We start from the raw sequence: 72,089 nt of genomic DNA, 5'->3' as shown, positions 1-72,089 counted from the left end.
ATGACTCTAGTCTCCTTCGATTTTTAATGAGCCTGAAGTGACAAGTGCTCAGATGGACCTTTTCCGTTAAGGAGTCTGAAAAGGAACGAAAGGGACTGCTCTGGATATCTAGGTAGAGGGAGTACCAAACCAATCGCAAAACTGCAGAATACTTTTTACGGTAGGGCAGTCAATCTTCCCGAATGCTGTGTTCGGTGCATTGCGATCAGTAGGGCGGCCGACACGGCTTCCTATGGATAAAAGGTTTTAAGCCTATAGGGGTCTCCCAATATATACTCGACGGTACGTGGGAGCACAAGTCCGTACTGGCACTTATCGTCTCAAAGTGGAGGAATCACCCAACCATCAGTGAGGACAACAGTTACCAGGCTTTACGACACCGGAATACGTCTCTAGCCTAGACCTCTAAATGTTGTGCGTTAAGTTCCAAAGCGTTGTTAGATTCATTCAATTTATTTTAAGTTGATCTTTCTTAGAAGTTTGCCTTTTGGGATCACCACGAGATGTAGATGTAATTCCTAAAATGCAATCTAAAGATGATAAGCAAGCTTTTATTTCTTTTCAGCAATGAAAATCCTAGCTACAAGGGGAAAAGAAAGACACAATCTTTTCTCAAAGAGCAAAGAGCACACTGTAAATGCACTTTTCCTAAATCAAGCCAAACAGACTATCAATATGCAAATGCACATATGCATGTATTTGTTTTCACTTTCTTAATATTGATGCCTAAAAAGAAAGTTGATGTACAAATCTGAATTTGCTTTCAAGTGAAAAACACAAACAAGCTTCTTTTCGAAATCAAAAGGTAGAGAAGATTACGACACTTTAGGATTTTGAAATAAACACTCGTTTCGACACTAGAAAGTGACAAATTCAAACCAAAGGCAAAAGTAAAAGCATAATCGACTGTCAACAGCAAATAAACTTTCTCCTAAGATCAAAATCGACACTTACGACAGATCTAAATCCAAGGACGACAGTATGACTATTCTACTTTTTCAATGGAAAACTGTAAATGATGTAACAAACACACAAAGAACATCTACAGTCTTTTTGTACAAAGGAGGCGGAATTAAGGCAAAGAAAAGGGGTTTTTAAACAGACACACACTGATCACAGGCTGCAAAATCAGAGACAAAACTGAAAAAATGAAGCAAAGAACCTCAGCTGCACAGGGCTAGGCTGATCAGCGCACCTGTTACACAGAGAAACTGGATTGCAGCGCAGGTAGCCCTCTCGGGAACTGCGTTGAAATGCAGAATCTCTTCACAGTGCCTGCGCTGGGGCAGAAACGAGAATTCCTTCTGGGTTCTGGGTCACGGTTTGCAGTTTAATCTATGGATTTTGGCCGAGTAAAAGCAATCAGTAATGCACAATCAGAGGGTGGATTTAAAGGAGGTCTAAGAGCTATCACAAAGGGTAATTAGATCATTTGTGAATCAACTGTTCAAATCATAAACAAATCCAGTGAATGGATTGAAGTAGCAGGTGTCTACTTTGCATTTGATAATGGCAAATGCAGTTCTATTGCTACTTCTATGTTTATGAAACAAACAACAAGAGAAACACAAACAAACTAACTAGACACGATCCCCAGCGGAGTCGCCATTTTGTTAACGGGAAAAGTGTCTACTCAGAACGCCCCTATCCCACTAAGGTGTGACAGTACCTTAGAAACAAACAAGGAAAACTACTTTCGTATTCTTCTTTATGAACTATAAACGAAGAGGAATAGGATGAACCGACCTGTGTCTTGCGCTAGTCCTTTGATCCAATCTCTCTCCTCTTTGACAGCTTCCAGCTACCTGCTCCCTTACTTGCCCAGCTTCACCAAGTTTCTGCAAGATCACAGAAGAGGAAAACTACACAAAGACATGGATTTATATTCATAAATAGCTTAGGATCAGATTTAAGCTAAACATGCAAATATAACAAAACATCATTGATACACAAGCATGTAGGAGAAACTCAAATAGTTTTATTGATATAACAAGAAGGTCCAGGAGGAGTTACAACCAATGATTCCTGATCCAGCATCAACCCCCCAGCAAAGGAATCCCCTCTTCACCTCCAACAAAGCATAAATCACCCAATACACTGATATCTATCTCAAAACCAACAGCAATTCTCTGCAATGTACAAAATTCCAGCCTTTGGATCTCTGGGATGAGGGATCCATATATAGATGTATGCAAAGAGGATGAGTCAGCTTATGATTTGACTAGTGGCTTCTCTCTGTCAGTTCTTGCTTCCACTTGGAGACTGAGAGCCTCTTACTCATCCTTGGTCGAACTCAGTGAGGCAAGTGTCATTGGGGAAGATTTTGGAAGCTTCCATTGTCTGTCCACCTCGCGGAATGACACTGCCATTTGTCATTTCCCACTCAGCGCACCCTGGTAGTGCTTTTAGGTGCGTTGCAACGCACCTAGCTAGTGTACTTGGGTGCTATGCAACGCAGCTAGCTAGTGGAGCAGCTGAAATGATCCCGATTTGACTGATTCTGAGCAGTTTCTGGTGGAGAACTTCTGGGAGAAGCTGTAATTGGTTGACCTTGTTCCTCTAGGGGTAGGAACAACACTTTTAGGGACTTAGGATCCCTTGGTTTATGGACATTTCATGCTTAGAGTTGTAAGGCACAAAAATGTCTATAACAAAATGTCCCCATTGAAGGGTTCACAATGTCAATTTCAGGATCTGAGTCAAAAGAAGTCAAGAAAATGGTGAGAGGCTCGCTTCCATCGGCAACTGGAAATGTGGGACAAGTTAACACATAATTAACCTGTGGTGGGGTAGATACCACTTGCATATAAGGAACATTCAAGGAATTCATATGGTTGGTAGTAAAATCAAGACCAACGAACAAAATTTGGTCAATAGTCACAATGTTTCCAATGTGAGGGAAAGACATCACTCGAAAGAGTGTGGACACGACAACTTTCATGGCATAGACATCATCTTGCACAAGGAGCAAATTAAAATCCAAGGGGCCTTAGACTACCATAACATCAATACAAATAGTTTTACCTTCCAAGGTAATGGGAAACTTAGGAAGGATCCCTAAAGGTTCACTAATAGTTTTTTAGAAGCTAACAGATTTTGTGTAACAGACACACGCTGAGAGGAACCCAAAGCTTTCCAAGTGGTTGAGGATAAAATACTAACATAAGCACCTTCATATACACTTTTGTGATGCATATTCTTATCATGAACTTTCACAATGATTTGGAAAGGGGTGGAAGAAGGAAGATAAGTCTTTGTCAGTCTACTCCAATAAAAGGAAATAACCTCAATACTTGGAGGGGATTTCATGTAAATGTGTGAAGTTCCCCCTTATGCAGTGGAACCTGAAGTAACAAAAAGAACTCAAGTGGTATTCACTTTACTCTCTAAGGCAAGAGTGGGATCGACCAAATATGGAATCTATTCAACCAATGGTTCACCAACCTGAGTGATACATGATTCACTCTCCAATGGAAGTGGAATTGAATTTACTTGGAATTAAATCAAACACTTTGTCAACTAACAGTAGCTTGGGAGAAATATTACGGTAACCAGCTGGAAGTTGTTTCTATGGAATAGTAAGGTTTTCCAACAATATTTAGGCTTCATCCATGTGAGGGAAAAGGTGAGTTTGATGACTCCCTTTGCATAACCTATAATGAAACCCAACTTTACCCTTTTCCATGGAACCTTAGAATCACTAGTTGATGGATCAACAATAAGTTGATAATAATTTTTAGACCACACTTCTAACACCTTTGGAATACCTGGAAAATCAATAAGAAGGTGGTCACCCTTACAAAGTTTGCAAGGGAATTTGGGCTTGCGACTTATTTTGAAGGGTTCCTCAAAATTATCCATACTCAGAGCAATTGTTGTTTGGTTTGACTCTTTCTTATCTTGATTCTTTGTCTTATTCATTTGCTTCTTCTTATTAGCCACATAGTTACTAGCATCAAGACTTTCACCAGGCGAAGAAAAATAAAGGGAAGAAGACATGGTAGGTGAAGAAGGTAAAGGGTCAATAACTGGTTAGTTTTGTTGAGATGGAGAACTTGGTTGAGGTCGAACAGTTTCGGTATTTGGGACTAAATAATTTGAAAACAACCACATCGGTAAATCTATTGTGAATCCGAGAAGTGACAACGTAGCCATATAAGGAGGACCAACATTTCCAAAGCAAGGAAAAGGACTAGGATTCCCATTAAGATGGGTTCCTGGATTGGTAAATTATGGAACTATTTCTATTAGATTCAACTTTATTGAATTTAATTAATAATTTTGATGATATTAAAAATCCAAATTCACAATCCACACCTAAGGTCTGCAAAAAAATTTAACAAGAAAATAACACGCGCTAATAAATCTAGGGAATAAAGCCATGCAAACAACCTTTTCGCAGTGAAATCACTAGTTGGTGATGAAAACCAATGTCACAGAGATCAACGTGAAAAGTGGATAGATATAGAGTAGGTGGAATTAGTTACACTGACAACCTACTTAATGGGCACGATCTGGTGCAAGTAACTTCACTTATTCCATCTCGAGTGAAGAATACCCTCCAAAAAGGTCCAAGTGAGTCTAATCAACGTCTTCTCTAGGTACAACAAAGACTTTCTCCCTGTCGTCACCTTGGGTAACAACCCTAAGATAATTGTCTCTACGGTTACCACATATAACAACTTATCCTCGGGGAACAGTCGTAGATCGGATGTACATGCAAGGGAAGAGTAACAAAGCTCAATCCCCTTGAAGGTTCCTCAACATGGTTAATTTGAGGTTTATCCTTCAAGTGACTCCCAAGCACCTTTTGACACCATTTGTAATTCATGCAAATCATGATACCATAACCAATGAAGCGAGGTCGATCACTTCACTAGGTCTAATATGATCTCGTGCTTAACTCCTGTGTAAAAGGAGCTTCCTAGAGTAAAACTGTAATAGATGGATTTACTCCCTACCACAAGACTTTATTGTTTGTTGGTAGATTTGAAAAGTTAACCCACTTTCATATTCCAAAGCCCTACAATATGATCTAATGTAGGTGTAATGAGCCCTAGAAATATAAAAAATCAAATTTATTTTATTAGCGCTGTTTCTAAGTTGTTGTTTACTTAGTAGGCCAATGGATACGAAATCGATGGTCTTATAACTTGACTCAAAATAGAATGCAATCAAATATGATATTGTAATATTTTCACTTCGATGAATCCTAACTAAATTAAGGAGAGAGGTTTCATTCAGTTTTAAAGAATGCAAGAATCAATCAATCATTTTCAAAATTCAAATAAATGGAGTGCAAAATACACGAAACGTGGCCCCCCTGGCTATGAGGGGGGATTTTCTATTAAATCCAATCTACTTTTCTTAAAATCCAAGTTGAAAATGCAAAATTTTAATCTCAACAACTTCTTGCATACCCAAAATCAAATAATTAATTCCTCCTTCAAAATACACAAGCCATAATTTCAACTTGATGTAATGAATTACAATTCACTGTAAGCACAATTTTGTGTTGTCTTATAAAGAGGAATAATCACTATTCACTTCAAAACAACAATTCAAAATCAAAATTGCTCACCTTGACAAACACTAAATTTTTGCCAATCATAATGATTCTTTGCAATCAAGTAAACAAAGTACTTAATCTGATTTTTTTGACAGAAGAAGGAGAGACACAAACTATCCAAGCAATGATCAACCTTTCTTTTGATAAATCAAGAATTCACTAGATCAAATCTTTAACCCTAATTTGCAAAGATGAGTATTTTTTCAAGAAGGAAACTCAAACGATCAAATAAAAAAAGGTGGACTTTTTCATAATGGAAATAAACCCAAGAAAACATAGCAATAAAAAAATTATGGACCCAGCAACGAAACCCTAATTTTTTTAAAAAATCAAGGACTTTCGCTGGTAACCAATTACGTTCAGTGCGTAGATGAATTGTTTCTAAAGGAAGAGTGTGCAACTGTGCACATTTTTCTAATAAAAAATGTGCAATTGACCAGAAACTAAGAAAAATAAGCAATAAAGCCACAAGTAAAAAATTTTAAGTTTTCAAGGTTTTGAACATGGTCAATCAAAGAAATAAGAAAACAATCAGAGATTACAAGAAGGAATAATGAATAACAATCCATTCCCCATTATGGTTGCCAATTTGTTATGGTGAACAAATCGCTTTTGCGGAAAAGAGCAGTCTCCCTAAATTCAAAGACAAATATAGAAACAAATAGATAAGTAATTGTTATATTTCCTTAATCTATAACTGAAACATGGTATATGAAATGTGCAAGAATCTCTTACCTTTCTACGAAATGTCCCTTTGATGGTTTCAAAATCCTTTCCTTGTTGCTTCAAGAGAATATTTGCATAAACAAAACCATACAAGGAGTAAAAGCATAACATAGATAAAGAGTAAAACACAAAGTGAATGCAAATTACAACATAACATATATCACAGTGTTAATCCAATATTCAGATATAAATTATGAAAATTTTCAAGGAGCTTTGTAAAGAGAATCATAACAAGTGAAAATAGGAAAGAAACAATTTCTTGTATTAATATTGAATAAAAAAGGAGAGATCCAACCTTAGCCTTCATGTTTCAAACCTCCTCCCAATAGTCTCCAATCATCACTTTAGGTGACAAGCTTCTAGCCTGAATTCAAAAGAATAAGTTTACATTCAAAAATTCCTCCCTTACCCTCTAGTCTGTGTTGAATTTACTGGGCAAGAGGAGGAGGTTTGAGATCCTCTTCTCAAGGGATGAGATCCATAAAGAGAGGGATTAGGGTTGCAAAAAGAGAGAGAGTTTTCTCCATGAACAGAGGGATGATGCACAATTATGTAGGGGCTCGAGGCCTTCGGTTGGGAAATATACCTCTAACAAATCTTCTAGAAATCACTTTTTATTTTTACCTTCATTAAGAGATTTGTGCATCTTTAAGTGGAAGACGGAGCGCAAGATTGCGCAAACCACAATGGTCAAAGCTATGCTTTCATAAAAAATGGCTAGGGAAACTAAACAAGTGCTTAAAAATAGGTTTTTGATCAATGTAATATAGGATTCTTGTTGCTCTTGGGATTGTTTTTCTTCCAACATTGTAGTGGGATGCTTGGAACACTTCATCAAATAGCGAGAGATTCGAATTAGCGGTCATTTTCCTAATGGTGATAAAATGACATGTAACAAATGTGTAGTATTTTTTTTAGTGTTTAAGTGCGATAAGAGTTTGTTTTCCTTCTTTGTTCTGCATAGGAGTGTTAGAACTAAGGAATGTAATGTGAATAATCCACTGAGAAAAAATATTGGTTTACATAGTTACGATACTAAAAGTGCACACCCCCCCCCCCCCCCCCCCCCACACACACATATATAACACTGTAAAATGAAAAAATATTTAATACCATAGAAAAGTCGACAATTTGAAAGAGAATAATGTCAATAAAATTTTATTGATTTAATAGTCGTTAACTTTATTTTGAATAAATAATTTTAATTTGATTGTAGTTGCTAGGCAATGTCAAACAGGAAATTTCGTTATCCAACAAGTGCACCAATATCGTTTCTAAATGTGATTCCTAATGAGATATAGAAGAAAAATACTTATGTAAATAATTAATAATAATAATAATAATAAAGTAAATAAATTGAATTATAAAAGAAAAATAGTATTAATGAGAAGAAAAGTTTATTAGTAAAATAGTGGTTAATGTTAATTAGAAGAAATATTTATAAGTTTGAAATTCTTGAAATTGTACAGTTCTAAGGTTATTTGAAATAAAACACTTCTTCGCAATTTCTTTACCAAATATATTTAGGAGAAATTTTATTGGGTTCCAAATGACATACCATTAATTATAGTGGAAAAAAATTGATGTAGATAAATTTTTTTAACAAAAATTATTGTTATGACTAAAATTTTATTAATTAAATACTTGCTATTATTATTTAAAATAAATATGTATATGTTTGTGATCCAGATTGGATCATTATATTGTTTTTCATCCATCTTGATGCATTCAGAGTGGAACAAAGTGGAGGAATCATCTCAGGGGACCATTTTTTACCGACGAGACCCAGTTTGGTAAAACGGGGTTTGAAACCTTATAGGAGCATTTTGAGGCATAAAACGATGTTTTTTGGGGATAAATATTTGTCACTTTAGAACCACACCATTTCATGCTATTTTACACAGATAAATATTTCCCACGTGCAAGAAGTGCATCTATCGAAGTCGGTATGCAAAAGTTATGGCACTCATAAGTTGACCTTCCTCTTTTCACACCTATAGTTCAAGAGGATATCATGTCAACCCACATTATTCATGGAAAAAGGGTTAGCCACGTGATTTTATGTAAGATAATCTAAAAGAGTGTATATTGCAACTCTAGTTAAGATGTGATGTAGTCAAAATTAACCACTAGTAGGTTATCGGGTTGTGTTATAATCGAGCCACGAGGGGGAAGAGGCATTCCATTCTTTCGAGAGAATTTTGTTCCATAGCTGAGCAAAGATTTCCAGGAGAGATAGGAGGTAGAGAACATAGAGAGTATTTGTGCATTGTAGTAGCCCACGGGCAACAGAAATTACTTCTTTATACCTACAACCATATTTTTAGATAGAGAAAGAGAGTGAAGCGGCCTCACCTTCCAACTGGGTTTTCTCTCGAAAGGGTTTCTCAGATAGCATATCTTGTGTCTTATGTGTTTGTGTGTGATCTTGTTTTATTTTTCTCTACTTTTTTACATAATTTCCATTCGCATGCATGCACTAATTACGGTTGAATCTATAGATCTAGAATTTTTATAAAACTATAATAGTGTAACAATTTAATATTTTAATATCAGGTCTATTGTGTCAAACTATCCAGTGGAATATCCACAACCTTTTATAGATTAGTTTGAAATTCTTGAGAGTGTAATTCTAACCCAATTCCTGAGCATTTGGTTATCATCAAGAAAATATTGTAAAATACTTGGGAGCAATTAAAGATATTCTTACCAAGTGTTGAAATAAGTAAATCAGAATTAAGAAACAAGAAGCTAGAAGAGAGAAGATAGAAGATATAATGAGAAATAATTTGCAGGGAATGCTTAATTTGAAGCACAATGAGTTAGCTTGTCGCATTCATATGTGTAATAATGTATTGAAGATATCCATTTTCCTTTGAACTATATGCCAAGTTTACTAAATATTGGAAAAATTGATACCATTCATCACAAAGTAATCAAATCCAATCTAGATTTTATGGTTTAAAAGCATCCAACGTGATCATTTCAACTTTAAAGAGAGAATATCTATATTAATTGTGAACACATTGCATGTAAGATAAGGTAAGCCTTACTTATATTAGTGTTATCACTCAAAAATTTCCTCTTGGCTGTGAGAGAGAAATTCCTAAGGTAACCTTTTCAAACCAATCTTGTAGATTGAAGGCTAGCCCCTTCAATCTAGAGAGGGCTCTCTCTGACAACCTAATCACTAAATGCTTAGCAATTGGTTGTGTCTTTAAACAATGGCTAGATCTTCAGTTGAGTTGTGTTGAAATAGGGTTTGGTTGGGTATGAAGCAATTAGTCCATTGGGAAATGGGGTTGAAAAAATAGGTTTTAAGTGCAATTACCAAGAAATTAACTATATGAATCAAGATGGATAGAGGCAGGATAGACGGTAGATTGTAGACCTATCAAAACCTCATGTGAATGGTAATAGAATAAAGATATAACAATCCACTACAACAACACATGAAACATGAATCCTATACGCCTTAGAAGAAAGAGTGCAGATGTTTAAAACCTGTGAACCAAAGCATTTAAATAATGAATTATGTCACGTTATCTTATTTAAACATTAGAGGAAAAAACATGAAACGACATCACATAGAAAGGAAAATTGTCACTAAAGAAACACAGACTGAGTACACCATCACAAGAATATTTGTATCATTGATCATAATATTCTATTCATCTTGGCACTTGTAAAAAATCAAGTAATTTGATAAACACACAACAAAGAGACCTCTTTTGTTTAATAGTCCAACCCTTTTTTCCTTTTTTTCTGATATAATATATAGGAAAATTACATAAAGTTTCAAGGATCCACAATAGTTGGGAGAATTAACTATCAAATATTACAACATATGCATAAAATAATTCACAAAATGTAAGTCAGTATTTACTAATCATCTATTCATAACTTTATCTTGGCATCTAAAAAAAAGCAAAATATCTATGAAAACTGATACGATACCTTTGTTGATTCTCTGGAACAAATTGAGGAATTAAATCAATAGAATTATGGATCTAGTAATTATTCATTGGTTTCTAGGATCATATTTTGTCACTGGAATTCATATGCCTCCTTTGTATAAATTCTTTCCTTTGATGTGTGCACCTACAAAACTTCCTCAATCTATGCAACTGATTTTATGCAACTATCTCCACTTCTTGAGGCACCTTTCTCTTGTTGACTCGTACCATTTTCATTCCATCAACCAAAATTTTTTAATGACATATTACTATGATAATTCATGCTGGAATTATGGTGTCTTTGATTGTAAAAACAATGTAGTGAAGCATAATAAATTGTTGAACCAAAACTAGGGTTTTTCAACAAACATTTCCCCTACTCTCGGATCAAACCACTTCTTGTCAAAAACGAAAACATATTCAATCTCCTATGACATTGGTTGTTTGATCAAGAATGCTAAACATCTCTTGTCGTGACACTGATCGTGTGACTCTCTTTCCCCTTTCTGTAGCGCCCATGTTAGCTTCTAAAGTCTCATTTGCTTTCGTTTTTATAGACTCAACTTTCACTTTCTTCGTGGATATTTTATTTCCTTTGGATGGTTTTACATTCTCATCCTTGTTAATAATTATTGGTTCCTTCACTTTAAGATTGAATTTCGTCTTGAATTCTAACCCCATCTTGTTGGTAGGCCTAGTATGAGGCTTCCTGGAATAACAAACACTATCCTCTATTTTTCTGCTTGTTTCCTATATTTTCTTGCTATGCTATTTTCCCTTCTTGTCTTCTACCTCCATATGCTTTGACTTCCCGCCTTCTTTCTCCCAATTTCATTTTATTTTGGAATTTCTTCCATAAACCCTAATTTTGGTTTTATTACAAGGTTTTCAGCAGGTTCCTCAATAGGAATTTGATGGCTAGACTTGGCCTCTAGATTTATGGTTTCAGTAGGTTTTTTTGTTTTACCTCTTCTCTGTCTTCTAAGTGTAGGGTTTCTTCTTCTCAACAGATCTACATGCTTATTCAACTCATGGGTGAATAATATTTTGACCAAACAATGATGGCATATATCATGAGGGGATAAATTACTTCTAGTTCTAGCCTTAGTAGTCATTTTGAGTAAAGTGTGAAGAAGAAAATGTAGTAAACTCATCTTACTAAAACCTGCTAAATGACAAAAAAATTATCATGTGATATCAGTAAATATTTGAATATCGTCCTTTACATGTTAAGAACATTTGAATTTTCATAACAACATTGGTCCATTCAGGCTTCAGTATGGTGAGAGGAACTCCAACGCTCTAATTAGGGTTTTGAGAATCTTTCTTCAATAAGTAATTCAAACCTACATTCTGCATCATTGATTTCTTAAACCATTTTTCACCTTCAATAGGCAATCTTGTAGCTTCAACAATCGACTCCTCAGTGACTTCAAACTATAAATCTCTTATCCTCATTGTGTTTCCATCAAAATACTTTATAAAATCGTAACACCAGCTCAGGTTGTATCCCTTGAAGTGATGAAAATTCTCATCCCATCTTGTGTTGGTGAAAATTGGTATAAGATATTCATAAGCTTGAAACCACTCAATACCCTCGGGTTCATACTATCTAACATGACCTGAATTTCCCATTCTTTGACTGAGTCAAAGTGAAAACTTTACCAAAGACTGTAAAAACTGCTAACAATTCCATTGTCTGCTGCTAGCTAGTCACCTGGGTTTGCTGGAAATGGTTCCTTTATGCACAATTCTAGTTTTAATACTTTACCTCTTAAAACCTCTTTTAATTCTTTGAAACCCCTTCAAGTATCACATCAAGTCATAACATAGGTTGAATTTCATCAAAAATGTTTTAAGTGTTTAAAATGACCCAAGTGACAATTATAAAATTTATTTTTTATTTTTAATTTTGCATATGCTACGAAAATATTTCGTAGCATGGTTGTAGGCGCTACAAAAATATTTTGTATCGCCACCTATGTTTTGGTATTGGTCATCCCATTAGTGTGAGACTTGGGTAAATTTTTTTGCATGACATAAATAAATTCCTTAACGTGCTTTTTAACCCTTATGCCACTTTTTCACACAAATATTACATAGTCTAACACTTAGGGCTACTTTTCTTCTAATAAAACTCTAAGCTAATTTTCAAAACATTTTGACCTTTTTTTCAAAGTCTAAACTTAGTGCTAATAGTTGGCTCCAATGGGGATATTGTCTCCCCAGGAGGCAGTAAATAACTTGTTGACTATTGTCTGATCCATTGTGTTATTTCCAACCTTGAAACTTGCAAACTAACCTTTGTAACCTATACATTCTGCAACTAAAAACCAAACCCAAATTGTACACTGAAAGTAAAAAGAAATGCTAGAAATTAAATGCTCAAATATGGGAGCTTATTCACAAGAAAACCTACTTACTCTAACTTGCTAAGAAACACTGCAAAATCATGTGATATCAAAACTCCAATGTAACCACGAAAGAAAATAACTATTAGACATAATTTTACTTTCACTCACTTCAAATTGAAAAAAGAAAAATTTGAGCACTATCAACTCAAACTGCAACATGAATCCAATTTCTTTACTGATGAATAAAAAAAACCAAACATGCATTGATGATTCCAATAGGCTTTCCAAAGGATTTCGAAAACATGGAGAAACACCTCTTATTGATCAACAAAAGGAAAAAGGTTTCCTTCAGTTTCATATGTTGTTGCTTGTTTCATTTCTTTATACTCATAATCATTTTCAAATGAAGAAACAATCATCTATTCATATTCCACATCATCCACAACAAGAATAGTTGTTGCAGACTCTTGAACATATTTAGATGAAACAACTACCTTATATGTCTGAGAAAAATTTGAAAATGACCTCTCATGTCCTTCAATAGAAATGCCATTTTGATATTTAAAAGAACCAAGCAAAGTTGTTCCTTGATAAGATAAGATAGTTGATTGAACTTATAGCTTATTATCCTTATTACCTTCCTATGACTCTATTCGAAGGGTGTCATATATTGACTTGTTCATTTCTTTACATTTTATGTGATATATTTCTTTGTTGTTTAATATCCCTATGCATGAATTTTCAGAGATTTGGTCTTCATAAACCTTTTCTTGAAACACAAATTCAGAAAATAAAAGGTTTAAATAACAATTTGATTGATTGTCTTAATCTCTCTCTTGGTCATATAAAAGTTGACAAACCTGCAACATATCTTCAGCATATCTTCATTAATCTCAGGAGTAGGAACATGGATATCTATAATAACAAAAAAGAAAGAGACCGCTTGCCTCCATATTGGGTAATTATAGCTACCACCTTATCAAGATCCCAATCATTTTTATTTTGAGCTAAGGGAGAAACTATTGTCTATTGGAAATCCACTTAGATATCTTAGCAATTAGCCTCTCCTTTTTCTTCGGGACAGTTAAAAGGATTCTCATACAACACTTCTAAAATTTAATCATCCATAAACTCCTCGTCACCATAGACAGTTTCCAAATGTTCAATGAAGTTCTCAAAATATGCACAATTTTTTTTACTAGCAGCAAGGATGAATAAGATTTTTTGTAATTGTCTTAGAAAACCATGTGAAAATATCTAAGGGAATACAAGCTATCAAGTGCCAAAATTCACACCATGACTTTTCATTTTCCCCAAAAGATACCATGAATATTTTTATCAAAGAATCCTCATTCAATTTAACCCCAATTCTACGTACATGCATGTGAAATTTAAACAAAAGAAGCACAACATCATCCCCATTCTGATCTCTAAATTTTGGCAAATTTATTTTCCAATCTATGCACGGAATGTGATTTGGAAAACATGGTATATGTACATGGTTCATTAGAGCATACCTTTCCATCTTGATTAATTAGGAAAATGGATATGCAATTATGTTTTGGATTCATCAAACAATGGAGTCACCATTCATGTTTGGAGCTCTGGATCGTTTGACAATAGAGTCACCAAGACAAATTGAACAACCAATATTGTTATCTAAATTTATGTTTTCCCTAGACAATTAGATCTCATCAGTAAAAATAGTTCTAGGTAAGATAAATCTTTTGTATCCCTAGTATGGTCACCAAGATGTTATCACTCAAAAATTTCCTCTTGGTTGTGAAAGATAAATTGGTAAGATAACCTCTTCAAACCAATATTGTAGATTGAAGGCTAGCCACTTCAATATAGAGAGGGCTCTCTCTGACAACCTAATCACTATATGATTAGCAATTGGTTGTGTCTTTAAACAATCGCTATATCTTCAGTTAGGTTGTGTTGAAATAAGGTTTGGTTGGGTATGAAGCAATTAGTCGATTGGGAAATGGGGTCAAAAAATAAGTTTTTTAAGTGCAATTACCAATACATTGTTTGTATGAATCAAGATGGATAGAGGCAGGGTAGATGGTAGACTTTAGAGCTATCAAAACATCATTTGAATGGTATTAGAATAAAGAGATAACAAACCACTACATAAACACATGAAACATGAATCCTGCAAACTTTAGAAGAAAGAGTGCAGATTTTAAAACATATGAACCATAACATTAATGAATGTCAGGTTATCTTATCTAAACATCAAAAGACAAAACATAAATTGGCATCACATAGAAAGGAAAATTGTCACTTAAGAAACACAAACTAAGTGCACCATCACAAGAATATTTGTATCATTAATCATAATATTCTAGTCATCTTGACACTTGTAAAAAATCAAGAAATTTGATAAACACACAACAAAGAGGCCTCTTTTGTTTCATAATCCAACCTTTTTCTTTCCCTTTTTATAATATATTATATAGCAAAATTACACAAAGTTTCAAGATCCACAATAGTTGGGAGAATTAACTATCAAATATTACAATGTCTGCATAAAATAATTTACAAAATATAAGTCAATCCCTACTAATCCATCTATTCAAAACCTTATCTTGGCATCTAAAGAAAAACAAAATATCTATGAAAACTGGTATGAGACCTTTGTTGATTCTTTGGAATAGACTGAGAATTAAGTCACTAGAATTCTAGGTCAAGTAACTATTCACTAATTTCTAGGATCATATTCTGTCACTGCAATTCATAGGCCTCCTTTGTGGCAATTGTTTTGTTTTATGCATGCACCTGCAAAATTTCCTTAATCTATGCAACTAATTTTATGCAACTTTCTCCACTTCCTAAGGAAACTTTATCTTATTGACTTGTACCATTTGCATTCCTTCAACCATAATTTGTCCTTGAGGTATGGTATCTTTTACTACAAAAAATATATAGTAAAGCATAATAAAGCGTTGAACAAAAAACTAGGGTTTTGCGGCAAACATTTTCCTTGTTCTCAGATCTAACCACTTCTTGTAAAAACGCAAACCTATTTAATCTCCTATAGCTTTAGCTACTTGAGTAAGCATGCTCAACATGTCCTATCCTGACATTAATATTGTGACTCTCTCTCCCCTTTCTTCAATGCCTTTATCAACTGCTAGATTTGCCTTTGCTTTCCTTTTTATAGTCTCAGCTTTCACTTTCTTCGTGGAACTTTTCTTGCCTTTGGAGGGATTCACAATCTCATCCTCATCAATAATTATTGGTTCCATCAGTTTAGGATTTAATTTTTCCTTGACGTCTAACCTCAGCTTGTTGGTAGGCCTGGCATGAGGCTTCCTAGAATAATAAACCATATCCTCTATTCTTTTCATGTTTCCTCTTTTTTCTTGCTAGGTTGTTTTCCCTTCTTGTCTTCTACCTCCATATGCTCTAACTTCTCGCCTTTTTTCACCTTCTTTTGTTGTCTTTTGGCTTGTCTTTCATAAACCTTAATTTCTAGTTTTCTTATAGGGTTTTCAGCAGTTTCCTCAATAGAAATTTGATGGCTAGACTCAACCTCTACATTTAGGGTATCAACAGGGTTTTTTGTTTTACCTCTTCTCTATCTTCTAGGTGCAGATTTTCTTCTTATCATCTTCTCTACATGCTTATTCAACTCATGGGTGAATAATATTTTAACTAATTCATGATGACTTATATCATGAGGAGATAAATCACTTCTAGTTCTAGCCTTAGTAGTCATTTTGAACAAACTTTGATGAATAAAATACGATGGACTCATCTTACTAAAACCTGCTAATTGACACAAAAATCTCATGCGATATAAGTAAATATTTGAATACTTTCCTTCAGATTGGAAGAACATTTGAACTGTGAGAACAACATTGGTCCATTTGGGCTTCAATATGGTGCGAGGAACTCCAACGCTCTAGTTAGGGTTTTGAGAATCTTCCTTCAATAAATAATTCAAATCTACGCCCTCCACCATTTGTTTCTTAAACCATTTTTCACTTTCAATAGGCAACCCTGTAGCTTCAGCAATCGACTCCTCAATGACTTCAAAATGTAAATTGTTTATCCTCATTGTGTTGCCATCAAAAGAATTTATAAAATCATAACACAATCTCAGGTTGTATCCCTTGAAGCGATGAAAAATCTCGTTCCTTCTTGCATTTGTGAATATTGGTATACTCTCTTCATAAGCTTGAAACCACTCAATACCCTTAGGTTCATACCATCTAACATGACCTGAATTTCCCATTATTTTACTAAGACAAAATGAAAACTTTACCACAAGCTGTAAAAATTCCTAACAATTCCATTGTCTACTGCCATCTAGTCACCTAGGTTTGCTAGAATTGGTTCTTTTACACACAATTTTAGTTTTAATACTTTACCTCTCAAAACCTCTTTTAACGCTATGAAACCCCTTCAAACATCATATTAAGTCATAACATAGGTTGAATTTCATCAAAAATGGTTTAAGAATTTAAAATGACCTAAGTGACAGTTATAAAACTTTTTTTTTTAATTATGCAAGCGTTACAAAAATATTTCGTACTGCGGCCTGTAGGCGATATGAAAATATTTCGTAGCACCATCGACTTTTTGGTATTCTTCATGCGATTGGTGCAAGACTTGGGTAAAAAAATTGGCATGACATAAATAAATTCCTTAACATGATTTCTAACCTGTAGGCCACCCTTTCACACAAAAAATTTACATATTCTAACACTTAAGCCCACTTTGCTTCTAATAAAACTCTTAGTCGATTTTCAAAACATTTTAACCCTTTTTTGAAAATATAAACTTAGTGCTAACAATTGGCAAGGAGGGATGTACTATTATGGAAGAGAATTCAAAAGATCGTGTTCAAAGTGATTTAGTGCCTGAATACATATGTGAAAATTATATCTTGAGCCGAAGGTATTCATATTTATTCCCATTGTCTAGAAAAACCAACCACTGTGGAGACAAACATCCAATGGAGAAATCCATGCATGTATTCAAGATTTGAACAATTTGTTCATGAATTTCAGGGGATTTATCGGGGCACTAAGTGATGTTGATATCTTCATTCCAACATTTGATTGTCACATACTATAAGCAACAATCACATAGGTATTAGAATCATGTTTTAAAAAATTAAAAAATCACATATGTGCCCATGGAAATAATGTTATTAATAGTCTGCAATATGGAGTCGAAGGAGCAACATCAATGTCCAGAACTGCACTTCCCCAGCCAACCAATACAATGTAAATGGGTTACCATCCAGATCACCATGAAATCATAACGATTTCCTAATGGGCCACCTTGGGTAGGCGAGAGGTCACTCTCGGAACAATTTGGTGGAAACCCACAATCAACATTGTGGTGGAAACATAAACTATTGCAGCAACACGGTGAAACAACCACGTTGGCAGCGACAATAGTGATAATTTATTTTTTCTAATCGATCCAACTCTTCAATTTACTAAAGCGCCACGTTATCATCATGGATCGATCAATGCTTTAAATGGACCCAATTTCAATGAAAACAATTTTGTAGCGCTTCGCAGTCCCACAAATAATAGTCGTGGATTAGGTTATTGGACGAAGTATATTCTACAAACAAAAAAGAATTATAATCGTTGATTTAAAAAAATAGAAATTCAACAACTCTTCATCCACCCCAAGTTGAAAGAATTATAATCATTGATTTAAAAAAATAGAAATTCAACAACTCTTCATCCACCCCAAGTTGAAATATACACGTGTATCAAAATAATAACATTGATTAAATTTTGTAAATTTGAAAAGATTTTTTAATTAGATTTAAAAAAAAAGGGGGGGCCAGTCCCCTTGCAGAATCAATATATTAGGCCATCTGTACAAATATTTACATATATTTATGTCACATCAATCACATCCATCAAATACACATATTGCTGCACAACAGCAGCACAAATTGTGGATCGAACCTGGGCGGGGAGCGAGTCAGCCGTCAGCCCCGCCGTTGAACCATGCACTCGCGTGCAATTAGATTTATACTTATAAATCTCCGAGAACAATTAATTTGTAAATCAGTGGAGGAAAAAAAGAAATAAAAAGTCATAAATAAATATAAATAGGAAATTATAGTCAAACTTAATTATACATTATGTAACCTCCGTGTAAAAAAAATTATACAAACATATATAGTTAGGTGAAAATATGATTTGTATTTAGTGCAGTCTAATTAAAAGTCAATGATAAAAACCAATAATATTTTATTCTAATTTATTTAATAAAAATTAAAACAAAATTAAGATTATATAAAATATCTAATTGATTATTGTTGTTACTATAATATAAATGGATAATTAACCGATACGCGATTATATATCAACCTTAGGTGGGGGAAGGGTTGTTTGACTTTTAATTTTATAATTTAATGGACAAAAACTATTAAGTGCAAATCGAATATCTTTGGAATATGCTTCGTCTTAGACAATAATCTATGGCTGCACTGCAGGGGAGGTCGAACCCTTGCCATAAAAGAATATATGAAAACTATTAAAAAATACATTGACAAAAAAAAGGTTCGTGCCACGTGTTGCAGGCAGTTACTTGATGGCAATCGTTTTAATTAAAATTGGGTTAGGCTGATGGCAATCGTGTTGCAACATGCTCATATTTGTTTTCCGTTATTGTGTTATAATATATAATACTAAAATCAAAACCACAATTATGAGAATTAGAGCACATGTTTCTCATATCAAATCCATACCTAATCAAGTATCCATTAAAGAAAATGATTTTTTACTTTATAGTTTGTGAATTTAAATGACTAAAAATAATAATTGTTTTAATTCATAATTGACATAATGACCTTAGAGATTTGAAAAGCAAAATATTAAGGTTGAGATAAATGACAACCCTACACAGAGAAGAGAATCTATACATTGAACAACCACTAGAAATATTAAGTGCAATTGAAATCCACCTTCTATTTATAATAAAAAATTTGAAAAGTGAAAGTACAAATAGGCTTATCCATAAATTATACAAACAAATATTATCAAATTACAAACAAATCCCCTCAAACTTCAAATAAATTGGATGGAAAATATTAAGATTTTAGGTTAACATATTTTAGGTTAGGAAAATAAATTTTAAGATTTTAGGTTAATATAAATTTTTATTTATTTTTAAATGAGATGAGATATTATGAAAAATAAACTTTCATTTTTAATTGTAAGAAAAGTAATATTATTTTATTTATTAAATTATTAAATTATATTTATATTTAATATTTTTTATATTATTGATAATTACAAAAAAATCTCTAAATTATGAATATATAATGAATTCTATTGCATTTTAATTTCATTAATTTAAAATGGTTGATATATGTCGATAAGATCTCAACTATAAATTTATAGTTTTATATTAAATAAATATATGATTTGTAACATACCTTGGTAACCTCACATGTAAAAGCAGGGAGTTAGAATTTTTTATACAAATTACCCACAAGTAATTATCCAAATCACAACTCCACATTCCTCATTAACCATTAGATATAATGTTCATTAGTACATAAAGTAAATTGCAATAGAGGACAGTAAGTTGCATATCCATTGACAACCATTGTTGTAGCATATTAACATAAACTATCTCATGTAGCATATTAACATAAACCGTTTCATGAACCTTGCCTCCATTTCATGATTTCCTTAACCATATTAATTATTCACATTCTTGACATTATGATTATCACATCAAATAAGGAATCATCATCATCAAGGATCCAACATCATCAAATTGACACAATAAGCAATCACATCATTGAACACCGATATACCCTGGAAACCCTGTAGGGTGAAAACCAGCAACGTTTAATCTTATTATTAAATGCTCGTGAGGGTTTTGACCTCTCACTCAATGGCTTATAAGGGATTCCATCCCTTATCCATTGTTATAAAATATTACAATGAAATATCATTAAAATGCCACACAACTAGCTAAAAGCTATTACATTTTCCCTGAAACCCTTTACCTACATATCATCACTCTCTACATCCTGGTGGCATGATTGTTCTATCAATGTACGATCCCGCAACTCATACTTATGAGCATGGGCCGTTAGTTCTTTACCTACCACAATGTTGAACATCATTTTTTTTGGCACAAACCACCATCGTTTCGTGTCATTGTTGTCGTCAACAAGCTTTGGCAAAAAGATTAGATACAATATTAATCAATCAATAATCAGCCTCTAAAGGTGATCCTTTAACACCTACTCATGGGCATGAATTGTAAATATATATCACAACATGCTTCTTCTAACAACGTTGTGCACAAACAATTATCAAGCATGTCATAATAAATAACTAGTACTTTTATTCAAGTAAATACTTTTTTTTCCACATTTCTTATTCACACTAATGCATATTTCTCTTCAAATGATCTAACCCATTAGTTATACAAATCCATGTCCATCTTTACAATACATAACACAATAGTTATATCTTCATACATGTAATAAACTATTGTTTCTATGCTTTTGCATATGTGTTCTTTTCACATAGTTATTTTTCAAGAACCCATCATAGTTTCACTTTCATTAATGTACAAAGCTATTATGCATTTGTTTCCATGAAAGTATCATAACATAGTCCTCATGCATTTGTTTCAACAAAGTATCATAATCAACCTTTCTTTTGCACATAAGAACTAAGATAATAATAACGGAAACCATTTATGCATTAAACCATGCAAATAAATCAAACTACCCAATATGCAACAACCAAATCCTTTACCTTTTTACTCACCAAAACATGTAACTTTTGCAAACTCTTGCAAAGGGATTAACACCATTAACTTATCTTTCATGCATAAAAAGATATACTCTTTCCAAAGAAGGTTCCTATGACTTATCTCTGTGCATTTTATCTATGCATAGGTTTTTACATTTTTTCATAACTAAATATTGTTTCACAAGAGAACTTTCTACCCATAAGAATATTCACAAATTACCCTCTTTAATCTATATTCACTTCCAGGAAAAGGACTATAAAATCCTTTTTTAAGAAAATACAATTCATCCTTTCTTTTCTTACATAAACACATATGCAAGTCATATAAAGACAATAAATGTTACTTATATTTTAATAGTGCAGATATATATAATCACCATCTTTTCTTATATATAATAATAACAATCTTTAACTATATGTAGCATTATATTTTCTCTACCAAAAAAATATATATTAATCAATATTTCCCTGGATGCACTAATATAATTTCTTTAAAAACATAAATCCATAGGTCTCCTCGCAAGAACTACTCGATCTCAACTTTATATGTAGATAGGTAGTGCCCATGGTGCACATTAAAAGACAACCCCAAAAATTCAAATGAACGAACTGCTTGAAAATATTCCCTGCAATGATTACAGCAGCCCCCTAGACAAAGGAAAGAGACTTCATTAATAAAGAAAAGGTATCGATTTCTCTCTTGGTTACTTCCGTGTCTTTTTTATTTGAATCAAAGTATTTTGCAAGTTATTCTCGATCGCATACGTGGAGTTCAAAGAACTGCATAGCCTTGCTTTCTTGATTCCATCTTCATTCAATTGTAACTAATTCGTAATTTTTTTACAATTACTATTTCATAACTGTTTTGATTTTACGTTGAGTTATTTTAGGAATGTTAATAAATTAAAATAAAATTTTAAGTTTTATATGATTTAAGATTTTAAATTAAAATTAATATTTATTTGAAAATATTATTATAATTATTATTTATTTAAAAAAAAAAAAAATAAAAAAATAAAAATAATTTTTAATGATTTTTTAAAGTTTCATTTCATAAAATTGGAATAAACGATAACCCCAAAAAAAACCTAAGAAGATCCATTTTTTGATCTCGTGATATCCATTATCTATTTCAAAAATATATATATTAATTATTGTAAATATATTAATTAATTTATATAATATATTAAAATAAATGTGTAAGAATTTTGTAATTTTTAAAATATTTTTTAAATCTAATTTTTATTTTCAATCATTAAATACTAATTTATTTATTTTTATTCTAAAAAAAATAAATTGTAATGCACATAAATAGATAAAATATTAAAATTATAATAATTATAATCTTTATTATATTACATAAATATTATTAAAATAGATATTATTTAAGAAATTGTCTTTCAGAATAATCACACCATCAAGTTATAGTCTATCTTTCAAACCATTTAATGTGGTTCATCTTCATGACAAAGGTGAAAAATTCAATCTATTTAGAAAATTTAAATAGTAAAGATGCATGTTGGGAATTAGTCGTTAGGTTTAAATATTAAAGATGCTTTAAATAGTAAAGATGCATCGGTTCCAAAATTAGCTATTGGGAATTAGCTGTTAGGAATTAATGGTTGAATTAATTGATTAATTACTTATTTTTTTAATAATAAATTTAAAAAATTGTTAATAATTGGGATTAAGTTTAATAATATTTAACAAATTAGTTTTTAAAAATGATTAATATTATTAAATTATATATATATATATATATATAAACAATTTTTTTTTAATAAGATAGGATAGGAATCCACCTCTTAGCTTTCTATGATGGAAGCCATCAACCCAAGATATGACCTGAGAATCCTCAATGCAAACGTGGTGTTTGGATTTATTATTATTATAATTTAATTTAATTTAATTTAATTATTGTTATTAATATTTGATTTATTAATTTCTAGTTGGTTTTTTTATAACAACCTATATAGTGAACTATTTAATAATACTAATCATTTTTAAAAACCAATTTGTTAAATATTATTAAACTTAATCCCAATTAATAACAACTTTTTAATTTTATTATTAAAAATAAATAAAAGTAAAAATAACTAATCAATTAATCAATTAATTCAACAAGTAATTCCTAATAGCGAATTCCTAATGGCTAATTCCCAACAAATAACTCTCGAACTCATGCATCTTTACTATTTAAATTTTTCGGATAGATTGATTTTTTCACCTTTGTCATGAGGATGAACTACATTAGATGGTTCGAAACATCGATAATAACTTGATGATGCAATTAATCGGAAAGACAATCTCTTAATCATTATGGATCACAAAAGTCTACGATTAAATAAATATTATATTTTAATTTAATTTTTCTAATATAAGAATGATTTACATTTATTTTTATTACATTTATTTAATTTTTAGAAATATTATTTTTTCTAATTAATTTAGTAATTTAATTTATATTGTAATTTTTCAATTTAATTTGTATTGTAATTGTTAAATAAAATTATACATTAAGAGAAATTACATCATCATCATCATTACCATCACAATCATATTATAACCGTTACATCTTGGTAAATGGTTGACCCAATTTTAAATTAGTCTTTGAAGAAGATTGTGAAGAAACGTTTTTTAGAATAAGGTATTTATATTTTCAATTTAAAATGGTATAGATTTTTAATTTAATAATTTACTTAACCTATGGAATTTATCATGTATGTAATGTAGAAAGAGGAGGAGGATGGGCTTTGCGTTTAACATCACCATGTTTGTTATAATAGCAAGCTTCGGATAGGGTTAGGGCTCTCTCACGTGTGACGAAATCATACATATTTAGGCAGTAGCATACCAATTTGTCAGACTTCGGTCACCCTTAGCGGCTTTCGAGGAGATCTGGCATGGTGCACCGTGACTGTAGTCACCACTGGATTCAAAATAGCTTTAGAATGAGATCGAACCATTTCACATGATTTCATTTGGTTCTCTCGGTCTGCGGTCTTCCCTCATGGTTCTGGGAGTTGCCGGCATGCACCATGGCCAGGTGGGAGTTAGGGTTCTCATGAAGACTGCAAGTTACGGTATTTACTATGGTGGCTTTCACTTTTACCCTTTTCAAAGGTTCGAGAGTGACTAAAAGATCGTTATGGAGGAGGAATTGATTGATTATTCAGAAGACCTGGCAAAGAATATCTCCATCTAAACAAGCCCTCCACCTCAGCAGCTTGGAATGGGCTCGATGGAAGCAACACCTGACTCACAAAATTCAGAATTTTTTACACCATTGGTAAATACTACGGAAGGGATTCCCTTTCCCCAAACCTTGCTGTAACTGATGAGTCTTCCTCCTCCCTATAACATAAGGAGATGCCATCCGAGATTTTGGCAGCAATATCAACGTATTTTTCCGATCAGCGATCTCTTCTAGTCGATTTCTCGGTCGAAGCCCTAAATTTCTTCGAGGCTTTCCTAAACCCTAGCATCCCTCTACATACTCTCAAAAATGTTAGCGAGGGTTCTATTACCTAGAGGCCTCAAGCAAACGAAGAAGCTCACGACAGAGATCTACAGATTTCGAGGGCTTTTGTGAGGGCTCTCCCGGGGATTGTGGATGGTCCTGTGAAGGTCCTGATGGCTGCACAACACAAGGAGACTCATATTATCCCCAATTCCATCATTGTATCTTTAGGGTTGCACTCTTGCCTCGGTCAAGGTGAAAGACAAGCGGGAATATTTCCAAACCTTGGCCCTCCTTACACCAAACATCTGTTGAGGGTACACCTGCAAAACATAACCTCACCCCCAAAAAATGTTTCGGTCGTAGGCCATTAGAAGAAGGCAAGGAAGACAAAATGCCCCAAGGTAAAAGACAAGATTCAAGAATTAATACTTGGGGAGGGTATCAGATTCGAGGCAAACACTACTCCATAGCACGTCTAAGGAGATGGGCACAAGAGAATTGGGGACACATTCTGGATGTGCTCCCATATGTTTGTACCATGTCCAAATGTTGTTTTTATTTTAAATTTAGTAAATAAGAGCATGGAAACTAGGTTCTATTGCATTACTAGAAAATTGATATGCCCCCTGTATATTTGAAAAGGTGGAATCCACTCTTTGACCCTGAGTAGTAACAATTAGGCACATGGCTAATATGGGTCAGGCTCCCGGGCCTCCCCCTTCAACTATGGATTTAAGATCTCTTTCGATGTATAGGGGATGATCTGATGACTTATCTTGATTTCGACAAATCTTACTTGGAGATGGGGAGATTGTCTAATGCTAGGTTCCTTGTCCATCTTGACACCAGAGAGGGTTTGGTGATAAATTTGATTCTCCACTACTGAGAATTTGTGCCCACCCAGATATTAGATTATGAAGGGATACCGTCCAAGTTCCGACGTTGCCACAAAGTTAGCCATTTTTACAAAGAATGCCCCTTGTATCACACTGAAGGTAGAGATGTAGATGGGCACACGACAAATTTCCGATCATAGCAGGTCCCGGTTACTAAAGGAACTTCTTCTCTAGGAAATTGATGCCAACATGCCTAGGGCACATAGTTGGGAGACAAATCTACAAGTGGCTTGCACTCGAGGTAGTCCGAGGCTCGAGAGCTAAGTCGGCCAGAGGATTGCTGGATGGGGCAACCGCTCACTACTTCTCTCCCACATATGCCTTTTTCCTCCTCCTATATGTCTTATACCAATTACATTATGCCATATGTTGTATCGCATGTCTCAATTTCATCATATGCTTCAAGGATTCTTGTTGCTCTCCACTATCTAGGGGTAATAACTTCTCCTATAATCTCCCTGCATGTTTGATGTCCTACTCTCTCCCCTTATATCCCTCTGACATCGATGGCTATATCGACCTCCAAGATAGGCCATAAATATAACCTCAGATCCCTCTCTAAGTCTTCTTGTGAGACTTCCTCCTTCATGGGTCACAAGGGAGGATTGGGACCTCTATCTCCAACTAAAATTCCTAAAATTCCCCATGGAAGACAATCTCACATTTCCAAATCCATAAGTAGGGCTTGTCTAGACATTGTAGTTGGTCGTCAACTCTCATTAGAAGGGGTTCTTAGAGAAAGTAATAACTGATCCATCGTTCCCCAATGAAGTTCCTCTCCTTTAACTGTCGGGGGTTGGCTAGCTCCTCCAAAAATCTAGCGCTAAAACATCTCATCAATTCAGATAAATTTGATATTGTATTACTACAAGAGACGATGGGCACAAGTATAAATATAGAGACCTGCCTAGAGAGTATATGTAAAAAATGGACCTTTTTTATATGGATGTGAGGGGTCGATCAGGAGGCGTAGCAATTGGTATCAATCGTAGAACCATTAATGTTATCAATGTTTGGGGTTCCCAGAACTTGGTTGTTGTTGATGCTTTTTCTGAAGAACTTGGTTTAGATTTCAGGATTGTCAACATTTATTTCCCTTTCCATGAGAGGGAAGTTTATTGGAATAATATCATGAACAAATCATTTATGAATGAAGAATATTTGATTGTGGGAGGGGATCTAATTTTTTCATGAGGGAGAGTTGAATGCTGGGGGACTCATTAAAATGCGGACCCTCTCTTGGGTTTTTTTCTCAATTACTAGATAATCATAATCTTATCGATGTAGACATGGCGCGCATCTTGCCTACGTGGCATAACAGAAGGACTGGGGAAGATATGATTGTTGAAATACTTGATCATTTTCTGATAAAATCCTTTCTACTGGAACATCTCTCCCAATTCAGAAAATGGGTAGGGTTGGGAAGTTCATCTGATCATCACCCCATTTACCTAGAGTTGGTAGAGAATATTAAAAAATAAAAGGAACCATTTAAATTTAATTCATCCTGGTAAAAGGAGGAGGAGTTAGGAACCTGATCAAAGAGCATTGGAGACCTTGTGAATTTAGAGATGATAGAATGCTTGCCTCACAATTCAATGACAACGTGAAAAATATCAAGATGAAAACACTTGAGTGGATTAAAGTTAAAAATCAGAGAGATACGGAAGCACTGAGGAAAATAGAAGAGGAATCAACTCTATTAGAAGCACCTAGGGGAGGGGGCTACCACACAAATAAAGAAAAACTCCACATCATCCAACATCAGATGGAAAAAAAGAAGATACTAGATGCTCAAGAAGAAACATGGAGACTTAGGAGTAGAGAGATTTAGCTATAAGTGGGGGATGACAAGACTAAATTATTCCAACAGTATCCAAAGGGAAGAAAGGAAATCAACAGTATTTGATCCCTAGAAGATGTGGCAACACAATGCACTAATTACTTTTCAATGTCAATGAGAGAAAGAGAGCATAACATTCATCAATTTGTTAACCAATTATACATGAAGAATGCTTGAAATTAAACCAATGAGGGAAACAAGCTTATGTTATCCAAAAATTTCCAATTTGTCTAATAATGAAAGATATTTTTTAGATCACTTATGTTCTTAGTTAGATGAGGATGCGAACAGTGAATGCTTATGCAAACATGCAATCATAGAAAATTCTAGAGGCAAAATTTCGCCCATGAGAAAAATTGGGGGGTTATTTATTTTGGTTGGGAATTTTTTTTATAAATAAGGGTTTGAATATGCATTGCCCAATATTTATTAAAAAAAAAAGTTGTAAAACCATTAGCCCATGGGAATTTGATGGGGAGAATTTAAAATTTATTTCGCCTTGCAAAATTCAAACTACATTCTCCCATTCCCCTATTTTTATGGTAATGGCAAGTATCAAGATATATTTCACCCTATTTTTATGTGAATACCAATTATTTGGATTTATTTCTCCTCGTGGAATTTATTTTCACTCTACTATATTTTCCTATTAACCTAAAATTATTGGAAATTTTTTTTCCAGTAAAATTCAAACGACGTTCTCCCATTCACACTATTTTTATGGTAATTGCAAGTATCAAGATATATTTCACCATATTTTTATGGGATACCAATTATTTGGATTTGTTTCTCCTCGTGGAATTTATTTTCACAGTATTATATTTTTCTATTAACCCAAAATTGTTGGAATTTGTTTCTTTTCCAATAAAAAGTATATTGCACTTCATGGAAGGTGGAATCATGGGTTTATAAGAATTAGGAGTTGGGAGTTTATATGAAAGCCATTCCATCATTATTTAAACAACCATTTCAATGGAGAGATCAGTTTGTCAATTCTTCCTTATTGATGTTTTTTTCCAGTAAAAAGTATGTCGCACTTCATGGAATGTGGAATCATGGGTTTATAGGAACTAGGAGTTGGGAGTTTATATGAAAGCCATTCCATCATTATTTAAACAACCATTTCAATGGAGAGATCAGTTTGTCAATTCTTCCTTGTTGATTTGAATCTAGCGAAGATAGTTATTAGACTAGTTGTGTTTTAATTTGGTGAGAATTCACCCACAACCATGTTCTTTAAAAGTTCAAATGAAGAAACTATCCAACATAAAAATATGAATATGATTATTAAAATTTTACTTTTTATTTTATTTTTACCTAGATAAACTATTACAATTTTTTCTTATTGTAATTTTAGAGACTATCAATAAAGCTCTATATAAATAGTAGAGTATGTGTCATCCTTTTATAATTTTATATGTCTAGATTGAAAATTTGTTTCATCTACTAAATCACTTAACCCTCTATATAAAAGTGAGAGTCGGTTCTATAAACCTAAAATACTTTGGTTATAATATAGAGTTAATTGTAGACGTCACTGCATTCACCATCCAAGCCGTCAAAATTGTTCAGGAATCAATAAAATAATAATCCAACGAAGATTGTTGTGGGATTTCAAAAATTCCTTTAGCATGGACACTACGGGACATTCAATGGGCTTGATAAACCATCTATCATGAAAGGGCGATTTTTCTGATAACTGTATCAATCTCTCCTTTCTAATTCAATTAGTTATAAATGATGACAGTGAGGGTGGTGGAGCTCTATTCCAATGTAGATATAAAAACTGCTAACCTGTAATGTCTCCCTTTTACTTACCATAGCATTTTTTAAAAAGTTATAAAATAATTAGTTTCTACACATTGAGATTCACATTAACTCATTTTCATGTAGCTTTAAAGGTTTGAAATCAACTTCAGAAATAACAATCTCTAAATTCCTTTGATTTTACATCCACCTTTGTGTTTTGCTTGAGTGTAACAGTTTTATATGTTTCATTAAAATCTTATTCCTGTTTAAGGTATAAATTCTAGATCTTAAAAACTTATGCACATTAGATTGCAGATATTATTTTTCCTCACTACACATCATGTTGCTTACATGTTCTAGTTTTTTGCTAAAATCTTGTGTATTCAATTAAAAAATATAATCGGCAAACATATATATAAAAAGAATAATAATTAAACCCTTTTTACAAAACATTATTGGAAATACTAGGTTTATTCATGGAATAAAAAAATATAATTACTTATATAGATGAAAGAGATACTACATTTGTGCATGGAATAAAAAAACATAATTATTTATATAGATGATTTTCTGGTGGAGATGAAGTGGGGCCTGTTCCTTCTATTTGTAAAGGTAGATTGACTATGTTTTTGAAAATAATAAATGAAAAAATAATATTAGGAGAGACCAGAAAATTTGGTGGAAAAGGATTTTAAGCCTGATTGTATACTCACAAATAATAATGATACATTATTCACACAAATATGAGGCCAGGTATTATAGAATTGAGGTTCTCATAACAAATTACCAATTTGGCTAATTGGTTGAAACTTCTCCACAATATCTCCATGAATATCTCCACAAATATCTTAGCTGATTTTGTGTGATTTCATCTCTAACTTCTCTTATTATCCTCATTTTTGGTCATACGTAGACTTCTAGAGTAAGTCTACTTTCATGATTAATAATTTCATAATTTCATTATTTTGTGAATACTTGGACTTATTGATTGTTTATGTGAGAATGAGGCTAACATCCCCCCCTCAATCATAAGTCCAGAGTAAAAAACCGGTACCATATCCAGGTATTCATGTTGAAACTGTTAAGCTGAGCCTCAATGAAGAATTGCTTGAAAAACCACCAAAATCGGATCCCAAAACTCCAATATGAAGAGTGAGAACTAAGAGAAGTGAATCAACTACAATTTTGATACATCCCTGAAAATGCTTGACAACTCAATTTAATGCCAAGCTATAATGCAAAAGGATCTATTTATCCATTCCTAGGTCCAATAACCATACAAGTGAACAAAAATGCCCACAGTTTCTCTCAATCAATGTCCCAATTGCTTGTGCACTGACAAATTTTTATTCCCCTCGATAATTATGTTGTTGTCAAAACTTTTAGTTTGACAACCATCATGATCAATTCAATTTCAATTTCATCATCAATTCCCCCATTTGCCAGCTGAAAGGATAGACCATAACCATCTGCATTCATTTTGAACTCCCTCCTTTCCCTCCCTTCATACGCAGGAGAGTTTCACCATTGTACTCCCCTTTTCAGGTGCATGAGAGTATCATCTTTTCACTATTGGCGGCAATATTTATCTTCATGTGAGATTGAATTTTGCGATAAAACATACACAATCATTTTGCTATTGACATCCACTCCCAAGGATCAATCCATGGGTAATTAATCTTCAATCTGGCTGGTTTCTTTTGTTTAGAACAACTCTCTGATGAATGATTTTTCTTTCCACAATGGTGGCAAGGATGGAGATCAAAAGAATGATATTCCATATGACCATTTCTTTGAAAATTTTGACATTTTGGCTTTTCTTCAACTTTCTCATTTCTTTTTGATGTTGCTTGATCAAGAAATCCTCCACTGATGAACTTGATTGGTTTTGAATAATAAGGAACATGCAAAAAAATTTCATCTTTGTCATATCCTAAACCACGTCGATTTTTGTTGCATTTAATTTCTTCCCATGTTTTAATGATTGACTTGGAAAAAGAAGGTTAAACTCGTTCATGTACAACTTCTACACTTGAAGTTGTACCACTAAGTGGCTTGAAATCATCATCTTCTACATTTGAAGTTGTAATGTTGAATGGCTCAGAAACATGACTCTTTTGTTGTAGCTCATCTTGTTCTAGTTGTGACTTTGGTTGAATAAACTCAATCATTTCATGTGCTTGGTGTAGATGCATTTTAATATCAACAAGAGTGGCTTTGTTGATTTTCATTGTGTCCAGAGCATTGGATAATATCAAATTGATCACAAACTTTAACAATTGAATACTTTGCTCCATTTGAACTCACTCTCTTGAACTCTTGAACTCACTCCCTTAATTTTAACACTTACTTGATTTTCATGCTCGCTTGATCTTAGATTTGAACTTTGCTTGTTTCAAATTCACGCTCACTTGATTTTGTTTAAGAAGCTTAGTGTGTCTGCTACCACTGAAAATGCATCCAAGTTAATGATTTTACAATGACTAGCTGAAATTCAAATGACTTCTCTTGAAAGAATTCAACCTCCTATCAATTCTAACTTAATGATTCAATCAAAAGTTAAGTATCGCGTTCAACTGAAAATACATCCTTTACAATACTATTTATGACTCAACAAAAAACTTCATTGAATCTTCCATAAGATTCAACAACTCCTTTATGACTTTCAACATGGACTTTATACATTTCAAATTTCAAATTTTATGACCATATAACTCAAAATTCCCCTTGTTTCTCGCCTTATACAATAATTCTCTCACCACTATTAATAATCCACTTTTTAAACTTTAAACTTATTGGTGGGCCGGTTGTAGGTGTTAATGATAATTGTTCAAAACCAGAAATGATCTCTTCAAGTTCAGGCAGGACTTCTTCTTGGGTTTCCTTTGGAGTGGCAGTCATCAACCTCTAATTTTAGATATTTTGTTAAAACAACAGAACTGTTAAATTTCCCCAAAATATGGTAAACCTTCACTTTTTCTATAGAATAAAAAAGAATTAAAACTTCAGTTTAAAACCTTATCATGTCCATCATTCCACAAATCTTTAGCGCATTAAATCTCCATCGTCGATCTCATTCTTCAATCCGACGGTTATCGCTTTCCTTGCTCGCAAACTAGTCGGATGATGTCCACTGTTGATCAATCTCGCTTGATCCAACAGTTGATGCGTAATCTCACGTGGATTTTTGCACAGTGTTTAACGAGCCAAGAACACGCGAGAAAAGCAGTTTTCTCGTGCTACGTGTCGGCTGCTAAGTGTAATCGGGTGAAAATTCCAAATACAACTTACCACCTTGAGACCCCGCGAGAAACAAATTTCTCCTTTGAAGACCGCCTTTCTATTGTTTCTAACACATGCGCTTGTTAGCATGCAATGACCATTAGATCTGTTGGGTTTATTGATCAAATGGTTCAGATCTTTCCCTGGGTTTCTCACAAATTTGTCAAGTTTTCCTCATTTCTCCAAGGTTTTAGCAATTCTGCCAAGTTTAATCTGTCTCTAAGTTATATTCAGGATATCGCTAACTAAACCTTGTGGTTTTGAAATACATTCAAATTATTTAAATGCGCAGTGTATGAAGATTTAAACGTGATAACACAAGATTATACAAAACTCTAATTCTAAAGGCCAAACTGGAAATCCACAACACTCAGAAATATTTCGAAGGAACTTCAAACCTCCGGGATTGACCATTCATGCATAGAATACACAGAGACACAGAGAGATTCCAATTTCTGCAATACAATCCTCCACAGCCAAATCCCATTACACTAATTCAAAACTTACATAAATACCATTACATACAACAACCAGATCCTAAATAAATGGATCAAAACTACCTAATCCTATATAATCTTTATGATATTCTCCTCTAGAATCTCAACTAAGCCTAACTACTTGAATTAATTACAAGATAATCCAAATTCTTGAATTCTAGCTCAAATCCTATTTAGAAAGCTTCAAAAAGTGACAGCTAAAGGATCCCACTCCTTTGCTTGTAAACTTTTTTGTATTTTTGGAATAAAATTTAAAGCATTTTGTCTTCAAGCCTCATGCTCCTGCATTAGACTCTTGAGGACAAAATTCTTCATGGGCTCTTGTCCATGAGCTGTTCTACAGAACTGCCAAACTTCTGTAGCATGGTATCTGTCATCCAGGTAGCATCAGCAATTAGTTGATCCTTCCATTTGACCAAATACTGAAAATACTCCTGTCCCCTTGTCTTCTTAAACAACCTCTTGTCTAAAATCCTTTCTGGCTGCAATGCCTTTGCTGTAGGTAACTGTTTTACCCAATCAACCTCTTGTTCTTCCTTGTCTTCTGTTGTATCCTCTACATTTCCACTTTCATACCTGTACAAATCAGCAACATTGAAAATTGGAGATATTCCAATATCAGGGGGTAATTCAATTTCATATGCATTTGCAGAAAATTTCCTCAAAACTCTACATGGTCCAATTTTCTTAAATTTTAACATGTTATACTCCCTTTTTGGAAATATTTCCTTCCTCGGGTGTGCCAAAACCAAATCTCCAACCTCAAAATTAACTTCTCTCTTCTTCAAATCTGCTCTACTCTTGTACTTTATGTTGTTATCATGTAACTGTTGTTTTACCTGTTCATGTATTGCTTGAACCTCTGAAGCAAAATCTTCTCCTTTAGCACTTCTCATTTTAGCTTTGCCCAAGTCTCTTAATTCAGACACTCCTCTTGTGTGCATTCCATAAACTATATGGAATGGACTCTACCCTGTACTCCTATTAGGAGAATCATTATAAGCATATTCAGCCTGTGCCAAAATTTGATCCCACTGTTTTGGATGTTCACCTGCAAGACTTCTCAGAATATTACCTAAGATTTTGTTTACAACTTCAGTCTTTCCATCAGTCTGAAGATGATAAGCTGAACTAAAACTTAGTTTAGTACCAAGTTTCTTCCACAATGTCCTCCAAAAATGACCAACAAATCTGGTATCTCTGTTTGAAACAATTCTCTTAGGTAACCCATGCAACCTTGCAATTTCTTTACAAACAGATTAGCAATGTGAGTAGCGTCCTGGTTTTATAACATGGAATAAAATGTGCCATTTTAGAAAATCTATCAACCACAACATAAATTGAATCATTTCCTCTTTGAGTTTTTGGTAAACCCAAAACAAATCCATACTTACCATATCCCAAGGTCTATCTGGAATAGGTAATGGAACATACAAACCTGTGTTTTGGCTCCCCCCTTTGCATACTGACAGACTTTACAATTTTTCACATACTTCTCCACTTCAGATCTCATCTTCGGCCAGAACTAAAACCAATTCAACTGCTCATAAGTCTTGTTTGAACCAAAATGTCCTCCAAGTCCACCACTATGTTTCTCCTTGATTAAATTTTCTCTCATAAAATAATTTGGTATGCACAGCTGATTTCTTTTAAATAACAATCCTTCTTGCAAGAAAAAATCCAGCCACTTATTTCTGTTTAACAAAACCGGATTTTTACAAGCTTCAAATACCTCTTTAAAATCTAAATATTTCTCATATAATTCCTTAAGAAAATCGAAACCCAACACTTGAATTTGACTTTCCTGAACTAGGATACTTTTTCTTTGTAAGGCATCTGCTACCTTTGTTTGATTGGCCATTTATATGTTTCAATACAAAATTAAAACCTTGAAGATATTCTACCAATTTTGTGTGTTTCTGACTAAGCTTTGGATGTTGCATAATGTACTGCAATGCATGATTGTCTGAATAAAGTATAAACTCTTTAGACATCAAGTAATGTCTCCACTTTTTCAATGACTATACAACTGCATAAAATTCCTTATCATAAGAAGAATATTTATTTTTTGATTCATTTAGTTTTTTCACTGAAATAAGCTATAAGTCTGTCCTCCTGACTTAAAACACTGCCAATAGCTTCTCCACTAGCATCACATTTCACTTGAAAAGGTTTATTAAAATCAGGAAAAATTAAAATAGGTTTTTCAGTGATCTTTCTTTTCAACAGCTGGAAGTTCTTCTCTGCTTCAGTAGTCCATTTAAATAGTTGTTTATCCTTCTTTATAGTGTCAATAATAGAAGCATTGATCTTACTAAAATTCCTTAAAACTTTTCTATAAAAACTAGCAAGACCATGAAAACTTCTTACCTCAAAAACACTTTTCAGTGAAGGCCACTCTATGATTTCCTTTATCTTCTCTGGATCCATCTTTAATCCATCAGCAGAAATAACAAAGCCCAAATATATCAGCTCTTCCTTCATGAATGAACATTTCTTTAAATTTAGAAGTAACTTTTCTTGTTGCAGCTTTTGTAAGACATAACTCAGTGTTGAAAAGTGTGCAACAAGAAATGCTTGTTGAGAATGCAACAAGATGATGGAGCTTAGTGGAAAGGAGTCGTCTTCACTAAGTGGGCCCGCAGGCAAATTATGGCGCAAGTTCTATTTTTGATCCCAGAAGGGATGATCACAGTGTGGGTGACCACAATGTGAGTGATCAAAGTCTATTTTTAGACTGGCTGTCAAAAATAGAAAAGTCAAATATAATTGTCTCATAATAATATTTGGACTATAAACTTGATCTTATTCTCTTGGAGCACTTCAGGATGAGCTACGGATGTGGTACATGCAGATCCCAGAGGGAAATACGTGGTTACCTATGGGATGACTAATATTTGCATGTAGGACTTCAGTTAGAACTCAAGTGAGTTGAGTTTAGTGGACTGGAGGTGCAGTTGATGGAGTTGTGTTCAGTTTAGCCTTGTTAAACTAGTTGTATTTAGTCTAACTGATCAATAGACTAGAGATGAGTTGGGTGAATTAGTTATTAATTAATTCATAAGTTATTAACTCATAATGCAGCTATAGAATACATCAGTTAACTCAGTTGCATGTCAGTGCATGTTCAGTTCAGCAGGGACAGCTGTTAGAGGATTAGATTGCTATCAGTTGTGACTATAGTTGTGCATGATGATTTGCACAATCAGAGGGATTGAGTATGCCAATGAATTGGCCAATATCAAGAATTATAGCCTGTGCTCACGTCCAACAGAGTGTGAGTGATTATTTGCAGGTCAAATACGAGTTTGGTAAGCCATTCTCATCAGTTCTTGAGCAGGCATTGAGCTGGAGAGGCAGGGAAGCAGTGGAATAGATTTGGAGATCAGATCTGAGATGTATTGTGTGTAACAGGTGGAGATGGTACTGGATTGCTTGTGATAAGCATTGTACTTTATAATGTCACATGATTCAATCAATATAATATACAGATAGTGTCGGGTTTTTAGCGAGATACTTTCCCCGGGATACATACTGTGTTAATGAGTTTGATTGATGCTTCTATGTGTGCCTGTGAATGTTTCTACTTCTGTAAATTGATGATCAATGTAGAGGAGATTATGTATTATACATGTTCCGCTTATAATTGTATGATCAGGATAATCTCTGTGAATATGTGTTAAATTATTCAAAATTTCTACATGGTATCAGAGCTAGATTATTTGTAGAAAAAGTTTCTACATGGTATCGGGCCTGCTTGATTTGTAGAAGAGATTTTTATAGGATATCAAGCAAGGATTGATCATCAAATCTACTATTCAGGAAGTGTTTACATTCTATTTCTTCAGGTAGAGTCTGTAATCAGGCCAAGTAGCCTCTGGATTCATCCTTCTTTTGGAAGGTGAAATATCTGGTGAATGCCCATACAGTCGATCTCTGTACAAGAAATACTTTGTTCTCACAAATTTTAGATCGGAAGCGGTTGAGTTTTGAGCTGGTGGAATTCGAATTTAATTCCAAAGCAAGAGTGAAACTCAGAAACATTCAGTGTGAGAATGGAGACAGTATGCCCCAGTATCTCACGAAGTTCACCCAATGCCGGGATGAACTCGGAAGTGTGGGGGTGACTGTTGGATGAGGATGGTGAGTCTAGCACTCCTTGACCTTCCTAAGAGTTGGCATAGCTACCAGGACTTGGTGAATGGAAGGGAGAAACTGCCAAATTGGGAACGACTATGGTCGGATTTGATGCAGGAGGAGATCAGGCAGAGCACCAGAGACGGTTCTTCATCCATGCAGGATGAGGAGAACTGTGCCTTAGTGAGTAAGGTGAAGAAGGGGAAGGGGAAGGTTTCTCTTTCTGAATCCAATTCTTCCAGTGGTGGGAAGAAGGTTGACAAATCGAAAGTGCGATGCTTTCGTTGTCATGAGGAGGGTTCACAGGTCAAGAACTTGTATGCTCTTGAGGTTCAAGATGTATGCAAAGCCTTGAGCAGCAAGGCAACTGATGGAGACTTGGTGGTTGAGAGGGAGGGTATATTACCTCTCAACATGCAGAGCCAGAAGAAGTCTCAGATGATTGTGGAGGAGCCACGATTGGTGCAGCAACTTCAGGAGGTTGTGGAGGAGCCACAACAGGGGAAGCTAAGAGGAGATCGAGTAGAGACATCTACTCATCCAGAGACCTCCAGTAGGGGGAAACTTCGAGCCAGGTGGGCTGAGGGATCGCATGCAGCCATACCTCCAGGTAGGAGGTGGGGTGATGTGGATTGATAGTCCCAAGGAGGAGGGGCAAGATCCTTGAGGTACCCAACCTCTTGGATGAGACCTTGGTACGGGAGCCCCAGATGTGTAGTAGCAGGAACTGGCTGATTGGGTAGAGACAGATGCGAATTAAGTGGCAGAAAGAGTGACAGTGCAGGGAATCCCAGGACAGCGCATAGCTAGCAGGCTGCAGCAATGCGAGAGGCACAAGTGTTTGGCACAATGCTAGGTGGCACAGAGAGGTGTGCAATGGTGCGAGATGCATGGAGATGTTGCAGTAGCGCAGATGTCAAAGAGGGAGCACTTGTCAGCAGCAGGTAGAGCTTCAACATCAGAGGGTGTTTCTAGCCCAACAGGGAGGTCAGTTGGGAGGTGCAGTGCAGATGCAATGCAGGGAGATAGAACCAGAAGCAGCACGGATGCAGTCAAAGATCAAAGTGACAGAGGCTAGAGCAGTCAGATACTGAAGAGCACAGAGATGCAGAGTTTCAGTCGACAGAGGCAATAGCAGTCAGAGACTTTGATGACAGAGCAAGTGGACCAGCCAGATGTGTTGCATGGAGAACATTCCAGAGTTTCAGGATCGGGTTTGAGAGGAAGCCTTTCTTGTTGAGAGGGAGTGTTGAAAAGTGTGCAACAAGAAATGCTTGTTGAGAATGCAACAAGATGATGGAGCTTAGTGGAAAGGAGTCGCCTTCACTAAGTGGGCCCGCAGGCAAATTATGGCGCAAGTTCTATTTTTTATCCCAGCAGGGATGATCACAGTGTGGGTGATCACAGTGTGGGTGATCACAGTGTGGGTGACCACAGTGTGAGTGATCATAGTGTGAGTGATCAAAGTCTATTTTTAGACTAGCTGTCAAAAATAGAAAAGTCAAATATTATTGTCTCATAATAATATTTGGGCTATAAACTTGATCTTATTCTCTTGGAGCACTTCAGGATGAGCTACGGATGTGGTACATGCAGATCCTAGAGGGAAATACGTGGTTACCTATGGGATGACTAATATTTGCATGCAGGACTTCAGTTAGAACTCAAGTGAGTTGAGTTTAGTGGACTAGAGGTGCAGTTGATGGAGTTGTGTTCAGTTTAGCCTTGTTAAACTAGTTGTATTTAGTCTAACTGATCAATAGACTAGAGATGAGTTGGGTGAATTAGTTATTAATTAATTCACAAGTTATTAACTCATAATGCAACTATAGAATACATCAGTTAACTCAGTTGCATGTCAGTGCATGTTCAGTTCAGCAGGGACAGGTGTTAGAGGATCAGATTTCTATCAGTTGTGACTATAGTTGTGCATGATGATTTGCACAATCAGAGGGATTGAGTATGCCAATGAATTGGCCAATATCAAGAATTGTAGCTTGTGCTCACGTCAAACAGAGTGTGAGTGATTATTTTCAGGTCAAATACGAGTTTGGTAAGCCATTCTCATCAGTTCTTGAGCAGGTATTGAGCTGGAGAGGCAGGCAAGTAGTGGAATAGACTTGGAGATCAGATCTGAGCTGTATTGTGTGTAACAGGTGGAGCTGGTACTGGATTGCTTGTGATAAGCATTGTACTTTGTAATGTTACGTGATTCAATCAATATAATATACAGATAGTGTGGGGTTTTTAGCGAGATGCTTTCCCCGGGATACATACTGTGTTAATGAGTTTGATTGATGCTTCTATGTGTGCCTGTGAATGTTTCTGCTTCTGTAAATTGATGATCAACATAGAGGAGATTATGTATTATGCATGTTCCACTTATAATTGTATGATCAGGATAATCTCTGTGAATATGTGTTAAATTATTCAAAATTTCTACACTCAGATGTCTCATATGTTCCTCTTTAGATCTGTTGTAAACTAATATATCATCCAGATATACCATTACAAATTTACCAATAAATTCTTTCAACACTTCATTCATAAGCCTCATAATTGTACTAAGAGCATTTGATAACCCAAAAGGCATTACCATCCATTAATACAGTCCTTCTTTTATCTTAAATGCAGTTTTCCATTCATTACCTTCTCTAATCCTCATTTGATGATAACCACCTTTTAAATCTAGCTTTGTAAAATATCTTGTTCCACTTAAAAAATCCATCAAATCTTCAATTCTAGGTAAAGGAAATTTGTACCTGATTGTTATTTTGTTGATTTCTCTTGAATCAGTGCATGTTCTCCAGCCTCCATATTTTTTTGGACTCAACACTGTTGGCACTACACAAGGACTCAAGCTCTCTCTAATCATTCTTTTATCTAACAATTCCTGAACCTGTTTTCTGATTTCTTCATTTTTTGTGGGAGTCATCCTATAAGCTGCTTTATTTGGTAGATTTGCCCCTGGAATCAAATCTATATGATGATTGATTTTTCTAATGGGCGGTAACTCATTAGGCAAATCATCTACAATGATATCGCAATAGTTTTCCAGCATCTCTTGAATTTCAGTTAGCAAATCAGAAATTTTAGTGGAAGTAATTATTACATTGGGTTTGCAAATCAATGCAAAATTTACCTAATCCTCTTCAATTTGCTGCAAGTATTCTTTTCCACTCAGCAATAAGGTCTTTGGATCAGATTTCCTTGATGCATCCTCTTCTTCCATAGGCAACAATCTATGATTAATACCATCTTTACCAAATTTGTATGTGTTATTTTTCCCATCATGCATAGCTCCTCTGTCATACTGCTAAGGTCTTCCCGACAATATGTGACACACATACATAGGCATCACATCACACAAAATTTTGTCTTTGTATCTGCCCAACTGCAACTCCACTTCACACTATTCATTCATTAACAATTGATGTCCTTTTTGAAGCCATGACACCTTGTAAGGTGTTGGATGCTTCTTTGTCTTTAATTTCAACTTCTCCACCACTTCTATACAGACCAAATTATTAGTACTGCCACTATCAATTATCATTTGACAACATTTTCCTTGAACCTTGCACACAGTCTTGAAAAAAGTCTTTCTTTGTGCTAGCTCAACACCTTCCTTTGCTGGCTTTAACAAAACTTTGTTAACTACCAAAGATTCCCCTTTCTCTGGTACAATTTCTTCTTTTGGCACCTTTACTGCTTCCTCTTCAGTTTGAGCAACAATTACATTTCTCTGATTTGTTCATGCTTTTTCTGGGCACTCATAGGCTCTGTGTCCCAGCTTGTTACATCTAATTTCTCTTCCTCTGCCTCTGCCTCCTCTTCCTCTGAAAGAACTCCTTCTGCCACTTGCATCACCTTTTGTGGGTGTATGCTTACTCAAGCTACTGCGAGCTCCATCTCTAGGTGTTGTAGGTCTTCCTCTACCACCTTGACTTCCTTTTCCTCGGAAAGTACCTCTACTTGTTGTAGATTGTTTCCTCATGAGTTTTTCTTTAGCCTTCAATACCATCTGATAAGCCTCTTCCACTATTTTAGGAGACAACAAACTTATCTCATCTTGGATCTCCATTATGAGACCATTTATATATTTTGAAACCTTCTCATTTGTATCTTGAATTTGTCTAGCTCTTATGCTTATTCTTTCCTCTGTGTATTCTTTCACTGCAAAGACCTCTGTCAAAGGTTCTGCATCTGTCTATATAAGGAAAGTTGATAATCACTTGGCAAAAACTTACCTCCCAACTTTGCCACCATCCTGTTCCAATTTTTAATTGGATGCTTACCAAGTCTTTTTCTTTCTTTAATTTTGTGACAACAAATTTCACTCTCTTTCCTTCTTCCATTTGTTCATAATCAAAGAATTTATCCATGTCATTAATCTAGTCTATCAACTCCTCATGGTTTAAAACTCCTGTATAAATTGAACCCTCAAGTCTGGGTTTAGATGTAGAACCCAACACTGATTTAAAGAATCTCATTTCAGGAGTAACTTCTACAGGTTCCTCTTCTTCTCTAGCTTCAACTTCAGGCTCACTGACATCTCCATCTCTTTGATTTCCCATTTCCAGTGCTTCTAGTCTAGCTTGCATCTATTCCATAGCTTCCAACACTTCATGATTTGAAACTAGTCTTTCTCTTCTTCGACCACCACCACGTCTTCCTCCAACTCTGAAAGCCATGTTGGATTTCTTTTTCTGATCTTTGCGATTTGGATCAGTGCCAATAAGCTGCTCTGATACCACTAATGGTGGGCTAGTTTGTCATAGACATATTTGGGCACTGCAACCCCAATCACATATTTCCATAAACCAAGAGCTTCTAAGTCGCTAAAAGTGTTGTTTCATACCCTAAAGGAGCAAGGTCAGCTGATTACATCATCTCCCAGAAGTTCTCCCTGAAAAACTACTCAGAACTAGTCAAAACTAGACCATACAAACTGGTCAGTGCTGGTGTGATGCATCTCACCTGCCACATGCAAAAGTGGGATGCATATTGAAAAGACCTTCTGTGGGGTGCGATGAGCGAGAGAAAACAAATGGCAGAGGCAGTTGGCTAGGTGGAAACCCAAAGAATCTTCTAGAAACTGCCCATTTGACACTTGCCTCTCTGAATTCGCCCAGGGATGAGGAAGAGATCATGAATCTCTAAGTGGAACCAAGAAATATCAGAGAGAGGAGACTAATCAAAATCCCAGAAGCTGAATCACCCACCTACAAACATCTATATATGGATCCCTCATCTTAGAGATCCAAAGGCTAGAATTTTGCATCTTGTAAGGAAGTGTTGTTGGTTTCTTTGTGGAACATCATAGTGTTGGGTGATCTAGCTTTTCATGAGGTGAAGAAGGGCTTTCATGCTGGGAGGATGGCGCTGGGTCAGATCAATGGGTTGTAATCCTCTCTTCTACTCTTTCTATCAATAAAGCTATTTGAGTTTTCCTCCATATTCTTGTATGTCTGAGTTGATATATGCATTTGTATGGTCAATATATATCTGATCCTATATTGCTTATGATTGTAGATCTCTATGCTTTTTATGGTATTTGATCCGGATTTAAGCAGGAACGCAATAGATTACAGAGATAACCATAAATACAGAGATGTGATAACCATAAAAACAGAGATGCAGCGGAAATAATACTTCATTTCATTAATGGAGAATATTGAAATATGCTTACAAATAGAAATAACCCAGCTAGGGCGATGGTAGCTTATCTCTGAGAAGAGATGTGTCGGCTACATGCCTCTGAACTGTTTCGAACTGTGTTTACAATGAGGCTCAAAGGCCTATTTATCATTGAGAAACAATGGAAAACCCTTAACATTCCAAAACCTAACCCTAGAAGATGAAACACCAAACTATGGGCCCCATTTGGGTAAATTGGTACATCAACTTCCCGGGGTCGTAACTTTGGCATACGATCTCCGTTTGATGCGCATGATAGCCCGTTGGAAATATCTCTCCGAGGACTACGACGGAAAAGACGATTTTTTTTCTAAAAAATCATGGGATGTAGATTTCCCAAAAAACGTCGTTTAGGGTCTCAAACGGCTCTGGAAGTTTAGGACCCGAAAAACTGCTAAAAATGGTAAACTGCGTTATAATTAAGGAAACTGAAAAACTGAAAGAGACAGTTGTGGGGGTCCAAATGGGATAGGTGGGTGGCCACCAACATCCACCTGGATCATTCCTCCCCCCTTAGGAAGCAATGGTCCCCATTGCGTTGAGTTCCTCCTTGAGATGAGGAAGCTTCTGCTGAGCTGGGTCTCCAGTGAGTTGTTCTGCAATCTCTGATGTGTCCAGAAATGGTGGGAAGCATGGTCGGCGATGGTCCACATTGAACAATCGGTGCAAGCGAAGGAATGGAGGAATGCTGTGCTTCAAAGCATTGTTTCCCATAGCCTTGTTACTGGTGTAAGGACCATGTTGAAGCGGTCTGAGTTTCTGATGGGTTCTGGTAAGGCGTTCTCTCTGCAGATGTAACCAAACTTTTTCGCCCACCTGAAACTTGTGTGGTACCCCTCTGGGTAAGGAGAAGTTGTTCTTGTGTTCTGTCATGACTGTATCACTATGTTGCTGCTGCTGCGTGGAGGAACCCTTTGCGGGGGTCATGGATGTAGCAACGATCTGCCCCTTACTTTGGGAGCGAACCAAACAGAAAATAAATTTCCTAGTCTGTGAGATGAGCTTGCTGCCTTTCTTAGCAGTGATCAAAGAGGTGGTGGTAGGTGGAGCTACCTCTGGTATCCTGTATAATGAATTATCCAAAGAAATAATGACAGCGTGAGACCTTGACTCATACACAGCATGTCGCCTCCACAAGCATGGCTGGCCTAATAGTACATCACAAACATCCAGAGGTGTAACATCACACAATACCTCATCTGTGAAGGGCTTGATGTTGTAGGGAAGGCGACACTGCTGGTGAACTTTGAGATCTCGTCCTTCGTGAAGCCACCCGATACTGTACGGTTGTGGGTGTGGCGTAGTTGGTAGGCCCAACCGCTTCACGACCTCTGCTGAAACGAGGTTCTTTTGGCTGCCACTATCGACAATGAATTGCAGCGGCGAACCCTTCACCCACATCTGTGAGTGGAAAAGATGTTCCCCCTCCTCTGGCTCTTCGGGCTCATTCTTCTGGATCTTGGCAGTGGCAACAGTGGCACTAGGATCCGCATCAATGATTTGATTCCCTTTGCCATCCCCCTTGTCGGGTTCTGGCTCAGAGTCAGAACATGCATCTGATTCAGAAGCCTTCAACTTGGCCACCAGCGACTGCTTGTTTTGACACTCACTTGTGTTATGAGTGGGACTCTTGTGGAACTCACACCACTTTCCTGTGTCCTTCTTTGGCTTCGTGGTGTTGTTCTTTTCTTGCAGCTTAGAGGGGTTATCTTGGGTCACCCCACCTTGGCTTTGTCCTTTGGGCTTCGGATTTGCAGATCCAAAGTCTCGCTGCTTCTGTTTGAACTTTTGTTCGATTTTGACAGTGTATCGGTATGCTGTGCCGAGTGAGGAGATGTTCAAGAACTCCATCTCTTCCTGGATGTATCTGTGTAGGCAGCCGCGGTATTTGAGTACAAGATGCAGCTCAGAATCTTTGATACCCAACTGTGTGCGAAGGGTATGAAAAATATTTGTGAACTCTGGTACATCTTGGTCTCATCCCTGCCGCAGTGTGGTCCATTTGATGTATTTGTCCTCATAGCTTTTGACAGGGTAGTAATGCTCCTTGATGGCATCCCGGAAGTCATTCCAAGTGGGGGCCACTGAAAACAGTGAGCTTGTACTTTCATCCTTCTGCTCGCAGTATGTTTCCCACCAGTACTTGACGTGGGGGGCTGCTTTGAGAAGAGTGAAAACGATCTTTTCCTGACTTGAAAATTCATGAATAGAAAAATACCCATCTAGTAGATTTAACCATTTATCTACGGCATCTGCGTCTATTTGACCCTCGAAGATGGGGATTTCAAAATTAACTTGTACCTTAAACGATGTGGCGTTTCCAGAGTAGCTGTTGGAAGCCGATGCGTCGCCTCTGGGTAGCCGCTGAAGGATCTGCGCAAAGCTATCCATCATCGCGTTCGTTTGCCGCTCGAGGGCTTCTTCGAGCAAGATTCTGATAGGATCTCCTGCCCCCTCGTCTTTCTTCTCATCCGCCATGGGAGGTCGTCGAGATTTGCGAGGCTGGTCTTGCAAAGGTTCAACCAATTCAAGCCCTAACTCCTTATATCCCGACCTCGTTGGGGACATGCAAAGAAAAACATAGAAAAAGCAGACCGCTCTGATACCACTGATCCGGATTTAAGCAGGAACGCAATAGATTATAGAGATAACCATAAATACAGAGATGCGATAACCATAAAAACAGAGATGCAGCGGAAATAATACTTCATTTCATTAATGGAGAATACTGAAATATGCTTACAAATAGAAATAACCCAGCTAGGGCGATGGTAGCTTATCTCTGAGAAGAGATGTGTCGGCTACATGCCTCTGAACTGTTTCGAACTGTGTTTACAATGAGGCTCGAAGGCCTATTTATTATTGAGAAACAATGGAAAACCCTTAACATTCCAAAACCTAACCCTAGAAGATGAAACGCCAAACTATGGGCCCCGTTTGGGTAAATTGGTACATCAACTTCCCGGGGTCGTAACTTTGGCATACGATCTCCGTTTGACGCGCATGATAGCCCGTTGGAAAGATCTCTCCGAGGAATACGACGGAAAAGATGATTTTTTTTCTAAAAAATCGTGGAGGTAGATTTCCCAAAAAACGTCGTTTAGGGCCTCAAAACGGCTCCGGAAGTTTAGGACCCGAAAAAACTGCTAAAAATAGTAAACTGTGCTATAATTAAGGAAATTGAAAAACTGAAAGAGACAGTTGTGGGGGTCCAAATGGGATAGGTGGGTGGCCACCAACATCCACCTGGATCATTCCTCCCCCCTTAGGAAGTAATGGTCCCCATTGCGTCGAGTTCCTCCTTGAGATGAGGAAGCTTCTACTGAGCTGGGTCTCCAGTGAGCTGTTCTGCAATCTCTGATGTGTCCAGAAATGGTGGGAAGCATGGTCGGCGATGGTCCACGTTGAACAATCGGTGCAAGTGAAGGAATGGAGGAATGTTGTGCTTCAAAGCATTGTTGCCCACAGCCTTGTTACTGGTGTAAGGACCATGTCGAAGCGGTCTAAGTTTCTGATGGGTTCTGGTAAGGCGTTCTCTCTGCAGATGTAACCAAACTTTTTCGCCCACCTGAAACTTGTGTGGTACCCCTCTGGGTAAGGAGAAGTTGTTCCTATGTTCTGTCATGACTGTATCACTATGTTGCTGTTGCTGCATGGAGGAACCCTTTGCGGGGGTCATGGATGTAGCAACGATCTGCCCCTTGCTTTGGGAGCGAACCAGACAGAAAATAAATTTCCTAGTCTGTGAGATGAGCTTGCTGCCTTTCTTAGCAGTGATCAAAGAGGTGGTGGTAGGTGGAGCTACCTCTGGTATCCTGTATAATGAATTATCCAAAGAAATAATGACAGTGCGAGGCCTTGAGTTGTACATAGCATGTCGCCTCCACAAGTATGGCTGGCCTAATAGTACATCACAAACATCCAGAGGTGTAACATCACACAATACCTCATCTGTGAAGGGCTTGATGCTGTAGGGAAGGCAGCACTGCTGGTGAACTTTGAGATCTCGTCCTTCGTGAAGCCACCCTATACTGTATGGTTGTGGGTGTGGCGTAGTTGGTAGGCCCAACCGCTTCACGACCTCTGCTGAAATGAGGTTCTTTTGGCTGCCACTATCGACAATGAATTGCAGCGGCGAACCTTTCACCCACATCTGTGAGTGGAAAATACGTTCCCCCTCCTCTGGCTCTTCGGGCTCATTCTTCTGGATCTTGGCAGTGGCAACAGTGGCACTAGGATCCGCATCAATGATTTGCTTCCCTTTGCCATCCCCCTTGTCAGGTTCCGGCTCAGAGTCAGAACATGCATCTGATTCGGAAGCCTTCAACTCGGCCACCAGCGACTGCTTTGTCCGACACTCACTTGTGTTATGAGTGGGACTCTTGTGGAACTCACACCACTTTCCTGTGTCCTTCTTCGTCTTCGTGGTGTTGTTCTTTTCTTGCAGCTTAGAGGGGTTGTCTTGGGTCACCCTGCCTTGGCTTTGTCCTTTGGGCTTCGAATTTGCAGATCCAAAGTCTCGTTGCTTCTGTTTGAATTTTTGCTCGATTTTGACAGCGTATCGGTATGCTGTGCCGAGTGAGGAGATGTTCAAGAACTCCATCTCTTCCTGGATGTATCTGTGTAGGCAGCCGCGGTATTTGAGTACTAGATGCAGCTCAGAATCTTTGATACCCAACTGTGTGCGAAGGGTATGAAAAATATTTGTGAACTCTGGTACATCTTGGTCTCGTCCCTGCGGCAGTGTGGTCCATTTGATGTATTTGTCCTCATATCTTTTGATAGGGTAGTACTGCTCCTTGATGGCATCCCGGAAGTCATTCCAAGTGGGGGCAGCTGAAAACAGTGAGCCTGTACTTTCATCCTTCTGCTTGCAGTATGTTTCCCACCAATCCTTGACGTGGGGGGCTGCTTTGAGAAGAGCGAAAACATTCTTTTCCCGACTTGAAAATTCATGAACAGAAAAATACCCATCTAGCAGATTTAACCATTTATCTACGGCATCTGCGTCTATTTGACCCTCGAAGATGGGGATTTCAAAATTAACTTGTACCTTAAACGGTGTGGCGTTTCCAGAGTAGCTGTTGGAAGCCGACGCGTCGCCTCTGGGTAGCCGCTGAAGGATCTGCACAAAGCTATCCATCATCGCGTTCCTTTGCCGCTCAAGGGCTTCTTCGAGCAAGATTCTGATAGGATCTCCTGCCCCCTCGTCTTTCTTCTCATCCGCCATGGGAGGTCGTTGAGATTTTCGAGGCTGGTCTTGCAAAGGTTCGACCAATTCAAGCCCTAACTCCTTATATCTCGACCTCGTTGGGGACATGCAACGAAAAACAAAGAAAAAGCAGACCGCTCTGATACCACTGATCCGGATTTAAGCAGGAACGCAATAGATTACAGAGATAACCATAAATACAGAGATGCGATAACCATAAAAACAGAGATGCAGTGGAAATAATACTTCATTTCATTAATGGAGAATACTGAAATATGCTTACAAATAGAAATAACCCAGCTAGGGCGATGGTAGCTTATCTCTGAGAAGAGATGTGTCGGCTACATGCCTCTGAACTGTTTCGAACTGTGTTTACAATGAGGCTCGAAGGCCTATTTATTATTGAGAAACAATGGAAAACCCTTAACATTCCAAAACCTAACCCTAGAAGATGAAACGCCAAACTATGGGCCCTGTTTGGGTAAATTGGTACATCAACTTCCCGGGGTCGTAACTTTGGCATACGATCTCTGTTTGACGCGCATGATAGCCCGTTGGAAAGATCTCTCCGAGGACTATGACGAAAAAGACAATTTTTTACCTAAAAATTCATGGAGGTAGATTTCCCAAAAAACGTTGTTTAGGGCCTCAAAACGGCTCCAGAAGTTTAGGACCCGAAAAACTGCTAAAAATAGTAAACTGCGCTATAATTAAGGAAACTGAAAAACTGAAAGAGACAGTTGTGGGGGTCCAAATGGGATAGGTGGGTGGCCACCAACATCCACCTGGATCAGTATTATGCTGCTTTGACTCCACAGGTGTTCTTTGAAGCAGGACAGGCGAGGAAGGAGTGGCAAAGATCTGTCAAAGGGGAGAGGAAACAAGCAAGGAGCCAAGCGAAAGACTGAGGTTGGTACTCTCTGCTTCTCTCTCATCTACTTCTCATAAAGGAAAACGCAAGTAACTTTAGTTTGTTTTTTTCTAAAACAGCTACCTGTCTTAGTGGGACTAGCAGCTCTGAATGGACACTAGTTTTTCCAATAACAAAATGGCGACTCCACTGGGGAGCGAATAACTTGTTTGCATGTTCCTAGTTTTTTTACTTTATAAACTACAAATGGAGCCTGAAGTTATGCCAGCTAACCTTCGAACTGCTTTTTCTATGCAACTACAAAGTAGATAAACACTGCTTCATTCAATCTCCAGGTTAGTTTATGAATTAAACATCTGACTTGCAAAAATCCTAAGTGCCCTGGTGGTGGCTCAAGTAACCTCATTATATCAGCCCTTATGTTTTGTATTTACTGACTATCATTAGTTCAACCTAAATCCCTGAACTAAGCTGCAAACTGTGACCAAAAACCAAGTTAAAGTCTCATCCCTGGCCATCGCACTATCTCCTTTTGACAGTCTGGATGCATCACACCTCCCATGTGCATCCCTGTTTCCTTGTGTTACAAGTGCAATGATTAGATAACACTGTTTCTAGCTCCAGATTTTGGTTTTTCTTCACACTCTTCAACTTTATTCAGGAGTTTTGCTGTCTGTGATCAGTATACCATTGTTGAAACTCCCTTTCTTTGCATTATTCAACCTCCATTGTACAAAGAATTTTGAATGTTTTTATGTATTTTTCACCATTTACAGTTCTCCTTTAGGGACAATAGCTTAATCGAACTGTCGTCTTTTGATTTGAAAGTGTCACAAGTGTCATTTTCAGTCAAAGAAAAGAATCCTACTCTTCTTGATGGTCAATTACACTGTTACTCTTGTATTTGATTTGAATTAATAGTATTTCAAGTGTCAAAAGCAGTTTTCAAATTGAAGTTGAAAGTGTTGCTCTTAGCCTTCCTTTCGTTTTTTAAATTCGGAATTGCAAAGCGTCAAATTCAAAATTGCAAAGTAGTCTTCCTTTCGTTTTTTGAATTCGAAATTGCAAAGTATTGTCTTAGTCTTCCTTTTGTTTTTTGAATTTGAAATTGCAAAGTGTCGTCTTCGTCTTTTGAAGAGAAAATTGTTAGTACTGTCGCTTTGAGAGAAAAGATAATTCAGATTTGTACTTAGCATTCTTTGTGTCATTCAGACATTAAGAAAGCGGAAAACAAATACATGCATGTGCATTTGCATTTAGACTACTTGTTAATTTTGATTTAGGACAATGCATCTAGTGTGTGCTCTCTACTCTATGTTGAAAGAATTTTTCTTCTCTTTCCTTAGTAGCTAGGATTTTCATTGCAAAAAGAAGAGTAAACGACTGTTTATCATCTTAGGTTGCATATTTAGGAATTGTGTATCTACATCACGCGGTGAACCTTAAAGGCAAACTTCTTAAGAAAGATCAACTGTAAAATAAATTCAATGAACATAAAAACGCTTTGGAACCTAATGCACAACATTTAGAAGTCTAGGTTAGAGACGTATTCTAGTGTCGTAAAGCCTGGTAACTATCGCTTTCATCGTAGGTTGGGTGATTCCTCCTCTTTGAGACGACAAGTGCTAGTACGAACTTGTGCTCCCACGTACTGTCGAGTATATATTGGGAGACCACAATAGGCTATATCCTTTATCCTTAGGAATCCGTGTCTGCCGCCCTATCGATCGCAATGCACTGAACACAGCATTCGGGAAGATTGACTGCCCTACCGTAAGAAGTATTTTGCAGTTTTGCGATTGGTTTGGTAATCCCTCTGTCTAGATTTCCAGATTAGTCTCTTTCATTCCTTTCCAGACTCCTTAAAAGAAAAGGTGCATCTGAGCACTTGTCACTTCAGGCTAATTAAAAATCGAAGGCAACTAGAGTCATCTTTAGCTTTTTTTCGACTCTTAAAAATTGAAAAAGCAAGTTGTGTCAAAGCGTCATAAAATTTATTTTAATCAGAATAACATCCCTGTTCCCTTGTTGATATTAGGTTGAGAAAATGGAGTCCACCAACCAAGGATTTCCCCTTGGGAGAAATCCTGTTCCTTTCTCCTCTTGGGGAGATGTTGGTGCACCTCATATGGCCACATTGTCCCTTCTAGGACTGACAATTGGCCTGCCAGTATGGCTCTTCTCGACCTCTGTTGTTCAAAGCACTGTGATTCCTGAGCAATCAAATCAGCAACCAGATGATACTAGAGTTACCCCCCAACCTTCTACTTCATTTGTTTCTCCCTCTCCTTCTTCCTCTTCGCTTGGTGAAGCTGGTAAAGCTAAGGACCAAGTAACTGAGAAGAAGAAGAAAGGGAAGGAGAAGAAGAAGAAGAAGCCAACGACGAAAGGGGGCAACCAAACATCGTCTAGCAAAAATCCACACACTGCATCATCTAAACCTAAATCTCCATGTGTAATTTGCAAAAGGGAACACTATCATCGAGATTGTCCTTGTATCCCACAGATCTTAAGGGACTGTCTCCCTGCTTGCACAATCCGGTGTTCTCAACCTCTGACGATCATGTTGAGAGTACGCCATCAACTAGTGAAAACGAAGTCACTGGACAAAAAGGAAGATCTAAAATTCCTTGTAGACTGTGCGAAGGCAATCATGCCATCCACCGTTGTCCCTTCCTAGATGAAGCTAAAAGAGTCTTGGATAACCATCCTGCTTCACCGCTACGGCTTCCTCCTGGATACAAGAAACTCTGGATGAGTCCATCACTAGTTGAAAATCTGACTGACACACCTTTATTGTCGGTCGAAGCACCTATCATTGAAGATAACCCTCTGAGTCCACCCTGGACCAAAGTCAACGGGTCGAGACGGCAGTCGACCCAATCTTGTCTTCAGAGGGTCCACCTTCAGATGATGCTGTCGCCAAGGAGAATGAGAACGACACCGTTCAATTTTTTTTTGTAAACACAGACTCCGATGAACATGGGGGAAATCTACCCATTCCTTTACCGCAGGAAGGAAGTTTGTCAGAGTTTTATCCAGCCATTTATTCGGTGCCACCTCCAAGCAACCTAGTTGTTTCCTTCGACTGGAATCTACTAGGCAGACCCCACCTACCATCTAATGTACCATTCTGAATGATAGTACAAGCTTACAGAATGATCATGGTTGGTACTATCATAGATGAAGGGGCTTTTGTGAGTATCCTTTCCTCAACTGCTTGGAAAGTGCTTGGTTCGCCATCGCTTCTGCCTGAGATGGGAAATCTGACATGCTTCGACAAAGGAACCAGTCGACCGTTAGGTATCCTTCCAAGTTTTCCTATAACTTTGAGAAGGAAAACTGTCTACCTAAACGTAATGGTAGTCCAAGGACCTTTAGATTACAATCTACTCCTTGAGCGTGACTGCATTTATAGCATGGGAGCTATTGTTTCCTCACTCTTTCGAGTGATGTGTTTTCCGCATGAAGGCAGAGTGGTCCAACTTGTAGACCAGCTTTCATTCCCCAGCTCACACATAGCTAATAGTCAAATGCCATCCCTAACTGGTCTTTTTGTGCAAGGAATGTCTCATCAATCTCCAGTCCGTCCACCTGATGAGCGCTTTCGATGATTGTGATTGAAACCCAGGGGGCATGCGCCCTGGTTTGCTTCGGCAGGAAAACCCTAGTTATAAGGTAGGTTTCCGCGTAAGAATATGACTAGCTTGATACACCCATCCGTTTAGGAAAATGGGATTAGACTGGAATAAGATTCCTCCGTGAGAAGGTATGCCTTTCCCGACAGAGCCAAGGAAGTGTTCTGTCTGCAAATTGAATGGTAACCTGGAAACTCTACTTCGTTATACCTGGGGGCATGCAAACCCTTTTGCATGAAAGTGAAAAGCGACCAATTATTTTCTTAGTTTGTAGGTTCTTAACCCTTTAAACTCGTAGGATTGGTCGTTCCTAGCTTACATAATGAAAGGATCCAGAGCAAAGTTTCGAATGGGGCAAGCTCCCTAAAAAGTGAACCTATCGATGAGACATCCTTATTATACGACTGGCACGCGCAGTTTTACGCGAAGTTCAAGCTCGTTAAAAAATAAACCTAGCAATGAGCATGTGTTCCACCAGAGTTTAAGCTCATTAAAAAATGAACCCACCTTCGATAAATAACCATTGCGATCGCATTATCATCAGCTTTTGAGCCTTGGTCGTGTTCTTACCATCATCTCCACTCTTTTTTAGTCGATCATACGCCTCCATTTGATTGTTTACCCCTTTTGAGGAACAGCTGCGACGAGTGATTCTGTTAGCCATCTTCTTTTCACTGTCATGATTGAAAAGTTCCAAGCCTCACCTGGAACAAGCTGCTACCCGAAAATATCACTCGTTCCTTAAAAAACGAGTCTCCTTTAAGCTCTTTTCATCTGGCTCGTAAAATATGAAAAGATTGTTGAGCAATTAGCCTCTCCAGCTCGTTAAAGCGATCGAAAGTGTTATCCCTCCTATAGATTTTAATCTTTTTGGACCTGAAGGATCATTACACAAAAAGATCGAGTGCTTGTCTTGTTCGGCTCGTTAAAACTATTGAAAATTCATCCATTTCATATTATTTTATACCTTTTCAGACTTAAGGGATTATATTATGAAAAAGGAATGTTGGAGTTTCCTTTTCGTCCTTTTTCAGACTCTCTAAAATTGAAAATGATCGAGTTATCTTTGTCGTTAAACTCGTTAAAACAATAGCGACAAACTTGTCCGTGCAGGCAAGAGCGAGTTTCACTGTCGCTAGGCTCGTTAAAACATAGCGATGTGTTTTCCCGAAGGGCAAATTATAGTACAAGCATATGTTGTCCTCCTCAAGCTTGACAAAAATAAAGAGGTACTGGTCAGAAATGACTGGGGAAAATTAGGAAGAAAACTTGAAAAAACTTTATTGGTAGCAGGTCACTCTTGAACATGACACTTTCACTCCATCACCATGATTGAGTTAGGTTGGGTTATTCCGTTCACCGGTCATATCACCATTGGTCCACCGTACCATCCATTTTTGGGGTTAACGCTACCAATCCATTTCAGTGTCGCCGATATGTTCAAGAGAAGTCGCTCAGAGAATTCACCAACCCATCTTGTGTCTCATCTGCTGCAATACCTTCACCCTTCATTCTTTCATGACTGCCACCTTGAACCTTATATCATCAGATCGTTTTCACCTCCAAAAAATCATTTTCTCTATTTCGTGTCGTAGATGTGGGATTCATTAAGGCCCTCCTACGACGGGTCACTTCTTGTCGACATCAGCTCATTATTCAAGAAGTTAACTTAGGAACAACCCTTTCAGTACTTTGAAGCTTGCATGCCTCAATGGAAAGTTTCTCACTTCCGAAAATAGGTTTACATTAATGGCCTTCGACTGAAAAATTTTGCGTGGTGTTCAACATCGACTTATGTATTCACATCACGTGAATTGTATTGCAGTACCTTGAGGGTCATTAGCATTATTAGTGATTCCTCTCGCTCCTGTTAACAGCTTACATCATTGGCTGGTAATCAGGGGATGTCTTTCCATGTTCGACGCCAGAACATCTTTTCACATGGATTGACTTGTCCTTCGGGCGAAGATTAAACGAGTTTTGAAGACCCCAGATCTAGTTTTATCCATCTGGGTTGCGATATATTCAGGAAAATAAAGACATCAAATGTACATCATTGCTGCATAGATAATCATCCAAGCTAAGGGATGATGGCTCTACCAGAATCATTAGTCTGCCACACAGACGGTTGTTTGTCCTATGTACATGAAAACTAATTTATAAAGCCGAGCATGGGAATGCCCGCCTCAGCTAGATCATGAAAATATTATGAAGATAATGTATTGTATTGTATCTTATTACAGGTCACCTTCTAGTTCGAAAAACCTCGGATCCTCATGGTAAAGCATTTCACCCGACATCTGAAGATTTATGACCTCATACTTTAGGGGGAAACTGTTATAGACATATTTGGGCACTTCAACCCCAATCACATATGTCCATAAACCAAGAGCTTCTAAGTCTCTAAAAGTGTTGTTTCATACCCTAAAGGAGCAAGGTCAGCTGATTACATCATCTCCCAGAAGTTCTCCCTGAAAAACTACTCAGAACTAGTCAAAACTGGACCATACAGACTGGTCAGTGCTGGTGAGATGCATCTCACCTGCCACATGCAAAAAGTGCGATGTATACTGAAAAGCTTTTCTGTAGGGTGCGATGAGCGAGAGCAGACAAATGGCAGAGACAGTTGGCTAGTGGAAACCCAGAGAATCTTCTAGAAACTGCCCATTTGACACCTTCCTCTCTGAATTCATCCAGGGATGAGTAAGAGATCATGAATCGCCAAGTGGAACCAAGAACTATCAGAGAGAGGACACTAATAAAAATCCCAGAAGCTGACTCACCCACCTGCAAACATCTATATATGGATCCCTCATCCTAGAGATCCAAAGGCTGGAATTTTGCATCTTGTAAGGAAGTGTTGTTGGTTTCTTTGTGGAACATCATAGTGTTGGGTGATCTAGCTTTTCATGAGGTGAAGAAGGGCTTTCAGGCTGGGAGGATGGCGCTGGGTCAGATCAATGGGTTGTAATCCTCTCTTCTACTCTTTCTATCAATAAAGCTATTTGAGTTTTCCTCCATATTCTTGTATGTCTGAGTTGATATATGCATTGTATGGTCAATATATATCTGATCCTATATTGATTATGATTGTAGATCTCTATGCTTTGATGGTATTATGCTGCTTTGACTCCACAGGTGTTCTTTGAAGCGGGACAAGCGAGGAAGGACTGGCAAAGATCTGTCAAAGGGGAGAGGAAACAAGCAAGGAGCCAAGCGAAAGACTGAGGTTGGTACTCTCTACTTCTCTCTCATTTACTTCTCATAAAGGAAAACGCAAGTAACTTTAGTTTGTTTGTTTCTAAGATAGCTACCCGTCTTAGTGGGACTAACAACTCTGAATGGACACTAGTTTTCCCGATAACATGGTTGCAGGTGTTAATGATAATCGTTCAAAACCAGAAACGATCTCTTCAAGTTCAGGCAGAACTTCTTCTTGGGTTTCCTTTGGAGTATTAGTCATCAACCTCTAATTTTAGATATTTTTCTAAAACAATAGAATTGTTAAATTTACCCGAAATATGGTAAACCTTCACTTTTTCTACAGAATCAAAAAGAATTAAAACTTCAGTTTAAAACCTTATCGCGTTCGTCATTCCACAAATCTTTAGTGCGTTAAACCTTCACTGTCGATCTCATTCTTCAATCCAACGGTTATCACTTTCCTCGCTCACAAACTAGCTAGATGATCTCCATCGGGGATCAATCCCACTTGATCCAACAGTTGACGCGTAATCTCGCGTGGATTTTTGCGTGATGTTTAACGAATCGAGAGCACGTGAGAAAAGCAGTTTTCCCGTGCTATGTGTCGACTGCTAAGTGTAATCGTGTGAAAATTCCAAATACAGCTTACCACCTTGAGACTGCACGAGAAACAACTTTCTCCTATGAAGACCGCCTTTCTATTCTTTCTAACGCATGCGCTTGTTGGCATGTGATGACCATTAGATCTATTGGGTCTATTGATTAGACAATTCAAATCTTTCCTTGGGTTTCTCACAAACCTGTTAGGTTTTCCTCATTCTGCCAGTTTTAGCACTTTCGCCAAGTTTAATCTGTCTCTAAGTTATATTTAGGATATCGCTAACTAAACTCTATGGTTTTGAAATACATTCAAATTATTTAATTACGTAGGGTATGAAGATTTAAACGCGATAACACAAGATTATACAAAACTCTAATTCTAAAGGCCAAACTGGAAATCCACAACACTCAAAAATATTTCGAAGGAACTTCAAACCTTCGGGATTGACCATTCATGCACAGAATACACAGAGACACAAAGAGATTCCAATTTTTGCAATACAATCCTCCACAACCAAATCCCATTACACTAATTCAAAACTTACATAAATACTATTACATACAACAACCAGATCCTAAATCAATGGATCGAAACTGCCTAATCCTATCTAATCTATATGATATTCTTCTCGAGAATCTCAACTAAACCTAACTACTTGAATTAATGGATTGAATTAATTACTTGAATTTTAGCTCAAACCCTATCTAGAAAACTTCGTAAAGTGACATCCAAATAATCCCACTCCTTTACTTGTAAACTTTTTTTGTATTTTTGGAATAAAATTCGAAGCCTTTTCTCTTCAAGCCTGATGTTCATGCATCACTTATCCAACATAATGAAATGGTGTCCACTTATGTTCCAAACATTAAAACTCATACTTGTCACACCATATGATTTTATACTACTAATTTCTTGACGTCACCAATTTCATGACTTTCATATGTTTATGAAGGTAATTTTTTTGAAAGATTAATTATGGAGCATATACATAAAAAACCACAATACCATGCACCATTACATAGTTTTTTCTCAAAGTCACCATCCGCATGAAATTCTTCAGAATTTTTGGGTGCACCGTTCTTTATGCAGGTCCTCCACATTGCAGATTTCCAGGTGCTTCCACGCTGCAGATTTCTTCACACTCCTGACTACAGTTTTCCACTCAGGTGTTGCGCATATGAATATTCTGGAGATTTCAATTTCTGGGACGCTTAATCATACCAGTGTACTGATCTCTGAATCAATCAGTCATATTTCTGCATCCCAATCGCAGTCATATTTGATGAAGTTCAACGGTGTTAGATGAGATTTTATGATTACCGATATGGCCTTCCAATCTCCTTGTTTTCCATGAAATTTGGCTCTACAGCTTGGCTCCTCCGGTACCACAGAGAAATTTTTATATGATTGTCACAACTATAAAGTTACAGTTCCCCTACAAAACCTTTAGAGATCAAACTATTTACAGATCTGATGTCGGTAATACGTTGGAATCCTGCACTTGACTCATTTTCTCATAACAGCAAAAGTACGACTCCATATGACTTGATGCATCGAATGTTCATTTTTAGCGTTCTTCCCAAGTGCTCACGAGAATGAGGGCCATTTTGCAACAACAACAAAAAATTGTTTACATTTATGTCGAAGACTACAACGGAGGTGATCTTTTGCAAAGCCGAGAGGTGGATTCGAGCATGAGTCTCGCAAAAAAGAAAGAAAGTCCATTAAAGGGTGCCAAAAGTTCAGAGACAGCTTGAATTACAGTGCGAAAATTTTGACGGATCTTTAACTTGATAGATCTGGACAAAAACAGTCTTATTAGCCGAATTGAGAAATGTTGATAATCACTTATGATCCAGTGCATGCTCGTCACTGTGTTGCTGATGATATTTTATATAAAATAATGTGGACTGGCGTTCTCTCAAACATTGAGCATAAAATAAATCTATGAAATATATAAGTTCACTTACATCAATATATAATTTTCCAAACTGCGTTTTGTCTCCGGACAATTCGCACCCAGACTTCCAAACACTTAGCTCCAAATTTCAACTTACTCTGAACAAACACGTTTGTTGTAGGTTGTTTCTCATAGCATTTTTCACTGATCTCACAGGTTTTCAACTCTCCACGACAACCACAAGAAGGAATTCTAGTGAAGGCTTCTCCGTTTTCAAATGCGTGTTCATGCACAACAGAAGGACGGTTGGTTACCCATGGCTCTAAACAGTAGGCACAATGGCTTATCCCAAGCGTAGCTCCACGCAGTCAATCACTCCAGCTCGCGACAGGATCTCCTCAGTTGCATGCAGAACTTTTAACACTCAAGCTCTGCCACACGAGCACCTTCACTTGCTCCAGCCTTATGACCTAGCAGTCACCTAACCCTCAACTCTAGCCTTACTACCCTCAACCTTACTCTAATACAAATTGAAAATAATAAATGCAAAAATAATATCTAGAGAGACCAGGAATTTTGGCGGAAAAGAATTTTAAGCCTGGTTTTATATTCAAAAATAATAATGATACATTATTCACACTGAGACGAGGTTCATATTATAGAATTGACATTCTCATAACAAATTATTAATTTGATTAATTGGTTCATCTTTCTCCACAACTTTCTCTACAATATCTCCATGAATATCTCCATAATATCTTAGCCAAAATTTTCCCACTATCCTCATCTTGGGTGATGAGTAGACTTCTAGAGTAGGACTTTCATGATTAATAATTTCATAATTTCATTTTTTGTGAATACTTGGACTTATTGATTGTTTATGTGAGTATGAAGCTAACCAATTTAGATAAATTAGTTTAGTTGTACAATTTAGATAAATTCGTTTAAAATTCAATATGTCAAATTCAAACACACACATATATCTTGAACCATATATATAATTAAAACATTATAGTCTAGTGTTGGAATGTTTTTAAATGGATTTTGATGTAAAAAATTTAAACCAGTTTTGATACAAATGGATTTTGATGTAAAAAATTTAAATAAGTTTTGATGCAAAATTATAGTAACACTTTAACCTACATTTTTATTAATTAATCCACTTGTTCCATTTCATTTTATTGCATTGTATTTAGTAAAAAACAAAAAAAAAAACAAAACAACTATTTATTATTCATAGTAATAATATTAGTGATTTATTGTATTCATTTTATTATTATTATTTGTTGACACCTAATCTTCATGATTGGGAATTTTATGTAACTAAATAAATTGGGAAGGTGAATAGTAATCGGGAGATGAATTGAACAATCACTCCCTATTGTATATAAAAATGGGTTACCTATGGAATAATACATCAATCCGCTTTTCTGCCTTTGGAGAGTTACTGCCTGGCCTGACATGGTATCAGAGCCAGCTCCTTGTTTTAGCTATTATGCGCCTTGTAACTCCTCTATCCTGACCTCTCCCTCTGCCTCTGCTTTATTCCCTTCTGTTCTGAAATAATTTGCCTCTGCCACTGCGCTTTGTCCATAATGCTTGTCTCTGCCCTGCATAGGCCTGAAGCTGCGCACTTATTCTCATAAGAGAAACAACAGGAGAAGAAATTTGCGTTGCTGCGAGAAAAGGGAGATGATCTTGTTGTTGAGAATACCTTATTATTGAGGGAGGCACTGTGTGGGTTCCAATTTGTATTAACCCATCTGGATGGTAGGCAACTGCTTATCAAATCAAGTGCGGCTGAAGTTGTCAAGCCGGGTCAGTTCAAGGTTATTAAAGATGAAGGAATGCCGGTTTACCATCGGCCTTCTATGAAAGGTAATTTGTATATTCATTTCTCTGTAGATTTTCCAGATTCCTTTACTCCTGAGCAGCGGAAGGCGCTGGAAGCAGTCTTGCCTCAGACGAAGCAGTGAGAACACCTCATCAAAATAAAATCAATGTTTTTTTGTGAGAAAAAAAAAACTGTTTTAAAATATACATATTTATCTGGTCAGCCATGCTATGCTGTCTCCAATCTTGTTCTCTCTTCCCTTGTTCGTGGTGCTTTCAAACAAATGCTGTTGTTTTCAAATAAGTGTTGCCGCTGTGGCTCAATGGTGTAGCACTGTACTGGTTTAAGGTTGGCGGAATGGTGCTGCTGTTTTCAAATAAGTGCTGCTGTTGAGTTGCCCTTTTGAGTGCTGTTTTGAATGCTGCTGACATATATTTTGAATTTTTTCAAATAAATACGCTTGCTGCCTGTTTCAAATAAGTTCCAATGGTATTTTTGACATGCCTGAATGGTATACGATCAAAAGGTGTGGTGAATGGTTTCAATACATTTTGAATAGTTCGAATTGTGCGCTGGCCTCCATAACTTGGTTTAATGCTTTGCCGAAGTTGACCGCTGTAAATTACAGTTCAAAGAATGCGCATGACCATGATATTTATAGGTGAAGTTTTATGAGATTTATATAAGATTTATAAGGTGAAGTTTTATGAGGGTTATATGATGGACTTATATGAAAGTTATATGAAGTTTATGTAAGGTGAATTTATACAATGATGGATTTATAGGGGTCACATTGTGGATTTGAAATCTTTTGAGTTGCCCTTTTGAGTACAACTTCATTGTATATCAGCAAAAAGTTTTTTTATCAGCGGAAGTTTTTATCAGCAGAAGTTCTTTTTATCAGCAAAAGTTTTTTTTTTTATCAGCAGAAGTATTTTTTTTTACAGAATGCATTCAATCATCTCTATGGTAGGAATAGTTCTCACTGGCAAGGAGAACTATCCTGAATGGTCCCGGATGATAAAACACACCCTCATCTTCAATGAGTTGTGGAAAGGAGTGTGTGTCAAAGAAGGAGACAATGACCCAGTACAACCTTCATCAGACATAGAGCTCGTCATTTGGGATAACAAGAACAGCAAAGCATATGCATTAATCGCAGCATCTGTAAATGAAGAAGTAAGTCGCCATATTTCATCATATTCAACTGCCTTTGAAGCTTTACAAAAGCTCAAAGAACTCTATGACTCACATTCTGCACTTGAAGTTGTTCAGCTCATGATTAAACTCTTCACTCTTGAACTGAAAAATAATGATCCTCTTGCTCTTGCATCTGAAGTAAAATCCATAATGCATGATATCAAATCCACTAAGGTTGAGCTGGATATCCCTCTTATTGCTTTTCTCAAGGCACTCTATCCTACTTACTCCAATTATCTTGAGTCTTTACAAGCAAATGGAAATCTTAAAGATATAAACTTTGACTCTCTTGTGAAAAAGTTTGCTGAAAAAGAGAAAGCCTTTGGAAAGAAGACAGTCCTTGAATCTTCTGAAGAGACTGTTTGCCTTGCTCATAAAGAAAAGCATCCTGCTCAAGATTCTACAAGAGGAAGAGGTGGACGAAGAGGAAGAGGAAGATACTTCAGAGGCAGGGGGGGCAGACATTCTCAAGGAGAAAAAGCAGATCTGCATTGCATTCGCTGCAAACGAAATGGATCACGTGATGCTTCTACATGCAAGCTACCATGGGACAAAATTGAGCAGAAAAGAAACCAGCAGAAAGGTAAAACTGATGATACAGACAAAGGTAAAGCACCTGAATCCGCTCACTATATTGAGGCACAATGTAACATTGGAGTAAATGAAGATTTGTTTAATGCTTCACTTGCTTCTTCGAAAAATGATTGGTTGCTTGATTCAGGAGCAACCTGTCATATGACTCATAGGAAAGATTTTTTTGAAGATTTCACTGACAATGTTGATGGAGCAGTATACTTTGCAGATCAGTCAAAAATCAAGCCATCAGGGCTTGGCACAATCAGGCTTAAACTGCCTGGTCTTCCAGACTTTCTTCTGGATCATGTTCTATATCTCCCACAGCTCAAGAGAAGCTTGTTGTCCTTGGTCCACATCCGCCAGCAAGGTCACTCCATTCATATGTTTGATGGAAAGCTTGAGGTAAGAAAAGCATCTGACCACTCACTTGTCATGAGGGGAATAGAAGAAGAAAGTCTTCTCAAACTGCAAGGAACCTCTGCTCATGCACAACATTTCTCATATATTTCTCATCATGAAGAAGGTACACTTCCATCAAGTTTATTATGGCATGCTAGATTTGGACATTTAAACTATGACAGTCTCCACTTATTGAAGAAAAATGGTGTTGCTGGTTTGCCTACAATTCCTAGGAAACATAAGCAATGTGATGCTTGCATTCTAGGAAAGCATAGCAAACAGTCTTTTCATGATTCACATTCAAGAGCACATAGGAAGCTTGAACTCATTCATTCAGATTTATGTGGTCCAATGCCTGTTCCTTCTGCAAATGGAAATAAATATATCATGACATTTATTGATGATTACACCAGAATGTGTTGGGTTTATTTATTGAAGAACAAATCTGATGCTTTTCAAACATTTAAGAATTTTCATAAATGGATTGAAAATGATGCACAATCTCATATTGGGTCTATTCGCACTGATAATGGAAAAGAATATACATCAAATGAATTTGAAAACTATCTTCGCCAACATGGGATCAAACATCAAACAACTGTGCCTTATAATCCCCAACAGAATGGCGTAGCTGAAAGAGTGAATAGAACAATCTTGAATATGGTACGATCCATGCTTTTCTTCAAAAATGTAAAGATAATGTTTTGGGCTGATGCTGTTCTATGTGCTACATATATAAAGAATAGATGTCCATCTAATGCTATGAGAAACAAGACTCCTTATGAATTGTGGTATGGACATGTTCCTTCGGTAAAACATCTCAGGATCTTTGGTTCCACCTGTTATGCTTTGATACCAAAGGTACATAGAAACAAACTTGGTGCTAGAAGTCGTAAGTGTATCTTCCTGGGGTATTCAAACACCTCTAAAGCATACCGCCTCTATGATGAAGTAAATAAAAAGTTTGTTGTATCTAGAGATGTCATTTTTCTTGAATCATCCAAATCTGACAATGTTGTTGAGCGGCAACTTGATCGCTTGGGTAGATTCGCAAAAACGAAATCATTTCAAGAATTTGATAATCAGATTCCACATCTTGAAGGGGGGATTCCTATACTAGATCAACATGTGGAATCTTCTTCTGAAGAACAATCTCCCTTGCATGAAACTCCAACAACGGATGATGCTTTAAGTGATGTAATTGATAGAATTGGGAGACTCAATCTTGATTCAGTCCCAACTCAATCAACAGAGCAGCTTGGACCATCTCAGAAAGGTCCCCCAAAGTGGCTGACAAAGACACTTGAAAGTGTTCATCCTGATGAAATTGGAAAAATAGGAACCAGAAATTCAAACCGACAAAATGGAGGTGATGTAGATGACTCTAATTCACATGTTGATATGGATGTTACTTATGATTGTGAATTGAACTTGTCTACAGATTTTGGACCAACTTCCTTCAAAGAAGCTGCTTCTCATGATGAATGGAAAGAAGTGATGCAAAAGGAGTATGATGCTCTCATAAAGAATGGCACTTAGAAGCTGGTTGATCCTCTATTTGGAACCAAACCAATTGGCTGCAAGTGGGTCTACAAGAACAAGTACAAAGTTGATGGCTCACTTGACAAGCACAAAGCTAGGCTTGTGGCAAAAGGTTTTGCACAGAAGGAAGGGGTCGATTATGAGGAAACTTTTGCCCCCACAGCAAAATGGGCCACCATCCGGACACTCTTTGCACTAGCAGCTCAGAACGGTTGGAAAGTCCATCAAATGGATGTAAAAACTGCCTTCTTGAATGGAGATCTAAAAGAGAATGTTTTTATGTCCCAGCCTGAAGGATTTGTTGTGAAAGGACATGAACATAAAGTATGCAAACTTGTGAAATCCTTGTATGGCCTCAAACAAGCACCGCGAGCCTGGTATGAAAAACTAACTGAGCATCTTCTGAAACTCAACTTCAGTCATTTTGATCTTGATGATGCAACTTTATTTGTCAAGAAAGTTGGCAAAACAATTGTGTATCTTGTGGTATATGTAGATGATCTTTTAATGACAGGGAACAATGAAAGCTACCTTGCATCCATAAAGAAGGAATTGGGGAAAAGTTTTGAAATCACTGATTTGGGCTATGTTCATTACTATCTTGGCATTGAAGTAACCCAACATCCAAAATCCATATTTCTTTCTCAAAAGAAATACATTGGAGATTTGTTAAACAGATTTGGCATGACAGATTGCAATCCTCTTTCTACTCCAATGGAACAAAACTTAAAGCTCACATCTATTGAAGGAAAGGAATTTGAGGATGCAACAAAGTATAGACAGCTTGTAGGAAGTCTCATCTACGTCACTACTACCAGACCAGACATTTCATTTACTGTTGGAATCCTCTCCAGGTTCATGTAAAACCCTTGTGAGGGACATTGGTCTGCTGCAAAAAGAGTTCTAAGGTACTTGAAGGGAACTCAAGACCTTGGAATCAAGTATACACAGGTGGACGACTTCAGCTTGATTGGATACTCTGATTCAGACTTCGATGGAGACAAAGAAATTGGGGTATCTACCTCAGGATATGCTATGAGTCTTGGATCAAGAGCTGTCTCTTGGAGATCACGCAAACAATCAGTTCCAGCAGATTCCACAACAGAAGCAGAATACGTGGCAGCAGCTGAAGCAACGAAAGAAATTGTGTGGCTCAGGAAAATTCTTGAAGATTTGCAGGTAAAACAAGTACAATCAACTCCACTCATGATTGATAACACCTCTGCAATAAAACTAGCCAAGAACCCAAAGTTCCATGATCGAACAAAGCATATCAATACTAAATATCATCTGATTCGACATCATGTTGAGGCCAAAACAATCCATCTCCGTCATTGTTCCACAAATGAGCAAATTGCAGACATCTTCACCAAAGCACTTGGAAAGGAAAAGCTTGAACGATTCAGAATGATGCTTGGACTCACCAACATCCCTTCAGATTAAGGGGGGAATGTTGACACCTAATCTTCATGATTGGGAATTTTATGTAACTAAATAAATTGGGAAGGTGAACAGTCATCGGGAGATGAATTGAACAATCACTCCCTATTGTATATAAAAATGGGTTACCTATGGAATAATACATCAATTCGTTTTTCTGCCTTTGGAGAGTTACTGCCTGGCCTGACATTATTATCTACACTACTCTGAGCAAAGAAGCAAGTGTTTCACTAATTTTTTTCATTTAAAATTAATAATTTTATAAATTTGAAAAGGCTTAATAGAGTAAGTATTTTTTTAAGATATTAATTAAACAATCTCAATTGTTTTTTTAATTTTCCATTTTTTTATTTTAAACATTATCTATCCAAATATGTTTTAATATCATCTTCTAAATTAACTTGTCTTATTTTCTTTGTATTATATTATCAATTAAAAATATGTATTTCCACATACTTATTTAATTATTTTTGTAATTAAACATACAAATGATATAAAAATAGATTTAAAAAAATACTAATAATATAATTTATATTTTGATTGGATTATAATTTTTTTATAATCCATAAATTAATTATATATATATATATATATATATAACTCATATTTTGAATAAATTAGAAAATTAAAAATTATACATGCATTTAACATTATATTTATATATCACTAATTAAAAAAATATTATCTTTTAGTCAAAGAAAGAAATATATATATAAACAAAAATTAAAACATTATTAGTTTTACAAACATTTTTATATTTATGTATAATTTCCGTAACACTTGTAAATTACTTAAATTCATATAAATATATAGTGCTTAAATAATAATAGATGTAGAGATACAATGAAACTATTTCATTATGATAGAAAAATAATTAATGTAAGATAGATTGTTTATATTTACTATATTTAAGTTTTTATCTAAATACGCTAAGTATTATAATGGTATTTTTATATAACTCATATTATTATTTTGACAATCTAACCATATTCTTTATATAACTCAATGTAAAATAGAATATAAATAAAAGTATATAAAAATATAAGTAATACTTTAGTGTTGAATTGTTTTTAAATGGATTTTGATGTAAAAAATTTAAACAGATTTTGATGCAAAATTATAGTAACACCTGACCCTGCATTTTTATTAATCAATTCACTTGTTCCATTTCATTTCATTGCATTGTATTTGGTTAGAGAAAAAAAACTATTTATTGTTGATAGTAATAATATTAGTGATTTATTGTATTCATTTTAGTATTATTAATATTAATATAATTATTATTATTATATCCGCACTACTTTGAGTAAAGAAGGAAGTGTTTTACTAATTTTCTCATTTAAAATTAATAATTTTATAAATTTGAAAACATCTAATAAGGTAAGTTTTCTTTTTTAAGATATTAATTAAATAATATCAACTGTTTTTTACTGATTTTCCAATTATTATTTTTAAGCATTATATATCCAAGTATGTTTTAATGTCATCTTCTAAATTGACTTGTCTAATTTTCTTTGTATTATAATATGTATTTTCACATACTTATTTAATTATTTTTATAGTTAAAAAGACATAATGATATAAAAATGAATTAAAAAAAATACTGATAATATAATTTATATTTTGATTAGATTATATTTTTTTATAATTCATATATATATAATATTACTTATATTTTGATTAGGTTAGAAAAATAAAAATTATAAATGTATTTAAAATTGTATTTATATATCACTAATTAAAAAAAATATATTATTTTTTTGTCAAAGTGAAAGAAATGCGAGAAATATATATGTATATAACAAAAATTAAAACATTACTAGTTTTATAAAAACTTTTATATCTATGTATATTTTCCTCTAACAAAAATTTCAGTAACACTTGTAAATTACTCAAATTCATATAAATATATAGTGCTTAAATAATAATGGATGTAGAGATACGTTGAAATTATTTCATTATGATAGAAAAATAATTAATGTAAGATATATTGTTTATACTTACTATCTTTAAGTTTTTACCTAAATACGTTAAGTATTATTATAATGGTATTTTTATATAGCTCGAATTATTATTTTGACAGTTTAACATTATTTTTTATATAACTCAATGTAAAATAGAATATAAATAAAAACATATAAAAATACAAGTAATACTCTAGTGTTGAAATGTTTTTAAATGGATTTTGATGTAAAAAATTTAAACATGTTTTGATCCAAAATTATAGTAACACCTGAGTCTACATTTTTATTAATCAATTCAATTGTTCCATTTCATTTCATTGCATTGTATTTAGTAAAAAAAAAAAAAAAAAAAAAAAACCTATTTATTGTTCATAGTAATAATATTAGTGATTTATTACATTCATTTTTAGTATTATCAATATTAATTTATTATTATTATTATATCCACACTACTTTGAGCAAAGAAGCAATTGTTTTACTAATTTTCTCATTTAAAATTAATAATTTTATAAATTTTAAAACATCTAGTATGGTAAGTTTTCCTTTTTAAGATATTAATTAAACAATCTCAATTGTTTTTAGTGATTTTCCAATTATTATTTTTAAACATTATATATCAAAATATGTTTTAATGTCATCTTCTAAATTGACTTGTCTAATTTTCTTTGTATTATATGTATTTGCACATACTTATTTAATTATTTTTATAGTTAAAAAGACAAATGATATAAAAATGAATTTAAAAAAATATTAATAATAAAATTTATATTTTGATTAGATTATAATTTTTTTATAATTCATAAATTATATCTATCTATCTATATCTATATATATCTATATCTATATATATATGGTTAGAAAATTAAAAAGTATACATGCATTTAAAAATGTATTTATATATCAACAATTAAAAAAAATATTATCTTTCAGTCAAAGTGAAAGAGAGACAAGAAAGAAAGAAAGAAAGAAAGAAATATATATATATATATATATATATATATATAGCAAAAATTAAAACATTACTAGTTTTACGAAAACTTTTATATTTATGTATATTTTCCTCTAACAAAATTTTTCATAACACTGTAAATTACTCAAATTCATATAAATATATAGTGCTTAAATAATAAGGGATATAGAGATACAATGAAACTATTTCATTATGATAGAAAAATAATTAATGTAAGATATATTGTTTATATTTACTATCTTTAAATTTTTACCTAAATACACTAAGTATTATTATAATGGTATTTTTATATAACTCAAATTATTATTTTGACAATCTAACCATATTCTTTATATAACTCAATGTAAAATAGAATATAAATAAAAACATATAAAAATATAAGTAATACTCTAGTGTAGGAATGTTTTTAAATGGATTTTGATGTAAAAAATTAAACAGGTTTTGATGCAAAATTATGGTAACACTCGACCCTACATTTTTATTAATCAATTCACTTGTTCCATTTCATTTTATTGCATTCTCTTTGGTGAACAAAAAAACAAAAAACAAAACAAAACAATTTATTGTCAATAGTAATAATATTAGTGATTTATTGTATTCATTTTATTATTATTATTATTATTATTATTATATCTACACTACTTTGAGCAAAGAAACAAGTGTTTCACTAATTTTTCTCATCTAAAATTAAAAAGTTTATAAATTTGAAAACATTTAATAGGATAAGTTTTATTTTTTAATATTAATTAAACAATCTCAATTGTTTTTTAATGATTTTCCAATTATTATTTTTAAACATTATATATCGAAATATGTTTTAATTTCATCTTCTAAATTGGCTTGTCTAATTTTCTTTGTATTATATCATCATTTAAAAATATGTATTTGCATATACTTATTTAATTATTTTTATAGTTAAAAAGTGAAGTGATATAAAAATGAATTTAAAAAAATATTAATAACATAATTTATATTTTGATTAAATTATAATTGTTTTATAATTCATAAATAATATATATATACGTAAAAGGTTAGAAAATTAAAAATTATACATGCACTTAAAATTATATTTATATATCACCAATTTAAATATATATACTTATTTAAATATATATACCTATTATCTTTTAGTCAAAGTGAAAGAGATACAAAATATATATATATATAATTAAAACATTAATAGTTTTACAAAACTTTTATATTTATGCATATTTTCTTCCAACAATAACGCTTGTAAATTATTCAAATTCATATAAATATATAGTGCTCAAATAATAATGGATGTAGAGATATAATGAAACTATTTTATTATGATAGAAAATTAATTAATGTAAGATATATTTTCTATATTTACTATTTTTAAATTTTTACCTAAATACACTAAATTATAATGATATTTTTATATAACTCAAATTATTATTTTGACACTCTAACCATATTCTTTAAATAACTCAATGTAAAATAAAATATAAATAAAAACATATAAATGTAAATATAATTAATCAAAAAAAATTTATTATACAATTATAATAATAATTATTTTAATTAAAAATATTTATTTAGGAAATATTATTATTTTAATTTATGTTTTAATGTAAAAATTACATACATTAGATAACATTTTATCTATTGTTGTAAATATTAAGAAATAATAAACACAAAATAATAAATATTTTTTATTATTTAAATAATAATAATAATAAATATTTTTAATATTTTATATTAATTATTATATTTATAGATGTATTTTTTGGAATAGAGCTTTTAAAAACTTTATTTAATTATCAGTGTTTATTTGGTGGGACAATTTGGCCTACACTAATTTTTAGTACTTGTCACGATAAGAATTTGAGATTTATCTCAAAAAATAACTCCTAACCAATCTAGTTACTCGCAAATTGCCACCAAACCAACCCTACTACAACTCACCAAGTGGAGAAAATGCTTCTAATAATAAGCAAACCCAAAACTTAAAATAGGTGGGTAGGGAAATAATGTCACATAGATTAATGGTCCTTCGAACTTTTCCAAGATGTTGCACTGATTTCACCTAATGCCAAAATATAACTTGTGAAGGTGTTGAACACTTTGAACATAGCATCACTGACTTAGCCACCAAAACACTATGTTGAGAAGTAATACTATTGGCAATGACTTTACAAATTTTATAATTTAGTGAAAAACTCACCAAGATTTAAAAAAAAAAATATTCAATAAACAATTTGCCAAAAAATTATATATACATATTGTATAATTGAAAAAATAGCCTATACATTTTTATATGTACCATGGGGATTCACCCATTTATTATACATATAATTTCGAGGGCGGGGGGGGGGTGGGGGTTCTTAAAATTTTCCCTACGTGCAATGGATGCAAGAGATGGAAGCCAAGAGATCACCACAACAAATCCCTCTAAACACAACATACACCAAGAAAATGAAATAACCCAATGATGCAAATGCCTTGCCAATGAGATGGGATGATGGTTAATTAATTTTTACACCACTGATATGCTTATGATTAGAACTCAAAATGCATATATTAGACATCCAATTATTATGAAAGTCCTCCAAAAATGACAAGATATGCTAAGAAAATTCAAGCCCAACGAACGCAAATGATATGCGGATGAAGAGAGATGATTTCAATTTACTTATTATGCCACTATCATGTATTTTCGTCACTATTGTAGGTGACTTATGATGGTTGTAGGTGATTATATCTGTTAAACAAACACACAAATAATTAACAACGGAATAAGATAAGCGTGAGCTGCATTTTGATGCAGGGGTATCCAGACTTAGCCAGCAATGTGATTGTATGTTCACATTTTGTGGCTAACATGAGATGAATTTCATTGGCCTAAGTGGTCAAAATCAGTTTTAGTAAGAGGGTTGGATCTCACGAATTGATCTTTACTTCAATTATTGTAATAATTAAATCATTGTATTATTTTTAGAATAGGAGATAAGTGTTAGAATAGGTGTGTCTCAGAGCTTGAGAATAGGAATTTAATTGTTAAACTGATAAAAATAGAGATTGAGTTGTCAATGCAGTTAGGATAGGATTTGATCCATAAAAGAGAAAAAAATGTAATGATAGGGATCGGATGGAATAGGAGAGTGAGTAAGCGAGAGATTGAGAGAGAGAGATAGGGTTTGAGAGTGAAACAGAGGTCAGACAAATGTTGTAATTGAGCAAGAGGGCCAAGACTTTGTAATTTTTATTTTATTGAATAAATTGATTAAGTGTGGCGTTGCGTATTATTCCTGGTGTGAAATTATCTTGAATCTGTGTATCGACATTCTGGACCCTAATCAGGTATTATTTTATGTTTATGCATTTTATTGATAAATCATAGTCGATTTGCATTAAGGGTTATTCTCAGCTTAAGTGCTAAACCTTTGTTAAAACGTATTTATTAAAAGCGCGTATTAAGCACGTGGGCAGTATTGCCAAGTGGTAAGCAGTATCTCGCGCACTTTAGAAATGGTAAATGGTATTTCACAATTTCACGTGAGAAACCTTAGCGGGTGACACGTAGCACGGGAAAACCAGAAATCTTGCATGCTCTCGATCTGATAATGGTCGTGCTAGAATTCACGCGAGATTGCGCGATATCCGTTGGATCTGGAGAAGCGAGATCAAGGGTGCAGATTGAAGCGCTCGGGAGTATAAAATTCAAAGTGGGACTGGAAGTGTTTGGTCAGATTAGCACGACCCTCAGAAATAAAGTACATGTACAAAACTAGACTAACGTGTGGCTGATTGGTTTTCAAGTTAAAGATTAGTCTAATT

Source organism: Pinus tabuliformis, chromosome J (assembly GCF_031772625.1).
Source record: "Pinus tabuliformis cultivar Carrire ecotype Pingquan chromosome J, CPIR1, whole genome shotgun sequence".
In the NCBI taxonomy this organism is placed as follows: Eukaryota; Viridiplantae; Streptophyta; class Pinopsida; order Pinales; family Pinaceae; genus Pinus; species Pinus tabuliformis.
Note: the sequence above shows the minus strand (reverse complement) of the source record.